General features: G+C 43.5%; 1 long non-coding RNA gene across 2 annotated transcripts; it reads left to right on the top strand.

Annotated features, from left to right (window-relative positions):
- The first annotated feature begins 26,996 nt into the window (after positions 1 to 26,996).
- LOC119236490 (uncharacterized) lies at positions 26,997 to 50,982 on the top strand. Of its 2 annotated transcripts, none has more exons than XR_008550331.1 (3): positions 26,997 to 27,123; positions 48,035 to 48,196; positions 50,963 to 50,982. It is a non-coding gene; the product is annotated as an uncharacterized LOC119236490 (long non-coding RNA). The 2 variants fall into 2 exon arrangements; XR_008550330.1 differs by lacking the exon at positions 50,963 to 50,982 and adding an exon at positions 49,414 to 49,449.
- Positions 50,983 to 72,089: the final 21,107 nt, after the last annotated feature.

Raw genomic sequence — 72,089 nt, 5'->3', positions numbered from 1 at the left:
CAATAAGCATTTTGTATAGCTTGTTAGCAAGTCCAAAGTAACTCAGCAGTTTTTACCTTAGATAATTTAGACTTTAAAATAAGAAAAACACAGGGAAATAGAACTTTATTCCTAGAATGAACCAAAATAGTTTTTTAAGGTGGACAAAAGGAGAGTCCAGTACCCCACAGTAGGAAGGCAGTAGAGACCTGCCAGTGATCCCAACACTGGAAAAAAAGTCCAGGCAGCTGCTTGTTGAGACCAGGGGCAGCCCCCACCTGTCTGCCGCAGTGGGTTTATACTATTTTAATAACAACCTTTTAGTCATATTATAGTCATACAGTCTCATATAGTCAAATTTAACCATTTTCTTTCACTTTAACAATTGTGAATGAACTTTGAATACTATTATTTAGAAATACCTTTTTTCTTTTTCTTTTTTCTTAAAAGGAACAAATCGCAAAACTCTAGTGGGGGGGAACCTAGCCTCCTCCCCAGTGTCAGGTAAAGACACATCCTCAGGCCGAATTTTATGAGACCTTGTTTTCATTTCCTCCTCCTCATGAAGAGGGACGGGAGACCTGATTTGAAGTCCACGAGAAGCTGAACCCCCTAAAATAAACTCTCCTAACTTCTCTGCAGCTGGTTTAAGTCTTGAGCACTGTCTACGCCCCTGTTTAAAGGGAGATTGTAACATTGAACAGTGCTCCTCTGGTGTCATATTCGAGAAAGGTTTGGCAAAATTATTAACAGGAGCCACAACAAAAGGCTGAGCCCCTTGGTCACTCTTATTGGATTCTTGCAAAGGAACATCATCATCACAACCTTCTAGAGATTGCTGAACAGCTTGAGCTGCCTTAGCCAGAGTGTCATCATCAAGGTCATACTTATGTAAAGATTCCTGCTCCGTTTGAACCAAAACGGCTGCATCAGAAAGGATTTTTCCGTCGACAGCTAACATAGCTACTCTAAGTATAGCCCATGTGGACCAAAACTTTACAGGGATCAGCTCCCCCTGCTTATGTTTCCGGACCATTGTCTCTCGGACCCGGTCCCATGTTCCAAGATCAAAAGTACCAGTATCAGGAAACCAAGGATTATATTCAGTCACAACATTCAAACATTCAAGAATTTGAGAGAGTGGGACTTTTGCCCCATTTTCAGCCAATAAATGTTTCAACAGAGAAGCAAAAGTAGGAAGACGAGAAGAAGAATGCCCCATTCTGTTATTTTCCCCTTGTTTACTCACCACCTTCTGTAAACTGTCACCCGCCGCCGTTGTCACCTCGTCACTCTCGGTGGGAGGTATCAGCTACAGGTCCGTTTATCTGGGCGCCACTTGTGGACTTCTAGTGAGTCCGAGACCTGGGACACGACGGTGAGGGAAATCAGACATGGGGGACTGTCATGTCCAGCATGCAGAAATCTTTATTGTCTTAGTGCTCATTAAATACTATTTTAATTGCAGCAGGTGTAACATCAAAGCATACCATATAATGATAACACGTGTGGGTGATTTGTCTACTTTCTTGCTATTATCTATTTACTTCAGACAGTAGGGTACCAGGTGGTTAGTTCTCAAGCACATAATCTTGTCGCCTCCTAGCCTGAGCCTGGGAAGTTTGCTCATTATTTTTGTTGTTCTCAAACTGTGGAGATGTACACAGGTCACTTCCAGGCTCTCAACACCAGGCCCTGTCACCTAGAGGTTTTCCTCCGAGATACATGTGTTTTCACATGCCTTAGGGACTCGGGTCAAGGCCCTTCTGCTCACTACGCGGGGTGGCCGCCTCCAACAGGAGACAAATTTGGCTGGATTTAAAAGTTTGGGAGTTACTGGCATACAGATAATATTTAAAGCTGTAAGACTGGATGTGGTAACTGTGTTGGTTGGGATAGGGTAAGTTTCTGCTTTGGTAACAAATAGCTCCCAAATCCCAGTGACTGGATCCACAGAAGCTTATTTCTCAATCATGTGAAGCCTCATGTAGACCTGGGCTCACTTCCAGGACATCTGTCTTTCATAGAGTGACTCAGCCATCAGGCTTCTTTGTTTTTTTTGATCCTGCACATCAACATGAGGATTTCTTTAAATAGCTGTCCCTGGAGAAAAGAGTTATGTGCTAGGCTTTGCTGGGAAGTGATCCTTCTCTTCTGCTCATAGCCTGCTGACCAGAGTCAGTCACACAGAGTCTTCCATTTACCAAGAAGATGTGGGAGGAGTGATGGATGAGTTAAGCTACCAAGGAAGCCAGGAGGGATAGTGGAGAAAAGGTCATGCAGAAGAGCGGAACCAGCAAAGGAGACAGAGAAAGAATGCCCAGGGAGATAGGAAGAGGACAAGATGAAAATGTTACAAGGAGGAAGGGAGAGACCAAGATGGGGCCATGGGGCCAACTATCTGTACCTTTGAGAAGGGCAGATATTGGGGCACAAAAGCCTGTCCGCAGTGAGTTAAAGAGGATGGAGGAGAGGAGATAGAAACAAGTGCAGAAGGAGATGGGACAGGGCCAGTCGCTGAGTTGCTGCCAAGATGTCAGCAGCCGCCCCCTGGAGCTCTCTTGCTTTCCTCGCCCTTTCCCCTCTCCTCACCCGCAGCTGCCCTCCTCTTGCCGCCTTCCACAGACACTGCCCTTTCCACTTAGGAACAGGGAGCCTATCTCATGTCCACGTGGAGATCCTCCACTCTTTCAACCCATTTGCTGACGCCAATGCTTCCTGTAGGCACTGAGGATCATATCCACATAAGAACTCAACAGATGGGGCCTCCCTGGTGGCGTAGGTGGTTGAGCCCAGTGCTGTGAAGCTGTCCGCAGCCTCTGTAGTGAGGGTTCGATCCTGGCTGGCTGGGGAGATACCCACATGGCGCAGCAGACCTCTCCTGTCTCAGCCACTGCTCCCCTCCCTCAGCAGTGTATTTCAGTCTGTTTCTGCCTGTTCTGTTCCCGGCTCTGTCTCTGGTCAATCCTCTCAACCACCCACCCCCGACATCTGGCCTGTATCCCGGTTCTTGTATAAATAAATAAATCTTAAAAAAAAAAAAACAATGAAAAAAAAAAAAGAATTCAACAGATGAAAGGCAGGAAGACCCTTACTACTACCCAGGGGATCGCTAAGGATCACGATAAAAAGAAACTAGTGAAGGCGTTTGTAGTGCCAGGAAGGCACAGAGCTGGATCTCTATTATCCCAGCAGACCGGTAAAAGAGAGTCTTGGAGCCCTCGATGCCTTTTTCAGGTGTTTATTGAGCTTTCACATGTAGTGCAGCAACCAGGTACAGGGCAGGCAGGGGTGGTGGAGGGGGTGGAGGGGCACCCAGGAGGTTGGCAGGCCTCTCAGCCCCCTGCAAATCTTCACTCTTTACAGGGCTCTCTGGTGTTCTCTCTCCTTTCTCTTGCTTCTGCTTCTCTTCCTGAATATCAATACTGCAGCCATGGCCCACAGAAGTAAACAATACAATTGGAGATAACAATGTAACAAAATGCAAGTAGGCCATCAGGCAGAGCAATCCTAATGGAGGGAGTGCAGAAAAGCCTGAAAATCACTTACCCTACAGCCTTTCAGAAGACAGTTACTTACAATAGTAAAATTGAGCATCCTGATTATGGGGAAGTGAGAAGTAAGTGAAAGGACACATGCTGGTTCTCTGCAGACACTGGACTGGCTAAGGACCACCAGCTGAAGGCTCAGGGGTTTTAAGTGCTTCCTTGCAATGAGTAGAATTTCCCTTCAGTCCCTTCTTGCAAGTTTAATGTATAAAGTTGGGGCTTGTATAAGGTAACCATTGTGGGTCTCTTTGAACTTGGACTGGTATACCTTCTTCATGCAATAAACTGAAAAGGCGGGGGAAGCAATGGGACAGATGCTGGCAGGCGAAGTAGGTTCAAGAACAAGGTGTTTGGTTTTTTATTTTCTTCTTTTTTTAAAAAATATTTATTTATTTATATATATTTTATAGCACTGTTCATTTTTGTACAGTTTGCTTTCTCTTCGCAGGTGTAGTTCCCACAGAATTCCCACCACCGATTCACCTGTGCACCATCACCATAGTCCCTTGTGCTCTCCCCTCCCTCATTTTGATCCCTCTCCGTCCCCCTCCCCTGCAGGATGTCTCTGATTTAAAGTTGTCTGTTTATTTGTGTTTTGTTGTGTTTGTTGTTGTTGTTATTATTTTTTTTCCCTTGATCTCGTGTATGGTTCCCTTATACTCCTCCTATAAGTGAAACCATCTGCTATTTTTCTTTTCCTTCTGACTTATTTCACTGAGCATGATCCCTTCTAGCTCCATCCATGTTGCTATGAATGGCATTAGTTTGTCTTTTTAAATTGCTGAATAGTACTCTATTGTGTATACATACCACATCTTTTGATCCACTCATCTGTTTTTGGGCCTTTGGGTTTATTTCAAGTCTTACGTATTAAGGCCAAGGTGTTTTTATTTGTTCTTTTCCATTGGGAGAGGTAACAACATTTTAATTCACTGTTCAGAGTCTTGCAGAGTGAAAAACTGATCATGTAGGAGAGAGAGAGAGAGGAGCACTGCTGGGACAGTGCCTTGAAGAGCTGAGTTGGGGCTGGTGTGGATTGCAGCCAGGATAGCCATCCTGGAAGCAGGAGGAAGTGGAGAAGTTAGAGCAAATCCTGGTGGAGGGGAGTGAGGGGTGTGGCAAAGGTGCAGTACCTGGATTTTAAGAAAGGAGAAAGTATGAAAGGGCCCTCTGGAGACTGTGGGCAGATGAGAGAAAAGCCTGTGACCTGGGCAGGAGGAATTGCCTCTTGAGGTTCACAGTCAGGAAGAAGTGAGATCTATCAGGTCTATGTGGGTTGTGATCTTCCAAGACGCCTTGTGCTGGGAAGTGGGATGGATGCTGGATGAGATTTCATCCAAAAAGATCAAGGTGATGGTGGGAGGGGCATATACATTTGTTGAGGTGTGAGGCTGTACACCTGAAGCTTATACAGTGTTGTAAAACAATGTTACTGTAATAAAAAGAAGAAAAAAAGAGATCAAGAAAGCAAAAGAGACAAGTTTGGAGTGTGCACAAGGGGATGATGATAATTGTGAAAATGTCAGCTCTTCTTTTGAATTTTCACATCATTAATTATATTGCTAGCAGCATCGGCTTCATTTTTTACTACCTCTACTGAACTTCACAAAGTGAATATATATATATATATATATATAAAACATCCATATGTGTATGAAATAAATAATAAAAACTAATTAAATATGTGATGCAAACAAAGCATACAAATACATTAACATGCATACATAAAAAGCAAGTGACAAATTATAATACAATTAAATCATAAATGAGAATCCTTAAGGAAAGTCAAGAAGAAACAAGATGAAAGACATCAAGATTTTGGAATTTACTCCAGATCTCTATACCGACAAGTCTCTGTCAATGCACATCTATGTCTCTGTATCATCTCTGGGTGTGTCTGCGTATCTCCATCTTTAGCTGTAGAAGCTAGACGCCTCATCTCTATGTCTGTCTAATCATCTATACCTACATCCATCTTTATAACTACATCTGATTTTATATCACTTCTATCTCTAGACCTCTGTCTTTTTATCACCTATATCTATTGATATATCTATATCTGTATTGTTAAGGGGAAAGGATGTCCTGCACAAACTCCATACAGGCTTTGTGGATGCCACCTCCACTCCACCAAGACACCAGGAACTACAAATCCCATGATCCCCAAAGGAAGATTGTGAGGACCTAAGGGCAGAGTTAAGCAGCCATTTTCTCTGTTTGTAAATAAAACCAGCCATGTTAGTGGGGTCACACTCTCCAGGCTCATGCTCTCGACCAGGCAGGTTTGGTCTCGGCGGGTCATTTGGGATTCCAGGTCAGCGGAACGGTTAGGACACATTTAAGAATTTATCTCCCTCTTTTCTCCCTGAGTTGTACATTTCCTCATTTTCCCTTTCCTTGTGAATAAACATTTTGTTAACCTTTTGTGTGTGCCTGCAGTTTAAGTCCTCTTTAAGTGCATGGGTGAGGACCCACAGTCAGGCAACCCATTTTATATAGGGGTTACCCTGTAACAGCATCATCTATATCTATCACATAAGATTTCGTGTTACTGATGTGGTTTTTGGAGTTGCGGGGTTCTTGGGTTCACTCTGGGAAAGGTTTCACCAGAGCTCCTGTTTTAGCGGCACGCGGTGAGTTTCCCTGGTGAGTTTCTCCATGAGACAGAGATGTTAATTATATTTAAAGAGCAGGTTTATTAGGGAAAGGGAAAGGGACAGGTTTTGCTAAGAGAGGCCTGTATGGTTGCAGGCAGGCAGCCTTGAGGAGAGCTGCCTCCGCTGAGGGAGGTCAGTGAAGAGAAGTCCCAGCATGATACAGATCATGGGCAGCCAGAAAGCTGCTGCCCTGCAGAGGGAGAGAATTGGTGAAAAGAGGCACCTGCACAGTCACAGGTGGGCAGTTGGAGTGCTACCCTGAGCCTGTGCAGAGACCGCATTGATATAGTCCTTTTCTCTTTGGGAGGGGTCACTCCTCCATGGAGTGGCCTGCTTATTGCTGATGTTGGATAACAGGCAAAACTAGAAAGGCAGACTCCAGGGTGGGCCCAATCTCCATATCTTTACCCTCAGGTCTGTGCTCCACTCCCTGTAGCATCTGATCATGCCTGGGTCTCATGCCTTGTGATAAGGCACTGGTGCCTAAGGGTCCAACCTCTACAGCTGGGTTAATGGTCATGCTATTCCCCTCAACCCCCACCTCCTTGTGTGAGTCAGGTTTTAGTCTTTGAGGCCTCCTTTCCAGTCTTTCTATTCTTGTCCTCCATCATTTCAGGTGTTTTTCTCAATGCCTCTCTTCTTTCCTCTCTGAAGTCTGCCTCTCCAGGAGCTTCCTGCTCTGGTGGTGGGCCTGTGCTCTCCTCCTCAAGCCACTGAGTCCTTCCCACCAGTGCTGCTCAGTGTGGTCCTGGATCAGTGGCACCGGCATCACCTGGGAATATGTTGGGAATACAGATTCTCAGGCTCTACCCCAAACCTGGGAGCTGGGTACAAGAATGTGCTCATTCACTAGCTGTCTTGGGGTCCTGTTGAGAACTGCTGCTTGCATGGCCTGTGGCCTTTCCTTCCCTGCTCATGTTAGGGGTGTGACCCTTTCAGACCTTTTCTGACTGCACTGGGGAGCTGTCAGGAGAAACTGAAAGCAAATCCTTCCTTCTCTGAAGGGTTGGGGGTGTGGTGGGGGAAGACAATGTCGGCCAACAAGGAACTGGTTCTCATTTCTTGTTTTGGATTGCATTGGCACCCAGTTAGCCCTGTTCTTACCTCACCAAGTTCCTGGTGGGCTTTCTCAGTGCTTACTCTGTCCAGCAAAGAGAGGATGCCAAAATCTTAGGTCCAGAGAAGACACAAAAGTCAGCTGGGTTTCTTTCTTTTTTCTTTTAAGATTTATTTATTTATGAATACAAGAACTGGGATGTAAGCCAGAGGTGCAGGGGGTTGGTGGTGGTGGTGAGAGGATTCACCAGAAAGAGTGGGGAGTAGAACAGGAGGATCCACTGAAATACACTGCTGAGGGGAGCAGTGGCCGAGACAGGAGAGGTCAGCTGTGCCATGTGGGTTGCTCCCTGGCCAGCTGGGGATTGAACTTGTGCCATATACTGGCAGGTGATAGCTTGATAGTGCTGTCTTTAACCCCTATGCCACCAAGGAGACCCCTCAGCTGGGTTTCTGAAGGGATTTTAAGAACTCACGAGGGAGAAAATACTAGTTTGAAAATAAAGATTTTTTAATTTGCTTTGACTATGAAGACACAAATGACTCTGTTCATGCTCTAACAGGGTGGTCACCAGGTAAAGGGGAAGGTCCAGGTTCCCCGCCCCACCGAAAGGAGGGTGGAGCTAAAGAGAAGAGGGGAAGCTGCAGAAGGGATGGAGGAAGGAAGGAAGGAAGCAGGATGGAGAGCCAGAAGGAGACCTGGAGGAGGCACATGGAGCAGAGAGACAAGTGAAGAAACTGCGCTTGCCCTTTGGTGGACTGGTTGAATCAGATGTGGGTGAGACTCTTGGGGAAGATAACAATGGCAGCTTTTATCTTGATTTTCCTCTTTTCCTTTCAGACTTGTCTGGTTGTTTCTGATCCTTTTCTGTGGGTCCCCTCTGAAAGGTGCTTTGGACTTGTGGCAGGCCTTGGGCCTGGCTCTGGGCCAATCCCGTTTGGCTGAACTTTTACCCAGGAGGGAATGGGTAACTGGGTGCTTGATTTAGAAACTATACTTGTAGGGTAAATGGTTTGGTAGATGGTTTTTCAGGCTTTTCTGCCCTCCCACCATTAGGATTGCCCTGCCTGATGGGGTACCTGCAGTTGTTACATTGTTGCAAACTGACTTAATTACTTCTGTGGGCCATGGGAGGAGTATTTGGAGATAGTCACCAGGAGAAGCAGAAGCAAGAAAGGAGCAGGAGGGAGGTAGGAGAGGGAAGGGTAGAAAGAAGGCAGAGTAGCCCAGGGTGAAGACTTGCTGGGGGCTTGGAGGCCTACTGGCCTCCTGGCCCCCCAGACACCCCTGCCTGCCATGTACCTGTTTGCCATACTACATGTAATGCTCAATAAAAGCCTGAGAAAACCACCGAGGGCTCCAGGACTCGTCCTTTACCTGTCTGCCAGATCATAGGAAAACTGCTCAGTGCCCATCCTGCCACTACAATATTCTTTGTCTTTTCTGTATTGTTCACTAATTGTATTAAAGTTCCTTTCCATTAAAGTCTTAAATGTTTTGTGTTGGTGCCATGGATGGCAGAACCTATTTATAGCAAGCAGATTTGTGGGATCTGGCGTGCCCTTCTTCCTGCCCTGTAACAATGCCACCATCCAAGACCAGGTAGTTCTAATGTTGGTTCTCGCAGACAAAATTATTTGGAGCCTATGGTGGATTTTGCAGGCCTTTAATGCTGAAACAAGAGACCATATGCACGGGTGGGAAGGCAGAGCAAGAGAGGGACTCCAACTCAGAGAGGCAGAACAGCAACTCCACTGCCCAGCCCCCTTTACAGGGTCAAGAGCCCATAGCCACACAACCCATACTTAGTTGCAAACACAGGGCCCACCTGTTGCTTGCTAGATGACCAAATGTTGGAAAACATAGCAGTTGCAAGGTACTGGCTGGCTGTTGTGTGGAAGGCGAACAATAGCCTGATTTACTCATTTTCCTTACACTGGCTTTAAACATTTTCCATCTGAAGGACTGAGTGGGGAAGGAGGCAAACAGGTTGATGCCAGAATGAACGGGAGATGTGTCCACTGGCTGTGTGGGCTGTGTGTATGTTCCAGAAAGGCTGTCTGCACGATCCCAGTACCCCAGGGGCCGGGGGCCGGGATAACAGCCCTGGAGTCTCTTGAGAAGAACATCGGTGGCCATGTGTGGCAACAAAGCTGCAGAAACCTCCTCCAGCACCAGCCATGGCTAGAGGTGGATTTAGTGGGTGCTGGAGGGCACAGAGGCCAGTTCTTGGCTTGCTGCTGTAACAGCAGGGTCCCCACGAAGAGGGCAGTATAGGGTAAATGGTTTTCAGGCTTTTCTGCCCTCCCACCATTAGGATGGCCCTGCCTGATGGGGCACCTGCTGTTGTTACATTGTTGTAAGCTGTGTTGTTTACTTCTGTGGGCCATAGCTCAGTGTTGAGATACCTGCCAAGAGAATCAGAAGCAGGAGAAGAGGCAGCTGAGAGAGAAGGGGAGAAAGAACACCAGAGAGAAACCCAGAGTGAAGACTTGCCCTGGGCCTAGGAGGCCTCTTAGCCTCCTGGCACCCCAGCACCCCTGCCTGCCGTGTACCTGGTTGCTGCACTACATGTAAAAGCTCAATAAAAGCCTGAGAAAGCCACTGAGGGCTCCAGGACTCTCCTTTACCCGGTCTGCTCGGATCATAGAAATCCTGCTCTGTCCCATCCTGTCTCTACAGGGAGGTTCCAAGTTCCTGGCCCCACGAAGGGAGGGTGGAGCTGAGCAGGAAGAGAAGAAGTTGGAGAGGAGCCTGGGGAAGGAAGGAAGCAGGATGGAGAGCCAGAAGGAGACCTGGAGGAGACACATGGCACAGAGAGACATGTGAGGAAGCTGCACTTGCTTCTTGGCCTTGGACTGGGTGAAACAGATGTGGGTGAGAGACCTGTGGGGAGTTAACAATGGCAGCTTTTATCTTGATTTTGATTTTGCTCTTTTCCTTTCAGACTTGTCTGCCTGTTTGTGACCATTTCCTATAGTTCTCTGCCAGAAGGTGCCTTAGACTTGTGGCAAACTTTCGGGCCTCAGTGGCCCTGCTTTGGGCTAACCCTGTTTGGCTGGGCATTTACCCACAAGGGGATGGGTAATTTTAGGTGTTTAATTTGGAAACTATATTCTTCCCCTTTTCTGTATTGCACACTAATTGTATTAAAGTTCCTTTCCACTAATGCTCTTGTGCACTAGAGTATGTTTTGTCTTCATGGGACAGATGGCAGAACCTATTTAGAACGGGCAAATTTGGGGGTTCTGGGGTTCTCTTCCTGTCCTGTAACACTGCCATAGAGGATGCTGGGGAACCAGGACCAGGCACTGATCCCTTTGAGGCTGGGGAAAGGGGAGGACGGGGGGTGGGGGGGAATGAATCTTGCTTAACCCTATATGAGGCTGAGCTTTCCTTGAGGGTCTAGACTACACTTACGGAAATTGTAATCAGAATTTAAAGTTGTGTTATGAAAAATTGTTATACTGTGCACATGTGACTTTGAGATTTGAAAATTGTACTTGTTCTGTTAGCACTTGACAGCAAAAGCATCTTGCACAGTGTCTGGCACATGCTTGGTAACCCGGTGGGTGCTGACGTCTTTCCATTTATGCCAATCCCAGTGGAAAGGATACGGAGCAGAGAATGCCTGACTTATTCAGAGTCTCATTTGCCTTTTTACATTTGCCTTTTCACACCATATAGATGATTTTATAATTTAGAGGTAATCATTAGAACACTTTGATTTAATTGCTCCTGGTTGAGAAGATTCAGGTCTGAATCCTGAACCCACTTCTTACTAGTTGTGGAATCTTGAGCAAGGTGGTATTCCCTCCAAGCCTTCCTTGTGGAAAGGAGATAATTCCTGATTCATGAGTCTGGGGGAGAGGAATGAATATCTCTGAAGGACTTGTACACACTTGGGTATCTACTAGGCAGCTTAATAGATGTTTTCCTAACAACAAAGCACCCAGCACATGACAAGACATATATGTATGTAAATGTACCCACACACGTATATACACACATGTGTATACATATACGTATCTATACACACATGCACAAGCATGTATGTAAAGGAAGTAAAATAGTGATTCCATTCTGCCAAATACAAATCCTAAATACATCGCACACACATGCACACATACATATACCTAGACATACCACGTGCCCCAACTGCATAATACACACTGCGTACACCATCACATATATGTGATGCCTCCCCCACATACCACACGCACCTCACTCATAACATGGACGCACAACATACCACACCGCACAAAAGACCTGGATGCACACACATGCATGCACACATCCCACCACACACACTGTACACATTTGGTAACAAGAAAGGGCAATAATTAGATTCACCACTAGGTGACATCATGACACTTTTACTCTGGGCTTTTCACTGTTCATTTTTAAATAGTTGTGATTATACTCAAAAACTGGCCAAAACTGTACTCATAATATTAAGATGTGATTCACTTTTTTTCCCGCTCTTTCTTCATTGAGCAGACTGTGGAATTTTCCAGAGGCTATACTATGTTTCACACTGTAACAAATTGAAAGCCAGAGCAGATCTGAGAATTCAGCTGTCTTCTACTAAGTCTGAAATTGAAGAGATTCGCAGATGTGAAAAAATGCCACCATTTTCATTAAGTTTTTATTTTATTTATTTATTTTTTTAAAAGTTTTATTTTATTTAGTTATGCATACAAGAACCGGGGTATAGGCCAAAGATGCAGGTGAGAAGATTCACCGTAGACAAAGTGGGGAGCAGAACAGGCGGATCTACTGAAATATGCTGCTGAGGGGAGCAGCGGGTGAGACAGGAGAGGTCTGCTGCACCTTGTGGGTCAGCTCCCTGGTTGGGGATCAAACTCATGCTGCAGTGGCAGGGGATCGCTTGATAGTGCTGAGACTTAACCCCTGCGCCACCAGGGAGACCCTCATTAAGTTTTTAGAAAATACAGTTATTTTTCATAAAAATGTTATTAGTTTAACATCTAATGGGTGTATTACTATTTATAAATATTCTGAAATCTCAGTTTTAATATATCTAACAGTTAAAATTGAAAGCTCTAACTCACATAAGTAAAAGTCCTTTAATGGGTCTGCAATAACTTTTTAAGAGTGTAAAGTTACCCTGGCACAAAAATGCTTGGCAATCACTGTTCTATGTGTAATCACAGGTCCATAGAAAGATATATTTATTTTTATTTATTTTTAACTGAGGTAATACTGGGATACCCCCATCAGGTATTACCACCATATGCCCCCACAACCAGCTCACCCATATTCCACCACCATAGGCCACTGGGCTTCCTTCCCTATTCGTGTTTTCTCTCCCACCCTCTACCCTTCTACCCCCTTAGTGTTTCGGTTCTGTAGTCAGCTATCAAGGATTAGTTTTCCAGCTTGTGAAACTACTAATTTATTTTGTATTTCACACATTAGTGACACCATCCAGTATTTATCTTTCTCCTTCTGACTTATTTCACTTAGCACTATCCTATTAATCTTCATTCATGTTGCCTCAAATGACATGAGTTTATCTTTTTTGATCACTGAGTAGTATTCCTTTGCGTGTGTGTACCACATCTTTTTTTTTTTAAAGATTGAGTATATTCTTTTTTTTTTTTTAACATTTATTTATTTATTTATACAAGCACTGGGTACAGTCAGAAGCACGGGAGGGCGAGAGAATTCACCAGAGCCAGAGGGGAGAGCAGAACAGGCAGACTGACGAAGTACAATGCTGAGGGGAGCAGTGGGCAGCAGGTGAGGTCTGCACGCCATGTGGGACCCTTGCCCGGTGGTGGGGGATTTAATCGGTGCTGCAGAGGCTGCGGGCAGCTTCGCAACCCAGCGTTCAACCGCTGCGCCACCGGGGAGACCCAATGTACCACATCTTGATCCATGCATCTATCCTGGGACACTTAGGTTGTTTCCATAGCTTATCTGTAATAAACACAGAGCTGCAGTAAACACAGGAGTGCAAGTTTCCTTTCGAATTATTTGGATAGATGACTGACTAGAAGTAGAATTACTGGGTTAAATGGCAGATTCATATTTAATATTTTGAGACACCTCTATACTGGTTTCCATAAGAGCTGGACCTATTTGCATTCCTACCAGCAGTGTCTGAGGGTTCCCTTTTCTCCAAATCCTTACTAGCACTTTTTGTTTCTGCTTTTTTTTTTTTAATTTGGGCCATTCTCACAGGTATGAAATGGTATCTCATTGTGGTCTTGATTTGCGTTTTTCTAGTGATAAGTGATTGTGAATATTTTTTCATGTGCCTGCTGGCTGTTTTAATGTCTTCTTTGGAGAAGTGACATTTAATTCTTTTGCCCATTTTTTGATTGGCTTATTTGTTTGTTTTTTGTAGAGTTTTATGTGTTCTTTTGTATATATTTGATATTAGTCCTCTGTCCAATATATGGGGTGCAAATATTTTCTCCCATTTTAGTTATGGTCTCTCTTGCTGTACAGAAGCTTTGTAGTTTGATGTAGTCCCAGCTATTTATGTACTCCCAGCTATTTATGTACTCTTATTTTCCTTGCTGTTTGGGATGAATCCCTAAAGATATCACTAAGGCTTATGTAATTAAATGTTTTGCTTGTGTTTTTTTTCTTATGTTTTTTATGATTTCAGTTTTAACATCCAAGTCTTTGATCCATTTTGAGTTTTGGCATGAGATTGTGGTCTAATTTCATTCGTTTGCATGCAGCTGTTCAGTTTTCCCAGCACCAATTATTGTTCCAGTGTGCTTTTGGCTCCTTTGTCATATATTAACTGTATATATATTTATGTGGGTTAATTTCTGGACTTTCAGTTCTGTTCCATTGGTTTGTGTGTCTGTTTTTGTTCCAGTCCCAGACTGTTTCAATTATTGTGACTTTAAAATACAGCTTCACTGTGTAGAGATTCCTCAATTTGCTAAAGATGGAGCTTCCATATGATCCAGCAATTCCACTCATGGATATTTACCCAAAGGACACAGAAACATTGATTCAAAAGGGCACCTGCACCCCTATGTTTATAGCAGCACTATTTACATTAGGTAATCTATGGAAACAACCCAAATGCCCCCAAATAGATGACTGGATCAAGAAGATTTGGTACATATACACAATGGAATATTACTCAGCTATCAAAAAGGATCAACTCATGCAATTTGCAGCAAAATAGATGGAGCTGGAAGGGAATCATACCGGATAGTCTCACTCATAGCAGGAATTTAGAAAACCTAAATAAGGGACCAAGAAAAATACTAGTTATAACAAAGTAAAAATCAAAGTCAACAAGCAACTATAAACCAGAGACACACTATGGGGGGTTGAAGAAGGGAGTGGGATAAAAACAAAGGGGGTGGGAATTGTATGTGGACTATAACCAAGATGAATATGCGTACATTGTGCAAAAATGAAAAATGATGTAAAAAATCTATAAAATAAAAAAAAAAATACAGCTTCAGGTCTGGAAGTGTGATTCCTCCAGTATCTTTCTTCTTTGTCAAGATTGCTTTTGCTATTCAGGGTCTTTCATGATTCCATGTAGACTTCAGTAATCTTTGCTCCAGTTCTTTGAAATATGCCATTGATAGTTTTACTGGGATTGTATTGAATCTGTGTATTGCATTGGGTAGAATGGCCATTTTGACAGTGTTGATTCTTCCAATCCATGAGCAGGGAATATTTTTCCATTTATTTGTGTCTTCTTCTATTTCTTTCAATAATGTCCTATAGTTTTCTCTGTGTAGATCTTTTACCTTATTTGTTAGGTTTTCTCCTAGGTAATATTTTTTGATGCAATTGTGAATGGGATCACTTTCTTTATTTCTTCCTCTTCTATCTCATTGTGTATAGGAAGACAGCTGAGTTCTGTGTGTTGATTTTATGCCCTGCCACTTTGCTAAACAAATTTATTGTTTCAATTAACTTTTCCATAGACTTTTGTATATTATCATGTCATTGGCAAGTAGAGATAATTTTATTTCTTTCTCAATTTGGATTCCCTTTGTATCTTTTTTTGTCTAATTGCTGTAGCCAGAATTTCTAATAATATATTGAATAGCAATGGTGAGAGTGGAAATCCTTGTCTTGTACCAGATCTTAGTGGAAAAGGTTTCAGTTTTTTCACCATTGAGAATGATATTAGCTCTGGGTTTGTATTAAGTGGCTTTTATTATGTTAGGATATGCTCTGTTTGTGCCCAGTTTTTCAAAGGTTTTCAACATAAATGAAAGCTAAATCTTATCAAATGTTTTATCAACATCTATTGATATGGTCATCTGGTCTTTATCTTTCTTTTTGTTGATGAGGTGAATTATGTTGATTGATTTTTGGATGTTGAACCATCTTTGTGTTCCTGGTATGTAGGATCCTTTGATGATGATGTATGATCCTTTTAATGCATGATTGGATTAGGTTTGCTAGGATTTTAGTGTTTGTGTTCATTAGGAAGATTGGTCTGTAAGTTTCTTTTTTGGTGTTTTATCTTTGCTTTTAGTAATAGAGCAATGGTGGCCTCACAAAAGTATTTGGAGGTATTCCTTCTTTTTCAATTTTTAGAGGAGTTTAAACAAGATAAGCAGTGGTTCATCTTTGAAGGATTGGTGGAATTCACTTGTAAAGCCATCTGGTCTTGGACTCTTGTTTTTTTGGGAGAGTTTTGATTTCTGTTTCAATTTCCTTTGTTGTGATTGTGTTATTTGAATTTCTGTTTCTTCTCTATTCAGTCTTGAATAATTGTATAATTCTAAGAATTTGTATATCTCGTCTAGGTTGTTGCATTTGTTAGCATATGGATAGTTTCCAATTATCCTCTGAATTTTTACAGCATCTATTGTGATTTCTCCCTTTAATTTTTGAGCCTATTTATTTGAGGTTTCTCCCTTATTATTATTTTTTTTTGGTGAGCCTTGCTAGATGTTTGTCTATTTTGTTTATTTATTTATTTTTTTTAAGAACCAGATTTTGCTTTCATTCATCTTTTGGACTGCCTTATAAATTTCTATTTCATTTACTTCTACTTTTATTTTTATTATTCCTGTTCTTCTATTGGATTTTGGATTTATTTGTTCTTTTTCTAATTCCTCAAGTTAAGAGAGCGGTTATTCATTTGAACTCTTTTTTTTTTTTTTTTTTGTTTCTTGGTATGGGCCTGTATTGCTAAATATTTCCTGCTTGGTACTGCTTTAGCTGCATCCCATAAGTTTTGCATGGTTGGGTGCTCCTTTTCATTTGTCTCAAGGTATTTTCTTAATTTCTTCTTTGATTTTCTTATTAACCCAGTGGTCTTTTAGTGGTGTGTTGTTCAGGCTCCATGTATTTAAAGATTTTCCTGCTTTCTTTTGACAGCTAATTTCTAGTTGATGACTTTATGGTCTGAGAAGATGCTGGGTATGATTTCAATCTTCATGAAATTGTTGATATTTATTTTGTGTCCCAGGATGTGTTCTATTCTGGAGAAGGTCCTATGTGTACTTGAGAAAGATGTGTATTCTGCTTTTGGGTGATGCAGTGCCCTATATATATCTGTGAGATCCAAGAAGTCTAAATCTATGTTGAGGCTATTGTATCCCTGTTTATTCTCTGCCTGTCTGATCTGTCCATTTGTGAGAAAGAATTGGGGTTCTAGAAATTTGTTCTCTCTGTGTTGCACTATTTACTTGAGGACTAATGTTGCCATTTGTTGGGTTTTTCCTTCTGCCAATTATTATCTTTGGAAAGCCGCTGCTGTATGTGGGGTTTCCTCTGGGAAGGGCTCTTACCATCTCACTGATTAGGGATTTCACCTACCTGGGCAAGCCACTGGAGGGATCCCATGGGAGATAATGAGGTTTCTGGCCTGATGTGAGTATAGGGTCTCACTAGTCTGTGTGAGTGTGGGCAGGGATCTTGTGGTGAGTCACAAAGATGGGAGTTGGTGGAAGGTTTCAAGGCCCCTGCTGGTCTGGGTGGGGGGTGGCAGAGTCTCACAAGTCTTCTGGTTGCTCTGGAACCCTCCACAACATGAGTCTGGGGTCTCACCTATCTCAATGAGCACTAGTGGGCTTTTGCAGCAAGTTACAAGGCCTCTGCATGTCTGTGTGGAGACTGGCAGGGTTTTGTGGGAGGTGGCAAGCTCTCTGATTTCTTTGACACACATCCTGACATGGGCCCAGAGTCTCCATGGTCTGGCTGGGGGCCCATGGGGTCTTGTGGAAAATCATGGGGGCTCTGCTGGTCTGGCAGGAGATGGTGAGATTTTGCAGAAGGTTGTAAGATTTCCATCTGCTGTGGCACATTCCCTGACACCTCAATGTTTTTCTTTTATTATAAATTTGTAAAGAAACAATATGCACAGAGAAGAGGAAATTTGCTTGTAATCTTATTATCAAGAGATGAGAATACCGCTATGGACATTTGCCATGTTTTCCCCAGTTGGATTGCTTCATTTATTTCTGCCTTGGTAGTGTGTTTCACATATAAGTTCAGTATCTCAATTTGCACTAGTCAGCTGGTCCAAAATCTGGTTTGTTGGTGTTTATGTGTGAACTTTGTGACTCTGGGCCTTGGTGCTTACACCATTCATGTTGCAACTGAGGGTCCTGGGGCAACCCACTTCCCTTGGTATTTATAGGGCCTTCAAGGGGCTTTCTGGAGTAACCTCAGTAGCATCTGGGAGGAGTCACCTTGTAGGATATGGTTAAAGTGTGTTCCCACGAGCCCCTTCCTGCCCTGAGGTAGCCCTCAACCCTTCCATGTTGTTCCCCCTCCCCTATCTGGCAAGGTGGCCATGGCCTTATGACACCTTGTGTCAGGGTCTTGTTCTGCACTGCCACTGTACCTACACTATTTTCAGGTTCTCTGTGGGCTCCCACAGGGTTGACTTCCTTAGCACCTGTGGTGGGGCCAGCTCTGTCTCCATGACCCAGGGCCTCCCCATGTGAGAGAGATGAGAAATGTCTTCCTGGTCCATGTTCAACTCTCAGAGAAAATGAATTGCTGAATTTGTGAAGTTACACTAAGACTCCTGGGATGTTAAAGGGGTTCCTGCATAGTGCAACCAGTGAAGGGGGTGCTACTTTGCTTCTCCAAGGCCCATGTGGCTCCACGCATGGCTGCCCATGTGGTTTCTGGGCCAGCCTTTTGCTGCTTCTCCTCTCTTGTTTTCTCTGCTCACCTGCCTTCCTGGACCTTCCCCTTCCTGACCATCTGACAGACAGGTATAAAAGTGACTGTGAGCCCAGTTGAAGTTGTCTTCCATAGTATGTTTGGGCCCTCAGAAAATCTAGAGATGTGGTTAGACCCTGAGACTCATAAAAAATGTTCCAGACTTCCCAAGAGAGTCCTTAGCTTGGTCTCCCCAGAGCCCATTGGGTCTTAGGGAACTCCGCAGATGGGCCTGTCTGTTCCTCATCTTCTGCTGGACATGGTATCTAGTGCCACACGTATACATTTAAAACTGGGTATGGTTCAATAAAATGCACAGGTCTCACAAGAATAGCTAAATGTTTTTGGCAAATAATTTATATACACCACAATCAAGATATAGAAAATTGTCTTCAGTCTAAAAAATTCCTTCCCATTCCTTTCTAGTCTAGATATCACTCCCTGTTCCCCAGTGACCACTATTCTGTTTTCTATTTTTAAAAATTAGTGTTTTAAAAATTTTGGCTTTGAGTTTTATATGAATGGATCATAAAATATGTACTCTTTGAATCTGGCTCCTTGAGCTCAAAACACTGTTTTTAAGGTTCTTCTTTGTTTTGGCATGTATTAGTAAACTATTCTTCTTTTCTTTTTTCCCATGACATTGGCTTTTTTTAAAATTTTTAATTTTTTACATTATTGTTCATTTTTAAACAATATATGCTTCCCCCCACTCCCTCAGCTGTAGTCCCCATAGAATTTTCTTTACCAATACACCCTTGCACCATTACCACAGTCCCCTGTGCTCCTCCTTTCCACCCTCTGATCCCTCTTCCTACTCCTCCCCTGCAGGATGGCTCTGGTTTATAATTGTCCCATTCTTCTTTTCACCTGCTAATTACTATTCCATTGTATGACCTACCACAACTTGTTTACTCATTTTGTTGTTGATGAACATTCTAATTGTCTTCAACTTTTCCCCACTTTGATTAAAGCTGTAATCAACATTCTTGTAAAAGTATTTGCTCGGACACATTTTCATTTCTCCAGTCAATACCTCAGGGGTGGAATTGCTGAGTCATAAAGTAAGAGAATGTTTAATGTAGAATCTGCCAGATAATTTTCTACAATGCTGCTATTAATTTACACTTCTACCAATGTATGGGTTTCAGTAAGTCTACTCCTTGCAGATTTGAGTATTTTAGTGTGTATGGAGTAAGTAATAACTTGTAGTTTCAATTTGCACATGCATTTGAGTTTATACTTTATTTATTTTTACTTGCTAATATGTTTATATTCTGCCTTATTCTAAGAAGAGTTTTAGGCAGTTGATTTGTCTTTTTTCTTTCTTATATAACCTTATATCATATTCTATTTTTGAAGTATTTGAAAGATGTTGTACTTTAATTTTAAATGACTGCAGAATATTCCAGAATGTGAGTGAATCATATACCTTCTTTTGACTTGTTAGGTCATACAGGATGGAAGTTACAAGGTGGACTCTGGAGTCAGAGGTTTGGGTTTGAAAGAGAGGTGTGATTCAATCTCTCTGGGCTTTTGCAAAACTTTATAGGTGTTTTTTTGTTTTTATTTTTTAGAGTGTTGAATAAGAAAGTGTACATGAAAACCTCAGAGGAGTAAGTGTGCAGTAAGTGCTTCTTTCTATTATAAACCACATTACCATTGTACATAAATCTCCCCCCCCACCCTCTTTTAGGACTGCTCCTTTAGAATCAATATTCAGAAGTGAAATTACTCGGTCAGTAGAAGTGCACATTTTTAAGAATCTTGATTAATTATACACAAACTGCTCTCTGAAAGGTACCCACTAACCCCTCCACTGGCAGAATGTGAAAGCACCCATGTCACCATACCATTCCTGTGGTGACATTTTCCCAAAGTATAAGAGCTATAGGCTGTTGCCACAGTCATGCTGCATCATAAAGCTCCTCAAATGTCGGTACATTCATGTCCTACTCATGAACGAGCAGGTCGGCTGGTGTGACTTTTTCATGCTGCAGGTGGGTTGGGCAGCTGTGCTTCACGGATCTCTCATCCTCCTCCCTGATGTTAGCAGGGACATGTTTGTCTTTGGGTGATGGTGTTGCCAGTGTGGACCTGCTACCTGAGGGCACAGAAGCCAAAAAACTATGCCACCAGCTTGAGAAAAGAATCATTTTAACGCAAGGTCACCTGGCAGGAGATGGGAAGCAAGGATCTCGAAGCTGTCTCCCCGAGGACAGTGCTTTGGGCAGTATTTATGGAGTTGAAGAACAAATATAGAAAATGCAAGTTGGTAGAGTCTGATTGGGTGCTTTCTGCTAAATCATGGTATAACTAGAATTTAGATCCAGAACTGCAACAAGCTGAGCATCCCTCACTTTTGAATGTTGTCCATCTAACCATGAGTCAGGTATCTTAGTTCCATCTTCCCCGGCTATTTGCGGTTTCAGTGGTGAAGTATCACCTTGAGGACGAGTGGACACTCTCCTGGGCCTGTGCTTGAAACACAACCTGTCAACTTAGGAAAACATTTTTTTTTTTGGTCTAAAATGGGCAGGAGTGTTTTTGTTCCATTTTTTGTTGCAAATATACCCAGCCATTGTTGTAAGATAAGCAGAAGTAGCAAGTGACTGTCTTGACCACCAGGGTTTCAATGGCAGGGGCCTGCGAGAGGGCAAACAGCACTTGACAAGGTTTTGCATGTGTTGCATCTGCTAGCATCCTTTTGCCAAGTTCAAAGTCATGGAGTGGGAGTGTGCAACCCACCCACAATAATGGGGCTGCAGCAAGAGAGTGGATGTGGAAGGGGTTGGGGCCAATACTGCATTCTTCTACTTCCTACTTCTTGTTGCTGCAGGTTAAAAGAGGTTTTTTATTGAGTTTGAAAGGATAAAAGAGAAACTTCTGTTTAACTTGATATGTTGATAGATTAGGAATTCCCGTTTTTCATATTTCAGTAACTCAGCACTTTCTTTATGAGAACCTGTCAGCTTACAGTCTTTTCCACACAGTGCCTGATTGTATGTGATCACTCTCCCTTTCCAGGCAGCTCCGCATGTAGAATGATCTGATTTACTGCAGTTTAAAGGGCACAGAAAATGATATGTGGTAACTTAAATGAGAATCTTAGATGTGCTCCCCACCCTACCCCTTCCTATGAGTAAAATTCAAAGACACAAAAGAACTTTGTAAACATTTCTATTTAATTTAAAAAGCAAAACTGGCTTATTAGTCCAAATTACTTAGTGAATCAATCTAGTTTATTAAAAACCCCAAATTCAGTTATTTTTAGAAATGTGGCAGTTCCGATTAGATACTTTGCAAAAAAGGATCCATTTTTGTGGTTGGACATACACATTTTGAGTGAGGTTTGGCTTCTTTCCCTCCCTGCTGTTCCTATTATCCCTGCAACCAGGTCCCCATTTGAGATTTTTAACTCCAGATTGAAATTTTACATTTTTTAACCATATGCATCAGCTCTAAGTTTTAATTTATTTTGCCCTCTTTTATTTATTATATTCTCTGTCTTCAATATTCTTAAACTCTTTGGGGGGAGTTTATAGGTGGTACAAACTCATACAGGCTTGAAAATGTTTTATTTTGCATTTTCTTTCTTTCTTTCTTTTTTTTTTTTTGTTAAAGATTTATTTATTTATTCATACAAGCACTGGGTACAGTCAGAAGCACGGGAGGGCGAGAGAATTCACCAGAGCCAGAGGGGAGAGCAAAGCAGGCAGACTGATGAAGTACACTGCTGAGGGGAGCAGCGGGCGGCAGGAGAGGTCTGCGCGCCATGTGGAACCCTCGCCCGGTGGGGATCGCACCGGCGCTGCAGAGGCTGCGGGCAGCTTCGCAACCCAGCGCTCAACCGCTGCGCCACCGGGGAGGCCTTATTTTGCATTTTCACTTGATGGCTAGTTTGGTTGAGCATTGGATTCTAGGCTATAAGTAATTTTTCCTGCAAAAAATTAGCACAATTTCTCAATCATCATCTAGCATTCAGGGTTAATGATGAGATGTTGGTGTCAAACTGATTTTCACTCTATTGGGATACCTTATTTACTCTCTTTGGAAGCCAGTAGGATTTTGATTTTATCTTCGGTATTCCAGAAATATGATGTGTCTAGATTTAAACATTCTGGGTTTGTGTGTGTGTATGTGTGTGTGTGTGTGTATGTGTGCACTCAGCTTGGTATTCAACAAACCCTATCAGTGTGAAGGTTGATGTCTTAAGCTCTGGAATCTCCACCTACCATTCCATTATTTCTTCACTCCCATTTTGTGTGTTTCCCCTTTCTGGAACTCCCATTTTGCAGGTATAGGAATTTTTGGATCTACCCCCACATCTCATGACTTTTAACCCATACTTCCTATTTCTTTTTCTTTTCACAGTTAGCCTTAGGAGAATTCCTTCATTTGATCTCCCATGTCACTAATTTTCCCTTGCTGTGTTTATTTTGGTATTTACCCCATTTATTGAGTTTTTGAAGTTAATTTTCATTTTTTACTATTTGCAATTAATTTTTATGGAATGAAATATCCTATATTATATATCTGAATATGAAAATATTATTATATCTTTATTTTCTCTATTGTTTTCCTTTGTTCTTCCAAATTATGTTTGATGTCTTTTTATCATGAGGTTGTTTTTTTCCAATTGTTTGGAGATTCTTGGTCATCTTTATATCTATATATCTAAGAATTCCTATTAGCCTGCTTATTCTATGTATCATACTTGCCTGTGATAATTATTGGAATGTGGCAGGCTCTATTCTTCAGAAAGGGTAGGAGTTCATTGTCCTTTCCAGAAGGTCAGTAGACCTTAGAGATACTATCTTTTCTCTCTGGACCACATAGTCACATCCTAGATTTAGCTTGGGGGCAAATGTTGTAGCCCAATGATGGTTATTTTTCTCGTTTTCCCATACCATTAAGGAATTTCTTTTTCCTTTCCTTTCCCTTTTTTCCTTCTTCAAATTGAACAAGACATTTTCTGGCACTTATGGGATTTTTGTTATGAGAGAGGTCAAATGGGGGTGCTTGGTCCTCCATTTGGCTCTGATCTGCATTTTTTAGCAAAACAACTAAGTTTTGAAGTTTGAAACTAACGACATTAGGGTTGAACGATTTCTTAATGTAAATATATTTCAGCACTGTTAATGAAAACTTGGAGTGCTTACAAAGTTGGATATATTACATGTGTGACAAATTATATATAAACCAGATTTCATTTCCTGTTTTTTTTTTAAACAGCAAAGGAAAAATGGCAAGGAAACCAAATTGCCTATATTTTAGCTATACATTTTAAGGAGTAATGCATATTTAAATGCTTTCAGCATTTGCTGTTAAAATGAATAAAACTTTATAATAAAATTCCCCCAAAACATAAAGTTCTAGCCAGGGATGAGCCCCTCCTTCAGATTGGGTCCAGGCTTTGTCTGGGAGGGCCTGCTGGCCTGAGGCTGCTGCTGTTGGCAACGGGCAGCGCGTTTCTCTCACTTGTCTCCCATCACTATGGTGATTCTCAATAAATAAAGTGAACAGCTCTGATCATGCACATAGTACCTTATTTGACATTTTCTTTTTGGCTCTCAGTTTCCACAAAACAACAGCCTTTTAGTCGATAAATATTTGTTGAATACCTACTACGTGTTTCATCCCAGAGGCACAAAGATTAGTGAGACAAAATGTTCTGCTTCAAAGGAGCAAAGACAAAATATGGAGACTCCATGGATCATCCTTCAAATGGAACGCAACTAGACATGTTTTTGTAGTTGCTGAATTTTAAATCTTTCATGTTTTTGTAGACATAAAAAAATTAAAAACAATTTAAATTAAAAAATTTCAAAATTTCAAACGGGAGATACACTGCAGGGTTCAAAATCCAAATGGTATGAAAAGTTATCTTTATCCATTCTTCCCTCCTCTCCCAGCCCCCTAGCCATTTTGATTAGATTCTTGTTTACACTTTGTGTTTCCTCATGCATCTACATATGACTATGTATTTTAATTTTCCTTTCCTGAAAATGATGATATGCAATGTACTTACCAATACATCCTAGAGATCATTTCCTGTCTGTCCATAGACATCTCCCTCACTGCCGTCGCTGCTCTTCGGGGCTCCTACCTAGGCAGCTGGATCCGAGTATATTAACATCCCTTCCACGGAGGGCCACTTGGGTCGTTTCCAATCTTTTGCCATGATAATGAATTCCCCAGTGAATAATTTTTCATGTCTGCCATTTGTATGCTTGCAGGGGTGTTTGCAGAGTTGATTTCTAGAAGTGGGACAGCAGCATCAAAGGGTACTTGCAGCTAAACTTTTGGCAGGTTTTGCCAGCTGTCCCTTTGCAGGGGTTAAACCATCTTAACCCTCTTCTAGCAATGTCTGAGAGAGTGTCACTTTCTTCTGGATGAGAATATTTCCAATCATTCCTTTCCTCCTAGTATCAAATAATACCCTCCCCTTTGTCTCAAAGGTTGCATTTGTTTATGTATTACCCACGTTTCTCTCAGAACAAATAATACCATTCACAAACAACGTGTTACACTTCTTTCAGATGTACCAGATGAGCAATCGTTCAGGGAACCTGAAATGGTTAAGGGACAATGTAGAGTGCAGGGTGGTCTAATTTTAAGTTGCCGAGCGGGGCGGGCAGGACATGAAGCGCAGATTGTGGCGACCTTGGGCTGACATACATCAGGAACTTTTGATTTTTCCTGTAGGCCATTGATTTTTCGGGTAGCCATTGCAGGGTTCATAAGGAAGGAGGAGCTGGTTAGAATGATATCATATTTCAATCCAGTGATCTGTGCAGGATGGAGAAGTGAGTAGAGCCCACGTCTTCAATTCTTGTGAATACGTGCTGTGACTTGCTATCGTGATGCATGTGTAACACTGGGATGTAGCAGTTGTCTGCTCCATCGCATAGAGGGCCTCTGGGGAAGAATTCCTTAGCCAGAAGGGGTAATTTTTCTATTATGCTTTCTGATTGGAAGGGGCAAGGGGCCGCTTTCCCACTTGGTTCCTCAAGGACTGTGCTCATTCTCGTCCTTCAATGCACACTGAGACTCTGTGAGTCGTCTCGAGTTCACAGAATGGCTGGTGCTTTTGAACGGAGGTTTCTTATCCTCCAATCTTGAGATATTATTTCCCACCTTGGAGGGAAAGGCAGTCACTAATGGGCAGTACCTTGTCCAAGACGCTGTGAAAAGCAGGTGTCAGACTTGATAAAGGAAGGCCAGCTTCCTGAGGTTTCGCTCAGCTGTTTTCTACCCACGGAGTGGCCTTGCCAAACCCTGCCCGCGGGCTCCGGGAGGGGGCGAGGCTCGTGCTGCCGCGTGCAGTTTCCATGGCAGTGGGCCTCCCGGGACAGGGACCGGCAGCCAGGTGGCTCACTCCTGCAGCGCCGGCTCACCTGCTCTGCTGTTGGCAGCCGCCCCCTTTCCTTCCTTAGTTCCTGGAGCTTTAGAATGTTTTTGCTGTTGTTGCTTCCTGTTGTTGCTTCCTGTGTAAGTCTCATCTCTGTGTGCAAGAACCTTAAGGTTCTGGGCTTATAAAAAGGGCGACTTTCTCTCTAAGCCGATTGAATGGCAGGAATTCAGAACGCGAGGGTGGAAAGGTACAGTCTCCCTGTAGCGAGGCAGTTCTGAGACCGAGCTGCTGCGGAGGGTGGCAGAGGATGCTTTCAACAGTGCAAAGAGATGCTAGCCCCCAAAGGCCACAGGATTCTCTTCACAGATGCCCGTGGCACTGGGTTCTTAGAATTCCGGATCTGACCATCCTTGTTTCATCTGATGTCTTCATTTAGTTAACTTCAAAAAGGCTGTGTGTGTCGCAGTTGTTTGCTGCAGTTCAAAAATGTCAGTTTCATCGTTGTCCATAGTTTTCCAGTGAAGACATATTATCATAGAATTACTAGGAATTCAGAGTCACGGAGAGAAATAAAGGGTCTCAAGTACAAGTGTTTCTTGTTTCAATATTAGCAGAGTTTGCAGTCCAGGCATGTCTGGGAACAGGCCATCTCTACAGCCATGGGATACCACTCGTGCGCTCTGCCCAGTGCAGACACTAGGCTTGGGGTGAGTTCTGGTAGGCCAGGGCTTTACCTAATGAATTACCACTTAAAAGAATTACATGATAGGGGTGGGAACAAAGGCAAGGGGCCAGAGAAAAGGACTCTGGCTCGGGAAATGAAGCAGCTCTGGGTGAATTCCATCAAGTAGAGGGGCAGTGATGGCAGAGGCACGCAGAAGATGGAGCAGAATGAAGTTTTAGAACATGTGGCTCTGAAGTCACATGTTCTTCTTGGACATATTGAAGAATCAACAAAGTGTAACATAGTTTAGTATCAAGTGCTACTGGAAAACAAAAAGGTAAAACTCAACTTAAGCCCATTTATGAGTCAAAACAGACTTACTTACTTTTTGTAAGAAGTATAATATCCTTTGTTCTGGTCATCTGCAGTTAAGTCATGAATGAGACAATAAAATTTCCCTTGGTAAACTTCCAACTAATTAAGCACATTCTTCGTTTCTGTATTATGTACAGTTAAATAAGAGTGGGAAAATCAGTGCATTTGGTGACTCCTTGGACAAATATTTTTTGAATTCTTCTAGTCTGATTCCGACGTAGGAACTGAATGCAAATAGAACTATACCTTCCCCCCACGACCCCCGCCCGGACTTCAGTTTGCTGGGTTTCAAGGATGTCAGAGACCAGCCAGGGGGCAGCTGGAGAAAAGCCGCAGAGGTGAGGCCACATGGAACTGAATGTGGAGCAGTGGGAGAGGTGTGGTGAGCGTGGGTGGGGCCTGCCAACCTGGGGGTGTGGACCCCATACTTTATACAGGAGAGGCCTTTGAATAGAGAGGGTGGACTTCTCAGAGATTGCTGTGGGTGGAATGGGTTGAATGAGGTTGCCATGGGGACAGGGCGTTTAATGAGACAGTGAGACAGTTACTGTTGAAGAGAGAAGAGAAGAGGGAAGCATTAGGTGGAGGCCTGGACACAGAATTCAGAGAATCCCAGGATGTGTCAGCCACTGGGCATATAGGAAGAGTGAGAGGGAGGACACGTCAGATGCTTGGACTGCGTGGGGAGTGGCAAGGCTCGCCCTGACGAGGACAGTGGGAAGACCCCAGGAGGCCTGATGGTGGGGGCAGAGAGAGAATGAGTTGAGGTTAATTAATATTGTAGGTAGTATGTCAGCCAGGACTCTATCAGAAACACACACACACACACACACACACACACACACACCTGGCAAGTCTAAAATGCAAAGGGCAAGCTGTGAAGAAGGTCAGGCTGGAACCATCCGGGAGGAGCCAACACTCTGTCCCAGATAGGTTTTTAATTCCCTCAAGGAAATCTCAGTTTTGCACTTAAGGTTTCATTGGATTGGATGAGGCCTCCCCAGAATATAAAGCATAATCTCCTTTACTTAAAGTCAACTGATTTTAGAAGATTTTGCAGAATCACATCTGCAAAATACCTTCTTAGCAACATCTAGATTAGTGTTGGTTTCAATAACTGCGATCCATGGCCTACTCAAGTTGACAAATAAAATTAACCAGTATAGAGAGTAAGCCATGGAATTTGTGAAATATTCAAGTAGTAGAAGATGAGTCAATAAAAAGTGTGTTCCTGCCATCCCAAATTCCTGGAGCCTCTCTCTGGGGGAAATCACAGTTAAGACTTTCTGTGCCTCGAGGCACAGATGGGAAAGGGATTGAATAGGAAATAGGCACAAGGTGGGAGCATCTTAGCATTTGGATAGGATGCAAAATAACGGCAAGATTAACGAAAGAGAGTGAAAGACATAAACACGGGAGATGGAGGGCAGAGTTCTGGGTATTCCATGTGTGGGGGACCAGGAGAGGGGTTATCACTAGAGTCTTGCTCTGCAGAATCCTGGTGAGCTCCTGCATAAAAACTTCAGAGAAAGTGCCTAAGAATTGGGGCGGGTGAGTGGCAAAGGGACAGACATTAAGGCTGCCAGAAAGATGGAGTTCTTTACCCCTGCTCTTGACTGGTAAAGCGCAACAAAAATCTCATTCCATGCTTGGATGGGGACCCTGCTAGGAAATGTTGAAGAAGCAGGGGTTAAGATTTCTACTTTGTGCTGCTGAGAGCCCCTTCTTTAGATTCTGTTTTGTGAGATTCTGATTGAGTTGAGTGTGTCCTGGAGAGTCATTGGAGTTTTGTATAGGAACTTGAGGAGGAGAGTCTAGTGCTGAGAGAGGAGGGAAGGAATAGACTCTGCCCATAGCGAGAAGAGGAAACATGTCTAGTGAATTCTTCCCAGAGGGATTTTTGCAAACAATGTCTACTGTTCCATTTTATCCTGTATCCAGTGGGCTCCCCAGTACTCCTCTCCCTTCCATTGTTCCAGAGCAGCATGACATGGCTTATTTTACTGAGTATAATCCCTTCCAACTCCATCCATGTGCTGCGAATAGCATGAGTTTATCCTTTCTGAATATTATTCCATTGTGAATATGTACCACATCTTCTTCCAGTCATCTATTTTTGGGCAATTGGGTTGTTTCCAACACTTACCTATTGTAAGTAGTGCTGCAATATTACATATGGGTGCAGGTGTCCTTTTGAATTAATGTTTTTGTGTCCTTTGAGTAGATACCTAGGAGTGGAATTGCTGGATCATATGGAAGCTCCATTTTTAGTAGACCGAGGAATCTCCAGACAGCTTTCCATAGTGGTTGGAGCAGTTTGCACTCCCACCAGCAATGTAGGCGAGTTCCTTTTTCTTCACATCCTCACCAACATTTGTTGTTCTTAGTTTTTTTTTAATTGCTTTTTTTGATTATAATTTTTTAATTTTTACATCATTTTTCATTTTTAAACAATATTTGCTTCCCCCACCCCCTCAGGTGTAGTCCCCATAGAATTTCCTTCACCAATGCACCCGTGCACCATCACCTCAGTCCCCTTTGTTCCTCCCTCCCTCCCTCTGATCCCTCTCCCTCCTCCCCTGCCGGATGTCTCTGACTTATAATTGTCTGTTTTTGCTTTGTTGTGTTTTGTACTGTTATTATTTTCTTACATGGATGTCTTATTTGGTTTTCCTATATTCCTGCTATAAGTGAAACCATCCGATATTTTTCTTTTTCCTTCTGGCTTATTTCACTGAGCATGATTCCTTCTAGCTCCATCCATGTTGCTGTGAAAGGCATGAGTTTATCATTTCAGTTGCTGAATAATATTCCATTGTGTGTGTGTGTGTGTGTGTGTGTGTGTATATATATATATATATATATATATATACACACACACCACATCTTCTTGATCCAGTCATCTATTTTGGGCATTTGGGTTGTTTCCAGGTTTTACCTATTGTAAATAGTGCTGCAATAAAACATAGGGGTACAGGTGTTCTTTTGGATCACCTGTGTCCTTTGGGTAGATTCCTAGGAGTGGAATTGCTGGATCATATGGTAGCTCCATTTGAGGAACCTCCAGGCAGCTTTCCATAGTGGTTGGGCCAGTTTGCACTCCCACCAGCAGTGTAGGAGAGTTCCTTTTTCTTCACATCCTTGCCAACATTGTTGTTGCTAGTTGTTTTTTTTTTTATTTGTGCCATTCTTACTGGTGTAAGGTGGTAATCTCAATGTGGTTTTGATTTGCATTTCCCTGATTATAAAGGATGTTGAACATTTTTTCATAGGCTTGTTGGCCATTTGCATTTCCCCTTTGGAAAAATGTCTTTTAAGTTCTTCTGCCCATTTTTTGACTGGATTGTTTATTTTGTTTTTGTTGAGTCGTGTGAGTTCTTTGTGTATCTTTGTGATCTGTCCCTTATCAGTTGTATGGAGAGCAGAATTTTTTCCCAGTCAGTGGGGGTGTCTCTCTATTTTTGGTTAATGTCTCTTTTGCTGTATAGAAGCTTTTCAGTTTGCTGTAATCCCAGGAGTTTATCTTTTCCTTGACTTTCTTTGCTTTGGGTGATGAGTCTTTAAAGATGTTACTGAGATGTATGTCTTGTAGTGTTTTACCTATATTTTCTTCTATGTATTTTATGGTTTCAGGTCTTAATGTCCCGTTCTTTTATCCACTTTGAGTTGATTTTTGTGCATGGTGAGAGGTAGTGGTCTAGTTTTATTCTTTTGTCCAGTTTTCCCAGCACCATTTATTGAATAAACTGTTTATGTTCCATTGCATATTCTTTGCTCCTTTGTCAAAGATTAGTTGTCCATATAAGTGTGGCTTTGTTTCTGGGTTCTCTATTTGGTTCCATTGGTCTGTGTGTCTGTTTTTGTTCCAGTACCAAACTGTTTTAATTATTATAGCTTTGTAGTATAGCTTGAAGTTTGGAAGTGTGATAACTCCATTCTCCTTTATTTTTGTCAGTAGGGCTTTGGCTATTTGTGGTTTTTTGTGGTTCTGTATGAATTTCATTAGTGTTTGTTCTATTTCTTTGAAGAATGTCATTGAATTTTTATTGGAATAGCATTGAATCTTTAAATTGCTTTTGATAATATGGCCATTTTGATAATGTTAATTCTCCCAATCCATGAACAGGGGGTGTCTTTCCATTTCTTTATATCTTTTTCTCTTTCTTTTAACAATGTTTTATAATTTTCTTTGTATAGGTCCTACACCTCTTTTGTCACATTTATTCCCAAGTATTTGATTTTTTTAAAGATTTTATTTATTAATGCACAAAAGAACTGGGGCACAAGCTGGAGGTGTAGGGGATGAGAGGATTCACCAGAGACAGAGTGGGGAACAGAACAGGCAGATTGACTGAAATACACTGTTGAGGGGAGCAGCAGGGGAGTGAGGAGAGGTCTGCTGTGCCATGTGGGTTGCTCCCTGGCCGTGGATCGAACTTGTGGTGCAGTGGCTGCGGATAACTTCATAGGCTGATTTTTTTTTTGTTTCAATTATAAAAGTGTGGTTTTCTTGATTTCTTCTTCTTCAGATTGATGGATTGTGTGTAGGAAGGCTACTAATTTTTGTGTGTTGATTTTGTATCCTGCTACTTTACTAAACTGGTGGATCATTTTGAGTCATTTTTGTGTGGAGTTTTTGGGGTTGTCTATGTATATTATCATATCATCTGCATATAGTGATAGTTTTACTTCTTTTTTCCCTATTTGGATTCCTCATATGTCTTTCTCTTGTCTTATTGCTCTGGTTAGGACTTCCAGTATTATATTGAAAAGCAGTAGTGAGAGTGGACATCCTTGCCTTGTTGCAGATGTTAAGGGAAAGGTTTTCAGCTCTTCACCATTGAGAATGTTATTGGCTAGAATCATTTCCAATTTCAGGTAATCAATTTTAGGGCCAATTAACCTATTCTTGATTTTGGAGCAGAATAATTAACTAATGTCGTGATTAAATACTTTCGGTTTATTTTGCTCACACATGACTGGGCCATTCTAGATTCAAGCATAGAATATAAAAAGAAAAAGTTGGTGCCTGCACAGACCAGCCTTACCCTGATCTCAAGGCAGACTCATTGTCTGTTGGGCTTGGAGGAGCCACAGCTAGCGCTGGCCTCAATCTGGAGGAGGCATCTTCCCATAGTCTTGAACCAGGGGCTGCAGGGCTAACTGTTGCCTCCTTTGCCCCAGTTTGCTAGGGCACAGTGTAACCTTGCTTCATACCCTGGAGCAGCATAGTAAGGGAGCCACTACTGCCTGCCATCACTGCCAGCCTCTACCTGAAGCCTGGGCTCCAATGGGGCCACTGGTGGTAAGTAGTAAAATGCCTCCCGTCAGTGGCTGCTGCTTGCCCTAACCTGCAAGCTGCTTCTCGGGTCTTGCAGCAGAGTCCCTAGCAGGGAGGAATGTTCCTGTGCTCAAGCCAGTTTCAGCCATCCTGCAGGGCAGCTTCGTGCCTCCCCAGAGGCAGCCTGGGAAGCTGTGGCCATTATCACCCCAGTCTAGGGGCTCCAGGACTCAACACTTGCTCACACTGGGGGAGGGGCTGCCCAGAGGCAGCATGATCCAGAGGCTGATGGGAACCTCCAAATCCCTCCTCCACTGCTGTTCCTGCAGCAGTGCTCCAATCAGGTGCTGGAGCTGGGGGCAGGAAGCAGTCATTGCTATCAAGTGTTCAGGCACTGCTGCCCAGGCAGCAGGTCAGAGCAAAGCTAGCCTTGCAGTATGGGCTTTGCTGCAGGGATCAGGCTTCAATTTAGCACAGCCTGTGTTTAGTGGGTGGGAAAGAGCTGTTCTTCCCCCACCCCCCACCACTTGTGGGGGGCTCTGATTTTATAGCCACCATGGAAAACCTCAAAGTAGGATAGGCCCTCAAAAATTTTTGAAAAATTTAAGCCAGCAATTCTGATTCTGAGTATGTACACAAAAGAATTGAAAGCAGAGAGACTGAAATATTTGTACATAACAGCTTTATTCATAATAGTCAAAAGGTGGAAATAACCTACATATCCGTCAGTGGTTGAACTGATAGACAAAATGTCAGTATACTCATGCAATGGAATGTTGTTATCAGTTTTAAAAAGGAAAAGAATTATTGTACATGTGATACTATAGACGATTCTTGAAGACAACATGATAAAAGAAAGAAATCATACATGAATGAATAAACATTGTATGCATTCAACTATATGAGGTACCCAGAGTAGTTGATTTCATAAAGTAGTACAGTAGTTAGAGGGGTCTGGGAGCTGGATGAACTGGGGAGTTAATTTTACTTTGGGATGATGAAAAAAGTTCTGAGGTTGGAGTTGATGGTTGCACAAAAATAGGAAATGTATTTAATGTCATTGAGTTGAACAATCAAAAATAGTTAGGATGGTAAATTTTGTTCCATATATGTAACCACAATAAAAATTAAATCCTAAAATGTCTGTATAGAGACAAAATGATAGAGAAAATAGGTAAGGGAGATCCAAGATACATATAATTGGAATCCACAAAGAAGAAGCCAAGAGTGAATCTCAACAAACATTAAAAGTAGAAATTACGGGGCCCTCCCTGATGGCACAAGGGATTTAGTCTCAGCACTATGAAGCTATCAGCAGCCACTGCAGTATGAGTTCAATTCCCAGCCAGGGAGCTGCCCACAGGGTGCAGCAGACCTCTCCTGTCTCCCTCACTGCTCCTTGAGCAATGTATGTCAGTCATAAGAATACAGACAAGTTTTAAATATGCAAGAATATAAACTACAGGGTTCCCATGAGCTAGAATCTGCTAGAGTACAAGTTTCATCTAAGCAAGAGATGACAGGAAACTTCAGTAAAATATTCAAATGTGAGCAGTGATATGAGTTCTTGTAAAGCTAATACTAAAAGATGGGCACAAATCACAACAGAATAGAATATCTGTGCATTTGTCCTGACAATATAGGTATAATCAGCTTACAAAAATTGGGAGGAAAAGAAGCCTCCCTGGTGGCGCAAGGGGTTAAGATGCAGCACTAAGAAGCTATCCACAGCCACTGAAGCACGAGTTCAATCCCTGGTCAGGGAGGTGGCCCACATGGCACAGCAGACCTCTCCTATCTCGCCTGCTGCTCCCTTCAGCAGTATATTTCAGTCAATCCGCCTGTTCTGTTCCCCACTCTGTCTCTGGTGAATTTTCTCACCCCTCACACCTCTGGCTTGTACCCCAGTTCTTGTATGCATGAATAAAAAAAAACTTTAAAAAAATTGGGAGGAAAAGAGAAAAGAATTTAAAAATTATGGAATACATAAAGAAAGTAGAATAAGTTTGCCTGGTATGCAATAGGGATAAGGGTATTTTTAAAAGTAACAAACCACATAGTAAACATTTATGCATATTTAAGAAGTCAAAGGTAAAGAAAGACCACAGATTCACAGATGTCATAAATTGGGAGACAAAGGAGAGGAAGGAGGGTGAGAAGGAGGAAGCTAAAGCTATCTTTTTGTTGTTGTTCATAGGAGGGGAACAATGAATACCATAAAAAAAAGTAGAGGGGGCAGATTTAACATGTAATTTAACAAATAATATTAGTAGCCAGTAAAATAAAAACATAAATGCTGCAAAACTAGAACAACAGTGAAATGAGTTAAGAAAACAGACTACTGAAATTATTTCTGAAAATATATAAAGTAAGTATATTATATGGCAGAACCTAGAATAAACATATACTTATAGTAATAGGTACAAATGTGCTTAACTCATCTTTTACTGATTTTTGGATTAGATAGCAAAGTAAAGCCCAACTCCAGACTTTACTAGAGATAGAACTAAAATGAAGATTCAGAAGAGATAAAACTAAAATAAAGAATCAGAGAAGTGAAAAATGAAACAATAAAAGTTAAGAAATAAAAGAAAATGTAACCCTAAGACAAAAGATTCAAAAAAGTTAAGAATAAAAGAATAACTAAGAGGGCCTCCCTGGTGGCACAAGGGGTTAAGGCCCAACCTATGAAGCGGTCCGCAGCCACTGCAGCATGAATTCGATCCCTGGCCAGGAGGCTACCCACATGGTATAGCAGACCTCTCCTGTCTTACCTGCTGCTCTCTTCAGCAGTGTATTTCAGTTGATCTGCCTGCTCTGCTCCCCACTCTGTCTCTGGTGAATCCTCTCACCACCCTGCACCTCTGGCCTGTACCCTAGTTCTTGTATGCATAAATAAATCTTTAAAAAGAAAGAATAACTAAGAGAAAAAATACATATAAAGGTTATATTCCTAGAATTAGAAAAGATAGAATTTAGATAGAAGATATATCAAAGAAGAACACTTAATGAAGCTAAAGCTTATAATTCATGACAGGTATAAATCATTATGAATAGATGTAGCAACAACTCTGAAAAACTGGGTAACTGGAAAAATATAAAGATGGATCTGTATTTCACACAATTCATAAGTATAAGTTTCAAATAAGTATTTAAATAAAAAAATTGGTAGAAAAAACATGGCAACTTAAACAAAAACTTGAAATGGGGACAACCATCCTAATATAAAAACATTCCTGGGGGGCGGATCAACATGGCAGTGAGGAAACGCTGCGAGTAAGATCTCCCATTAAAAAAAAGTTAATAGGGAGGAAAAGTGGGAGGTCCCAGTGAGAACTGGGACACGGAAGATAAGCGGACGACTCCAGCAAACTGCCCGAAGAAGAAAGTTACCATAAAAGAGGACTAGAAAGGAGGAAAGCTCAGAACCCTGCTGCCCTCCCCCACCCACAAAGTTGGCACTCTCCGACCAACAGAAAGAAGGAAAAAAACAAACAAAAAAAAAAACCTAAAACAACCAACAAGAACAAACTATGCATCAAGCAGGACTGTGAGTGGAAAGGAACTATTTCAGCCACCACAACCCGTGAACTGGAGCTGTGGAGAACCCTGCAGGATTCACCACGAAGGTGAGCGAATGGCTCCAGGTGCCATTAGAGAAAAACAAAGACTCCCGGAGACCTACATACAGCCCCAGGCCAGCCGGTAAGCTTGTGCGGAAAAGCTGCGTGCTTGAAAAGCAAACGCGGATCGCGGCTGCCCAGGTCCCCATGCCTGCGACCTAGGCTTGAGGGGAGACGTGTGGGGGCCCTCACTGAGGTGAATGTCCCTCACTGAGTAATCAGAAACCATGCGCCCGGGCATGGGAGCGGGGTGCAAAAGGCGCCATTTCTGCGGACACTGAACTGGGCTACAGCCTGCGTCCTTTGGAACTGAGACCCGGGGCACGAAATTCGGGGCGTGGGTTCCCCATGACGGTGGGGCACAAGGCAGACACAGCACCCCAAAGCCGTTGAGGCTTTCCCCACCACTCCCACTCTGTTCCCCATCCCACGGGGTGAAAAAAACAGCTCCCCAAGGACACTAGGAGAGATCTCTGGCACCACCTAGCGACCAGAAAAAAAAAATCACCAACACCCCACAGAACAGGGACCTTTCTTCAGAAAAGACTGCTTGAAACCGGCAGAAGGCTCCAGGAGGAGCCAGTGGTGAGCTGGAAAGTTTGCCCACGCCAGGCCCCTTCTGACCAGCAGTCCAAGCCCAGAGGGGGAGTGGGCACCCACGGCCGGGGCAGACCGAGCGAGCAGAAGAGTGTGCCCTGCATCGCCATTTTAGAACAGGGACATTTCTTCAGTAAAGACTGCCTGAATCCAGCATAAGGCTCCCGGAGGAGCCAGAGGTGAGCTGGGACGTTTGTCCACGCCAGGCCCCTTCTGGCCTGCAGTCCGAGCCCAGAGGGGGAGCAGGAACCCACCAACGGGGCAGACCGGGCACACAGGGGAGTGTGTCCCCGCATCGGCATTTTAGAATAGGGACCGTTTTTCAGTAAAGACTGCTTGAAACCCACAGATGGCTCCCGGAGGAGCCAGAGGGGAGCGGAGAAGTTCACCCAAGATGCCGGCCAGTCCCAGCAACAAAGTGTCCCAATGCATATGGCAAATTAGAAAACAGACAGTAGGGAGTAGAAGAATCACACACAACCTAGCAACTCCTCAGGAAAAAAGCACACCACAAAAAGAAAACCACCCCCCAGATTGCAACGACAGTAACTTGGAAGAACTTCTGAGCTTTCCAGAAGGAGAATTTAAAATTGCCATGATTAAAAAAATGACAGAAGTCATAAAGGAAAACAATGATAAGGGAAAAATAATCAATGATCAGAAGAATGAAATTGAGTCCCTAAAGAGGGAAGTAAAAGAAATGCAGGGGATCAAAGAGTTAATGGAGGCACTAAAGAACTCTGGGAAAAGCAATGAAAGCAGAATAGATGAAATGGAAGAACGAATAAGTACTCTTGAAGACACACAAATAAAAAGAACCAAAACAGAAAAGGAAAGAGAAGTACGAAGGAAAAAGACAGAAGAAAGACTTCGGGAACTATCTGACTCCATGAGGAAAGGAAATATAAGAGTTATAGGAATACCAGAAGGAGAGGAAAGAGATGTAGGAACAGAGAAAATATTCAAGGAGATAATTGAAGAGAACTTCCCAAACGTGAAGAAGGAGCTGAAAATTGATATACAAGAAGCAAGAAGAACACCAAACTTCCACGACGAAAGGAAAAATACAGCAAGACACATAATAGTAAAGCTCCCAAGAATCCAGGACAAGGAAAAAATAATGAAACTGACAAGAGGGAAGAAACAGATAACATTCAAAGGAAAACCAATCAGGCTGACATCAGACTTCTCCGAAGAAACACTACGGGCAAGGAGAGAGTGGAGGGACATAGTCAACAGACTCCAAGAAAACAGATGCCAACCAAGAATACTCTATCCCTCAAAGCTCGCCTTCCTCTATGAAGAAAGAATAAGGACCTTCCCAGACAAACAGAAACTCTGGAATTTCATTACGACTAAACCCCCACTCCAAAAAATACTACAAGGAGTCCTAAAGCCAGAACCTCAGAGGGATGAATAACAACGAAAGAAGGCCAAAAAAAAAGTTATTAAAAGAATAAATAAATAAAATCAAAGGAAAGACAAACACAATAGCAAATACAGATGCTAACATATCAATATTAACTCTAAATGTAAATGGACTAAACTCTTCAATAAAAAGACACAGAGTCGCAGGCTGGATTAAGAAACAAAATCCAACCTTTTGCTGTCTCCAGGAAACACATTTAGCTACAAAAGACAAAAATAGACTCAAAGTTAAAGGATGGAAAACAATCCTACAAGCAAATGAACCAAAAAAGAAAGCAGGAACAGCTATACTTATATCAGATAAAACAGATTTCAAACTCAAAAAGATAAAAAGAGACCCCAACGGTCACTACATTATGATCAAGGGGACAATACTTCAATAAGAAATAACACTCATTAACATATACCAAACAAAGGAGCACCAAAATATATCAGACAACTATTGTCATCTCTGAAAACAGACATCAGAGAAAACACATATGTAGTGGGAGACTTCAACACACCACTAACAACAATGGATAGATCAACGAGACAAAAAATAAGTAAAGACACTAAAGCTCTAAATAAGGACCTAGAGCACTTGGGCTTAACAGACATCTATAGAACACTACACCCCCAAAAATTGGAGTATACATTTTTCTCAAGCGCACACGGATCATTCTCCAGGATCGATCACATACTGGGACACAAGACAAACATCAACAGATACACCAAGATTGAAATGATACCAACTATCTTTTCTGACCATGAAGGCATCAAGCTAGAAATAAACCATAAAAAGAAGGCGTGGAGATTGAAAACCACACTACTGGAAGACCACTGGACTAATGAGGAGATCAAAGAAGAAATTAAAAAATTCTTTGAATTGAATGACAATGAGGACACCAATTTCCTAAATGTATGGAATGCAGCAAAAGCAGTAATAAGAGGAAAATATATAGCAATAGAGGCTCACATCAAGAAACAAGAAAGAACTCAAAGAAACAACCTAATCTTGAAGCTTAAAGATCTAGAAAAAGAACAACAAAAAAACCCCAAAACCAGTAGAAGAAAAGAAATAATAAAAACCAAAGCAGAAGTAAATGAAATTGAAACTGACAAAACAATCCAAAAGATCAATGAAACCAAGAGCTGGTTCTTCAAAAAAAATCAATAAAATAGACAAACCCCTAGCCAGGCTCACAAAGGAAAAAAGGGAGAAAGCACAAACAAACAGGATCATAAATGAAAGAGGAGAAATCACAACAGACACAGCAGAAATCAAAAGAATAATCAGTAACTACTATGAACAGTTATATGGAAACAAGTTCAACAATCTAGAGGAGATGGACAAATTCCCACAACTCTACAATCACCCAAAGCTAGATAAAGAAGAAATAGAACACCTAAACAGTCCAATTACAAGCAGGAAATTGAAATGGTAATCAAAAACTCCCCAAAAACAAAAGCCCAGGACCTGATGGATTTACAAATGAATTCTACCAAACATTCAGAGACGAATTAGTGCCTATCCTTCACAAATTCTTCCAAAAAATTGAGAAGGAAGGGACAATACCAAGCACGTTCTATGAAGCCAACATTACACTAATACCAAAACCGAACAAGGACAACACAAAAAAGGAAAACTACAGGCCAATCTCCCTAATGAACCCTGATGCAAAAATCCTCAATAAAATTTTAGCTATCAGAATCCAACAATGTATCCATAAGATAATTCACCACGACCAAGTAGGATTCATGCCAGGGACACAAGGATGGTTCAACATCCGAAAATCAATCAACGTTATCCAACACATCAACAAAAAGAAATATGAAAACCATATGATAATATCAATCGATGCTGAGAAAGCTTTCAACAAAGTGCAGCACCCATTCATGATAAAAACCCTTGAAATTCTTGGGATACAAGGAACATACCTCAACATCTTAAAGGCCATCTATGACAAGCCAACAGCCAGTATCATTCTCAATGGTGAAAAGCTGAAAGTATTTCCATTAAGATCTGGAACAAGACAAGGATGTCCACTCTCACCACTGCTTTTCAATATAATACTGGAAGTCCTAGCCAGAGCAATAAGACAAGAGAACGACATAACAAGGAATCCAAATAGGAAAAGAAGAAGTCGAACTATCATTATTTGCAGATGATATGATAATATACATAGAGAACCCCAAAACTCCACAGAAAAACTAATTCAACTCATCAATCAGTTCAGTAAAGTGGCAGGATACAAAATCAACATGCAAAAGTCAGTAGTCTTCCTACACACAAACAATAAATCTGAAGAAGAAGAAATTAAAAAAAAAAACCATCCCTTTTATTATGGAGAAAAAAATCAAATACTTGGGAATAAATCTAACAAAAGAGGTAAAGGACCTATACAAAGAAAACTATAAAACACTGTTAAAAGAAATAGAAGAAGACACAAAGAAATGGAAAGACATCCCCTGCTCATGGATTGGAAGAATCAACATTATTAAAATGGCCATCCACCAAAAGCAATATACAGATTCAATGCTATTCTAATAAGAATTTCAATGTCATTCTTCAAAGAAATAGAACAATTATTGATGAAATTCATATGGAATCACCAAAAACCCCGAATAGCCAAAACTCTCCTGAAAAAAAAAGAAGGGAATGGAGGCATCACACTCCCAGACTTCAAACTCTACTACAAAGCCATAATCATCAAAACTGCATGGTATTGGAACAAGAACAGACACACAGACCAATGGAATCGAATAGAAAATTCAAAAATAAACCCAGAGATATATGGTCAACTAATCATTGACAAAGGAGCAAAGACTATGCATTGGAGCAAAGAAAGTTTGTTCAATAAATGGTGCTGGGAAAACTGGGTCGCTACATGCAAAAGAATGAAGCTTGACCACTACCTCACACCGTACACAAAAATCAACTCAAAATGAATTGAAGAACTAGACATAAGACCTGAAACCATAAAATATATAGAAGGAAATATAGGTGAAACACTACGTGATATGCACATCAAAGACATCTTTACAGACACATCACCCAAAGCAGTGATAGTGAAGGCAAAGATAAACAGCTGGGACTACATCAAATTAAAGAGCTTCTGCATAGCAAAAGAGACAATAACAAAAACAAAGAGAAACCCCATCGACGGGGAGAGCATTTTTTCACACAACACTAATGATAAAGGACTGATCACAAAAATCTGCAAAGAGCTGATGAGACTCAACAACAACAAAGAAAATAATCCAGTCAAAAAATGGGCAGAAGAGCTAAAAAGAAACTTCTCTGAAGAGGAAATGCAAATGGCCAACAGGCATATGAAAAAATGTTCAACATCACTTGTAATCAGGGAAATGCAAATCAAAACTACCATGAGATACCATCTTACACCAGTGAGATTGGCACATATTAAAAAAATTAGCAACAACAAATGTTGGCAAGGATGTGGAGAAAAAGGAACTCTCCTGCACTGTTGGTGGGTGTGCAAACTGGTCCAACCACTATGGAGAGCTGTGTGGAGATTTCTGGACCTACAAAACATAGAGCTTCCATATGATCCAGCAATTCCACTTCTAGGTATTTACCCAAAGGACACAGAAGCATCAATTCCAAAGAGCACCTGCACCCCTATGTTTATAGCAGCACTGTTTACAATAGCTAAGCTTTGGAAACAACCAAAATGCCCAAAAATAGATGACTGGATCAAGAAGATGTGGTACATATACACCATGGAATATTACTCAGCATTCAATAAAGATAAACACATGCAATTTGCAGCAACATGGATGGCACCGGAAGGGATCATGCTCAGCGAAATAAGCCAGAAAGAAAAAGAAAAATACCAGATGGTCTCACTCATAGCAGGAATCTAGAAAGCTTAAATAAGGGACCAGGAAAATAAATAACTATAAGAAAGTGAAAATCAAAATCAACAAGCAACTATGAACCAGAGATACTCTATGGAGGGTGAGGGGCAAGGAGGGGAGGGATTGGGGTCAAAATAAGGGGGTTGCAATTGTATGGGGAATATAAAAATAAAATTTATTTAAAAAAAAAGAAACAAGAAAGAACTGAAAGAAACAACCTAATCTCCCACTTTAAAGAACTGGAAAAAGAACAACAAAAAAAACCCAGTAGAAGAAAGGAAATAATAAAAATCAAATAATAAATAATAAAAATCAAAGTAGAAATAAATGAAATAGAAGTTAAAAAAACAATCCAAAAATCAATGAAACCAAAAGTTGATTCTTTGAAAATATAAACAAAATAGATAAACCTCTACCAAGGCTCACAAAGAAAGAAAAGGAGAAAGCACAAACAAATAGGATCATAAGCAAGAGGAGAAATTACAACAGACACAGCAGAAATCACAAGAATAATCAGAGATTACTATGAACAGTAGCATGCAAACAAGTTCAACAATCTAGAAGAGATGGATAAATTTCTGTAACTATACAATCATTCAAAGCTAGATGAAGAAGAAATAGAACACCTAAACAAACCAATTACAAGCAGTGACATTGAAACAGTATTCAAAACCTTCCCCCAAAACAAAAGCCCAGGACCAGAAGGCTTCACAAATGAATTTTACAAAACATCAGAGACTAACCAGTGCCTATCCTACACAAACTCTTCCAAATCATTGAGCAGAAAGGAGTACTACTAAATACGTTTTATGAAGCCAACATTACACTAATATAAAAAAACCGTACAAGGACAACACAAAAAGAGAAAACTACAAAAATAGAAATCTCTCTAATGAACACTGATGCAAAAATCCTCAATAAATTCCTAGCCAACAGAAAGATAATTCACAATGACCAAGTGGAGTTTATTCCAGAGGCACAAAGATGGTTCAGCATCCAAAAATCAATGAATGTAATCCAACACATCAACAACAACAACAAAAAAATAAAAACCATATGATCATATCAATAGATGATGAGAAAGCATTCAAAGAAGTGTTACACATCATTTATGATGAAGGCCCAGGAAATTCTCAGGATAAAAGGAGTATACATTAACATAGTAAAGCCTCTATATGACAAACCCATAGCCAATATCATTCTCAATGGTGAAAAGCTGAAAGCCTTTCCCTTAACATCTGCAACAAGGCAAGGATGTCCACTCTCACTACTGCTTTTCAATACAATACTGGAAGTTCTAACCAGAGCAATAAGACAAGAGAAAGACATATGAGGAATGCAAATAGGGAATGAAGAAGTAAAACTACCACTATTTGCAGATGATATGATGATATACAAAGAACCCTAAAAACTCCACAGAAAAACTAATCAAAACAACCAGTTTAGTAAAGTAGCAGGATATAAAATCAACATGCAAAAATCAGCAGTCTTCCTATATACAAACAATCAATCTGAAGAAGAAGAAATCAAGAAAACCATCCTTTCTATAATTGAAACCAAAAGAATCAAATACTTGGGAATAAACCTAACAAAAGAGGTGAAGGACCTATGCAATGAAAATTATAAAACATTGTGTATGTTTTTTTTTTTTTTAAAGATTTATTTATTTATTTATACAAGAACTGGGGTACAGGCCAGATGCGTGGGAGGGTGAGAGGATTCACCAGAGACAGGGCGGGGAACAGAACAGGCAAACTGATGAAATACACTGTTGACGGGAGCAGCAGGCGGGACAGGAGAGGTCAGCTGCGCCATGCGGGACCCTCGCTCACCAGCCGGGATGGAACCGGCGCTGCAGAGGCTGTGGACAGCTTCACAGTGCAGCGCTCAGCCACCTGTGCCACCAGGGGAGGACCATAAAGCATTGTTAAAAGAAATAGAAGAATACACAGAGAAATGGAAAGACATCCCTGCTCATGGATGGGAAGAATCAACATCATCAAAATGGCCATCCTACCAAAAGCAATTTACAGATTCAGTGCTATTCCAATAAAAATCTTAATGACATTCTTCAAAGAAATAGAAAAAATATTGATGAAATTCATATGGAGCCACAAAAAACCTTGAATAGCCAAAGCTCTCCTGACTTAAAAGAAAAGGGAATGGAGGTATCACACTCTCAGACTTCAAACTATACTACAAAGCCATAATAATTAAAACTTCATGGTTCTGGAATAAAAACAGACACACAGACCAATGGAATGGAATGGAAAACCCAGAGATAAAGCCACACATGTATGTTCAACTAATCTTCGACAAAGAGCAAAGAATATGCAATGGAACAAGGACAGTTTGTTCAATAAATGGTGCTGGGAAAACTGGAACACCACATGCAAAAGAAAGAAACTAGATGGCCTCCCTGGTGGCACAGGGGTTAAAGACACAGCAGTATCAAGCTATCGCCAGCCACTGCAGCACGAGTTCGATCCCTCCCTGGCCAGGAAGCTACCCATATGACACAACAGACCTCTGCTGTCTCACCTGCTGCTCCCCTCAGCAGTGTATTTCAGTAGATCTGCCTGTTCTGCTCCCCACTCTGTCTCTGGTGTATCCTCCCACCCCACACCTCTGGTCTACACCCCAGTTCTTGTATGCATAAATAAGTGAATCTTAAAAAAAAAAGAATGAAACTACTCCACTACCTCACACTATGCACAAAAATCAACTGAAAATGGATAAAAGAACTGAACATAAGACCTGAAACCATAAAACATACAGAAGAAAATATAGGTAAAACACTACATGACATACATCTCAGTAACATCTTTAAAGACTCATTCTCCAAAGCAAAGAAAGTGAAAGAAAAGATAATCAGTTGGGATTACATCAAACTGAAAAGGCCCTGAACAGCAAAAGAGACATTAACCAAAACAAATAGACACCCTATTGATTGGGAGAAAAATTTTTACTCCATAAAATTGATAAGGGACTGATCACAAAGAACCCACACAACTTAACAAAAACAAAATAAGCAATGCAGTCAAAAAACGGGCGGAAGAACTTAAAAGACACTTCTCCAAAAAGGAAATGCAAATGGCCAACAGGCATATGAAAAAATGTTCAACATCCTCATAATTTGGGAAATGGAAATCAAAACCACAGTGAGACACTACCTTACACCAGTAAGATTTGCACATATTAAAAAAAAACTAACAACAACAAATGTTGGCGAGGATGTGGTGAAAAGGAACTCTCTTACACTGCTGTTAGGAATGCAGACTGGTCCAACCACTATGGAAAACTGTGTTGAGGTTCCTCAGACTACTTAACTTGGAGCTACCATACAACCCAGCAATTCCATTCCTAGGAATCTACCCAAAGTACCCAAAAACATTAATTCAAAAGGATACCAGCACCCCTGTGTTTATTGCAGAACTATTTATAATAGGTAAGACTTGGAAACAACCCAAATGCCCAAAAATAGATGACTGGATCAAGAAGGTGTGGTATATATACATAATGGAATATTACTCAGCAATCAATAAGGATAAGCTCATGTCATTCACAGCAACAGCGATGGAGCTGGAAGGGATTATGCTCAGTGAAATAGGCCAGAAAGAAAAAGAAAAATATCGGATGGTTTCACTTATAGGAGGAATGTGGGGGAACCAAATAAGGGAGCAGGAAAAAATAATTACAATGAATTAAAAAACAAAATTAGCAGGCAACTATAAATCAGAGACACTGCAGGGGAGGGGGAGGGAAGAGCACAAGGAACTATGGTGATGGTGCATGAGTGAATTGGTGAGTGGGAATTATATGGGGACTACACCTGAGGTGAGAAAGCATACACTGTACAAAAAGGAAGAATGATGTAAAATATATATAAAATAAAAAAACCAAACCAATCCTTAAATGTGTATGCATCAAACAGCAGAACTACCAAATATCCAGGAAAAACTGAAAAACAAAACAAAACAAAACAAAAAAGTAAGAAGCAATAGACAACTCCACAATTGTAGACTTCACCTATTCTTTTTTTAAAAATTAGTTTATTTTATATATTTTTAAGAACACTATTAACCAAGAAGATCTCATTTCTGTAACAAAATATGTGTAGGATGTAGATTCTAAAAACTACAAAATGCTGATTAAAGACATCAAAGATGATCTAAATATGGGGGAGAGAGATATCATGTTTGTGGGTTAAAAGACTCAACATAATAAACATGTCAGTTCTTTCCAAATAGATAAATAGATTTAACACCATCGCTATCAAATTCTCAACAAGGTATATTTTTAGGTATAGAATAGTTCTTTTGTAAATTTACACAGAAAAGAACATAAATTAGCTAAGACGATTTTGAAAAAGAATAAAGTGGGTGGAATTGCTCTATTCAATTCCAAAAGTTATTTATCTGTAATAGTAAGACTGTGTAATTGGTGGAGGGATCAGTGGAACTGAGAATCCAGAAACAATCCAAAAACAAGTATGACCAATTGATTCCTGACAAAGGTAAAAAAGTCAATCAGATGGAAGAAGGCTAGTTTTTTCAACAAATGGTGCTGAAAAAATTGGAAATCCAGAGGCAAAACATTGTACCTTGACCTAAACCTTATACTTTATATAAAAATTAACTGAAGATGGATTATAGTTTTAAATATCAGTGAATAACTCTAAAACCAGAAAAAGGCAAAATCTGCAGGATATAATTCTTGGTAAGGATTTCTTATCTAGAACTCTAAAAACACAATCCATAAAAAATTGATAAATTGAAATTCACCAAAATTAAAAATTTTGCCCTGTGAATGATCCTGTTAAGAAAATAAAAGGATGAACTAATAATATTCTATATGTGAATTCTTTGTCAAATGTCAGAATACATAAAGTACTTTCAAAATTCAACAGTGAAAAATTCAATGTTAGAAAATGGTCAAAAGGCATGATGAGACATTTTACTAATGAAGGCATGGAGATGCCAAATAAGCACATGAGATGTTCAATATCACTAGACAACAGGGAAATGCAAATGAAGAGCATGGTGAACTATCACTACACATCTATTGGAACAGCTAAATGAAAAATAATGATAATTCCAAATGTTGGTGGGGATGCAGAGAAACTTGATTGGATACTTTGCTAGTGGGAATGTGAAATGATATAGTCATTCTGGAAAATTGTTTAGCAGTTTTTTCCTAAACTGCCAATAAACTAAACATATACTTGCCACAAAAACCTGGAAATTGTACTCCTGGGCATGTACCCCAGAGTAATGAAAACTTATGTTCACACAAAAACCCGTAGACAATTGTTTATGCCAACTTTATTTATAAAAAGCCAAATAGTGGAAGCAAAAAATATCTCTCTCTAGGGCAATGATCAAGTAAACCATTATCATGAATGGTTTAATTTATACCATGGAGTGGACTAATTTATACAAAACAACTTGGATGGATCTCCAGGGGATTATGCTAACGGAAAAAAGGCAATCACAATAGGTCATATACTGTGTGATTCCATTAATATAACGTTCTCAAAATGTCAAATTTAAAGAGATTTATGTTAGTTTCCCGAGGTTCTCATAACAAATTGCCACAACTTAATGACTTAAAACAATATAAATATATTCTCGTAGTTTTTGGACACCAGAGTCTGAAAGCAAGGAGTCAGCAGGTCTGGTTCCTTCTGAAACCAGTTCTGCAGGAGAATCTGTTCCGGGCCTCTCTCCTAGCTTCTGGAGGCTGCCAGCAATCCTTGGCATTTTCATTTCTAGTTGCTGCCAATCTCTGTCTCCATCTTTACATTGCCTTCTTCTCCTTGTGTTTCTTACTAGGATACTTCTCATTGGATTTAGGCTTTACCTTCACTTTAGAATGAACTCATCTCAAGATCCATAACATAGTTGTGATGAACTTTGGCAGTAATGGACAAGTTCTATATCTTGGTTACAGCAGTGGTTCTGTGGATTTCTGCATGTGATAAAATGACACACATTGTGCCCATATCAACTCTCCTGGTTTTGATAATTGTAGTTTGGTTATGTGAGATATTAGGTCACTGGGTGAAACTGAGTGATATACACCAGAGGACCTCCCTGTATTATTCTTGCAACGTTCTGTGAATTCTATAATTATTTCAAACTAAAAAGTCAGTCCCCACTTCCTCACCCCTCAACATAAGCAAAGACAAAGGGCAAATGATAAACTGGCAAAAATATTTCTCATTTCACAAAGGAATAATCTATGGGATGTAGGTGGTAGATGGTCTTGGAAGATGAGCACCACCATCCTTTCCTGTGTCCAACACTACTCCATCCAGAGGTAGAGTCTATTTCTCATCCCTTGAATCTGTACTGACCCGTGAATTTCCATGACCAAGAGAATAAGAAATGATGTTCTAGGACTTCTGAATCCAGGTCTTAAGAGAATTGGCAGCAGCTATCTGCTTCCTTTTGAAAGGAAGCCGCTGTGAAAGAAGACTGACTTCCCCAAACACTCTGCTGTGAAGAAATTCAAGTTAGCTACTTGAAGAGGTCCCCAGGGAGCACCACAGCGCTGGACATGTGAGTGAAGACGTACGTATTGGACTGTCCAGTTCAGCTGGCAACTAAATGCAACCAAGTAAGTACCCCTGGCTGGGGGCAACTGGAGACCCCCCAGCAGAGCCCATTCAACCCACACAAATAATAACTTGTTTTGAGCTGTTAAATTTTGTTGCTTGTTAGGTGGCACAGATAAATTAAGTAGGGCCTTTTCTTTGTATGAAAATGGGCAAAGGAATAAATAGGTTATAGAGATAGGAATGCAAATGGCTCTTAAGCACCATGAGACATTCGGCCTCACTCATATGAACAATGTAAATTAAATACACATAGGTATCATTTCTCACAAATCATATTGGCAAAAGTCAGAAATTTGAAATTTGCAATTCCTTATAGTGCAACTATAAGGAAATAAATTTGGTTGTATGCAAAATTTTACAACTCCTAAAGAGAGCATTTTGGCATTACAAAAAAAAAAAAAAATTCAAATACATTATCCTTTGACCCGCAATCCCACCAGTGGGAATCTATGCTACAGAGACATATGCACAAGCATGGCATGACCTATAAATGAGCATATACACTGTGGCACTGTTTGTAAAGGCAAAAGACCAGAAAGCTAAGGGGCTGTCAATAGGGAACTATTTAAATACACATGACTTGACTTAACAATAATGCTTGCAGATCTTTTCCAAGGGACTTCCTAACGTCAAAGTTCCAATAGGCTTGAGTCCAACCCAAATGAGGCAACAGGAGGGAAAAGATGGAGCCTGGGGTGGGCATCTGAGACAAACCGCACAGCCTTCCCAGCATCAGCCCTCCAGGATGGAGGTAGTGAAAGAGCATGTTAACAGAGGGTGAGGAAGCTTCCTAGCAGAGATGACCCTAAAATCAGGGCCATTTCATCCTGCCTTCCCTGAGGTGCAGCCAGTGTCACCGACAGGCACACCTGTCCGCTCACCCTCACCCAACAAAACTGTGGGGTCCCAAGGAAATAATGGCGGTTGGCAACAAGCTTGGGATGTTTCTACCTCACACTTGCATGTATTTTTAAGAGGAATTTTATTTTGTGGGTAGCAAATAAATTTGTATTGTTAACAAAACAAAGTAAAGCAGAAATCTTTGAGGTGGAAGGTGTCAGAGGGACCCAGGGGCTGGAGCAAGAGGCAGCTTGATGGGCTCCTGTCCACACCTCCTTCTTCTGTGGTTGCCTCCTACCCCATCCAGACCCTGCCCTCACTCTCCCCTTTCCATTTGACAATTCTGAGAAAATTGTGTTCGCTGGTGATTTTCTAGAGGAAGCAAAAAGAACGGGTCTCCATATCCTTGACCAGCCTCTCCATCTGAGTGGACCACTTCAGCTCCATTTGTCCTCTGGGCCCAATAGGACGAAGAGAACTGTGTGGGCCTTCCTGACTTCAGGGCAGATCTCCCTGTGCATTCCTGTTCCCTGCCCCACCCTGGGAGCCACACTGTGTTCCCCACATTCAGGTATAGCCGGTAGCAGACAGTTGGAACACAGTGTAACCCCACAGGGCAGCAAAGGAGACATGGAGGGGAGCATCTCAGACAGGAGGAGGTGGTTGATCTTCCTTGGTTGGTGGGGGGCAGGTAAGGGGAGACAGCATGGGGGGCTGCAGATGGGGTCTGGAGCAGAGTGGGAGAGGGGCTGTCAGGTCCAACAGCAGCTCCTGCGAAGACATGAGGGGCAATGTGTTTGGAGCTCACAGTTTAGATATCCTTCCAGACCACCCAGGTCAGGCCTGTGTGGCTGGAGATTCCCCAGTCAGAAAAGCCCCGCTGCATTTATGAAGCATCTGTCCTGCCTTGGGCGTTTTCTTCTGGGGACCTGCGAGGGAATGGGGAGGTACCTTGGGAATGTCCTCCTGCATGGGTGACTGAAAGGCCCGGGTCCTGGGGTAAGGATGCCTCAAAGCAGAGATCTGGTAGCAAACCAGGAACCTCACCAGAACTTCCAGGTCTCTTAGGTTGTGTTTGGGGATCATGGGGTCTTGGATAGAGATGGCGGTTAGATGTCACCCTGGAGCGGGGCTGGAAGGTCTGCCCTGTGCAGTCCAGTGTATTTCTGAGCCATATGCTGTGTAGAGACCAACATATAGCACCCCACATGGTCCATAGCAAAAATATGGTTTATTGTTATCACAGCCACAAATTTTAGGAGGACAGTGGCTTTGTCATTCCAAGGAGAGGAAGAGGGGTTGTTTCTCTGGGTGTTGGTGGATTAGTGACAAAGCGTAGGTATTAGGGTGAACTTGCCCTTCAAAACAAGCCCATTTTTGTTTAGATTGGGATGTGTGGCTTATTATTGCGACTAGTACCATCCCAGGGACTGTGGCTTAAATGTCAAGATATATTTTTCAGGTGCATAAGACACCAGAGATCATAGCTGTCTGGAAGAGTGCATTTAATTAGCAAAGGGAGCCCATAAAACTGCCCCAATCTTGATGAAACAGGACTGACGGGCTTTGTGCAGCCCTGGGTTTTAATTACAGAGCTAGATCCCTGGTGATAGTTTCCAAAGGGCCTTGGTACTGTGTTAGTGGGAGCTGGTTTTAACTTTCAAATCTTATCTGCTAAGTCCCGAATGCCAAATACCTCTGGAGAAAGAAAGAGAGCTACATAAAAGCACTTTCTGAGTAGCTGATAGTGTAGAGCCTTCCATGTTCCAGGCGCCAGCACAGTTATTTAATGGTCCAACAAGATTTTTTTTTACTCCTTTGGAAGATTTGGGAGACCACTCACATTTGGAAAGGTGGCTAGTTACCAGTTTTCACCTGACTCTGCCTGATGTTTACTTTCTCTTGACCTACTATCTGCATCCTAGGCCCTTGTGGAGAAAGCCAGAAACATCCCTTCTTTGATGACTGCAGCAAAACAAAGACTCCTGTGGTTCAGTGACAGTCCAGCCACGCCCACCCCAGTGGCTGTCTCCCCAAGAGGTGCATGGGGAGGTCTTGACCTTTGGGGAGCTCTCAGCTTACTGCCAGGTAAGCAAGCATGCTGCCATGGGGGTGACAAAGTGACCTGGCCACGTGATGACTGGTGGGAAGTGAACACAGCCGACCATGCCTGTGCATGCTGGGAAGATGCAGGACTCACTGATAGCTGGAGTTTAGATGAAGACTTTACTTGGCAAAAGGGGGGGTATTACTATGGATCTTACAGGAAAAAAAAAGGGTAAAAGGACTACTAGGAACAACTATTTGCCAACAAATTAGATAATTAGATAATGAATTTGTTGGAGACAAATTGCTGAAAGTGGCTCAAGAAGAAATAGAGAATCTGAATATATCTAAGCATATATAAACAGATTGATACCAAAAGTACAGGCTTCAACAAAAGGAAAAGTAGATAAACTGGATTTGGTCAAAATTCAAAACATTTGTGTTTGGAAGAAAACCATCAAAAAAGTAGAAATAGTACTTATCCGATAAGGGACTTATATCTAGATTATAGAAGAAACTTTACACTTCATTAAGGAAAAACCGAGGGCCTCCCCGGTGGCGCAGCGGTTGAGCGCTGGGTTGCGAAGCTGCCCGCAGTCTCTGCGGCGCCGGTTGGATCCCCAGCTGCTCCCCGGCCACCAGAGGAGGGTCCCGCATGGCGCGCAGACCTCTCCTGCCGCCCGCTGCTCCCCTCAGCAGTGTACTTCGGTCCTTCTGCCTGCTCTGCTCCCCGCTCTGGCTCTGGTGAATTCTCTCGCCCTCCCGCGCTTCTGACTGTACCCAGTGCATGTATGAACAAAACAAACAAACAAATAAATAAAAATACATGCCTCTCAAAAAAAAAGAAAAGGAAAAACCGAATTAAAAGTAGGCAAATGAATGGAATACACATTATTTTTTCCAGAGAAGATATATAAATGGCTAATAGGTACATAAAAAGATGATCAGCATCATTAGCTATCATGGGACTGTGAATTAAAACTACAATGAAAAAACACTTCGTATTCTGTAGCATGGTTGGAATCAGAAGACCAGATGGCAAGCACTGGTGAGAATGGGGAGCAGTGGGTACTTCATACACTGCGTCACCCCAAGCAGGGACGGGCGCAGAGGGGCGAGCTCAGGGATGGCCCGAGGGCCTGGAGAGGTTTCCCGGAGAGGTAGCCGTGAGCTACTCCTTTCACGGCTTTCTCACTGGTTTTATTTTAGTTGGAGAAGATGATGAAAAAACGCAAATGGAATTTGAAAACAAACCAACAAATGAAGAGCCTCAGCCAGTCCCCGATACTCTTCTGGATGTGTCATTTGCAAAATGTGCCTGTCTCAGCGCCAGCGGGAAATACTGAACATGAGCAAGTACACGGCTGTAAGCACCGAGTGTGGCGCGGTGCGGCCTGGGACAAGACCATGTACGTGGCTGCTGCTGACACACTGAAAGCGTCTCCAACTGAGTTACTCTTTCCCTTAGTGAGTGTCTTGTTTTTTCATACTGTTAGTCTGTGTGTGAAGGAGGCCTTTTTTGTTTGTTTTTCATTGGGAAGATGAACAAAGGTGACTATTTGCTTTAAGCTTTTATTTATTAATTTAACTTATATATTCATTTAAACACCCCCCCCACCCCCGTCATGGAAGAGATGCACACTTATGGCTTTTACCATTAGTGGGACTGTTATTCTTTAAATCTTCTGTAATTCTTGCTTTATAAAGACCACTGCTGTGTGTCACGAAGATATCAACATCTACGCTGTGAACTGCACCTTTACCCTAACAAGGTGTAACATCTTGAAGGGTCTAGAAGAAGTGCAGTGGGCTTTGTATTGCTTATTGCTTTTTCCCATGATTCCAACCGTCTCTGTCTTCTCTTTTTGCTGCATTTTCTGGTAAAAGTTTTACATACTTTCATGTTTCGTCTCTCTGAGCTACTGTTTTAGTTGTAGTTCTTGTAGGTGGCAAAGAGTGGGGTACTACCTTTTGTCTTAGTTCTGCCACATAATTTAGCTTTTGGGCTTAAAAAACCTCCCTAAATGATTGGCTTTATTCATGTCTTTTTATGTGTATTTCTTTGGATAATTAGGAAGTTTAAGATTTTTTTATTGAGATATGGATAGCTTTAGGTATAAAGCACAATGATATGATATACAAGTCCTCACTCACTTATCTGAGGGGTTCTTAGAAACTGCAGCTTTAAGATACATGACCTGAATTACAAAAGCAGGTCCTTGGATAGTGTCAGCGTATGGCTGTATGGCTTTTTTCTCCTCGATGTTATAATGAAAGATTGAACTCAACAGTGTGATTGGAGGAGCTGTTGTAGATGGTACACAGGCTTTCTGTCATTTCAGGGCCCCATCCTGTTCTGTCGAGCTGATGGGTCACCCTTCTTTCTTTGAGTTAATCTTGCATGGTAACCTGAGGTGGTCTCAAATTTTGCAAAGATGCTCTAAGAATCTCTGTGTTTAGTCTTTGTTTTAGTTTGGACTCTGGTTGCAGGTGATAGGGATGATTTGAGTAGCTGTGGGAAATTGGGAGCTTCCTGGTCCCTGGACCTCCAGGGGGATGGGGCATGCTCGTAGCCCCTTGTGCCTGAGCTGGCAATTTCATTGCTTCTTTGCCAGCTTTTAGTGCTACCATTCAGCTTTCCTGTTCTTTACTAAATTAATGGGTGTCAAATGAAGCTTAATGTTGCTTTAATTTTTAATTACTGTGGTTGAAATGCCTGTGAATTTGTTTGGAATGGGCTATTTGCTCTGTGGCCACGGACTGTGTTTGTTCCTTAGCTTATTTACTGCCCACGGGGCTCCTTCCAGACTCTGCCAGAGAACTGGGACACAGGGCCTGGCCTCCACATAGCCTTCTCATTTCTCAAGAACACACAGAGCGTGTCTCCAACTGTGCAGCAAAGGCCAGTGTGTTCTGCTCCCACCATGGGGCCGGCTGTGTCTGCAGGTTGCCCAAAAGGGACCGCGGAAGTGATAAGTGAAAACCTATCACAACTTCTGGAACCAGCTCAGAGGGCACACTCGGCTGTTGGAACACCAGCAGGACTCAGCCAAGCTCAGGGACATTGTCAGGAGAATGATTCTGTTTCGACTGTTGCAGTCCTTGTGGGGGCAGGTCTTTGGAGGACAGCTGACGGAGAGCACAGGTACTGTCGGAAAGGTGTTTGTGCAGGAAGGGAGAAGCAGAGGGCATTTGGACATTGCCTCGTGTGCCGTGACCACATTCCAGATCTTGGAAAGAGCTGTGAGCGAAACACAGCAAGCGCCCTTTGTGTGGCAGGAGTATGAGTCAGCAAGCTTAGCCACGGTTTACACACTTATTCATTGTCATCTGTGGTTTTCACACTGGTTTACTTGAGTAAAAGCCTTTGGACCTTAGGAATTCCCACATTTGCTTTATTTAGTACTATCAAATCTTTGCAAATGAAGACTGGTTTATAAGATGAATAAAATAGATTTTATCTGATCATCAATATTATTCCTCATTGGAATGTTGGTTCATCCCTGAGAATCTTTCTTGGTGTAATTATGCAGGCTTATATTCTGGGACTCAGGTATGTCTGGGTGTTCCTTTAAAGGAAGCATTGAGGAGGTTGGTAGGAATCCACCCTCACCTAATAGGAAATATTAGTCAGTTCTCATTAGCTTTCTGTGTCTCAGAAATCCGTTAAAATATATGGTCCACTAACATCATTCTTATTTCCCCCATATCACTGGGGGCTTTTTTTCATTAGAAAGGCTGTTCTCTCCTGCCATTTCTTAGCTATTTGTAGAGTAGAAGATATAATGTGACTATAGTTTACCATCTTGAATTAAACATCTCTGTTAAATCACTTAGCTTTAAAAATTTGATCCATCAGGACTTTATTGTAATGAAAGAAGTATAATTGTGACCTGGCATTAATGTTTGTTATTATTATTTTTGACCAATGAACTTTCCACTTGTCTCAGTGTCTTTTGTTGAATGAACTGTTTCCCCATGGATTAGATGGTTCTTCTGTAACCAATAACTTCAAGTATTAAATACCGCTGTACTTAGATATTTCTGGACTTTCTTACCATCCCCTGAGCCCCAAGGCAGCTGTGCCACGCGGTTGATCACACCTGGGAAGGAGTGCCAGTCATTCCTGCTCTGTTATTTTCAGCTCGGAGACTGATGTAACTGGATGTAACTCTGTTTTCATTTTGATAGATTGATTCACTTTTAAATCTCTTTCTCTTCCAAAAACAATGGGATGAAAAAAAATTAGAACAGTAACTATCTTAAGCCAAAAACAAAACAAAAAAAAGCAAACCAAGCAAAATCTCAAACTCAACCAGATCCTGTTAAGGTTTTGATTAGGACTGAATTAAGTTGTAGCTAATATAGTTAATATGGGGGAGAATTGACATCTGTGTTAGTTCCCTAGAACGGTAGTAACATTAACATATGACCATATGACTTAGAACAACAGAAATTTATTCTCTCGAAGTTCTGGAAGCCAGAAGTTCAAAATTAAAATGTTGCAGGTCAGACTATTTCTGCAAGCTCCAGGGGAGACTCTATTCTAAGATTTTTTTTTCCTTCCTTGTGGTGGTCGTCCCACACCCTTTGCATTCATGGCTTGTAGAGTGTCCCTACCATCTCTGCCTCTGGTGTCATAGGGCGTCCACCCTGTACTTATTGTCCTTGCTCGCCTCTTATGACATCAGTCATTTTTGATCAGGGACCCCTCCTAGTCCAGTGTGATTTCATCATAACTTACATCTGCAACAACCTTATTTCCAAATAAAATCGCACACTGAAGTTTTAGGAATGGTGTGAACTTTGGGGGAAAGTTATTGATCCCAGAACATCTTTAAGATTTGTGTCCACAGTGTATTCAAGAACAGCATCATGTGTGTCTATTTATTCATCAACTTTTTTTGTCATTTAGTAACTTATTCCTAGTTAAATTGCTTTTATCTATTTTTGTAAAAGACACTATCTTTTTTGATAAAGTTTCTTGTTACATAATCCAGTTGGCATTGTTTGTATTTCTTAAAACAAATGCTAGGAACTCAAGTTTCTTTGGGATATATATTTCACAATTCACTGAGTAGCTTTGTTATTTTTAATATCTTTTCAGTTAGTTCTTTTGAGTTTTCTAGGGTTGTGGTTGTAGTATCTACAAAGAATGCTACTCTTGACAACTGTTTTTGAAAATTTAAACTTTACATTTGGTTCTCATGTCTAACTGCCTGGTCTTGTAGTTTTGGAACAATGTTATCTGATGGTGATGGTGGTGACCATGCTTCTTAATCTTTACTTAATGACTAATGACTTCTGGTTTGGGGTCTAGTAGAGGCTGGCATCCAGAGAATGTGAAGGAAGCTACCTCACAACTGAGGCAGGCTCTGGTTCAAGGGGATGTTTTGACATCTTGACGTTCTTGCTACTTCTCTGTGTGGGGCCCAGGGTGGAGAGGGGTTTTCTTGGAGAGACAGGCCACTCCTCAGGCCAACCACTGACAGTACATCATTCATCAAGCCACCTGGAAACTGCTCTCACATCCATGACAGGCGGGCACCCCAGGGTGGGCAGCTGCTTGTGTCTGCCCTGCATCTGTGATTCTTCTTTTGAGAGCAGACCTCACTCTATCTGACTCCTCCATGTGGGTCAGGCCAGCTCCTGGACTCCTGGTCTTACCGGTGACTGTATTCCACTCCTTGGGAACTGTGATTTGTTCAGGGTGGGGTGGGGGTGGTGTATCCCTGACTCAAGACAGGCCCAGGCAAGTGGATTTGGAGATTTTTTTAAAGTGAACCTCTCTGCCTTGTGAAATTGGGGTAGTGAGGCAGCTGGCTTGAATTTGCTGGGGTCACACAAGCAGAACAGCTTACCTGAGGCTCAAGCTAGCAAGGAGGCCAAGAAGTGGCCTGCAGCGACAGCACATTTCTCTCCAGATCCAGCCACTCCTGCAGCTAGCTACTCTTGGAGTTTTCAGTTATGTGTGCCAGTAAAGAACTTTTTTTTTTTTTTTTGTTAAGTCATCATGAATTGTTTGCCACTTTCAATTTAGATGACACTTGGAAAAATATCCACTCTATTAACCTCCCTCCTAAGTCAAGCTTGGGAAGTTAGTTAGACCGAGAGGTGTACTTACCTGAGGGCAGTCATGGGGCATTTTGCTCAAATAATATGTAGTGAGCCCCTACTATGTACAAGTGCATGAGGGATACAAAATACAAAGTCAAAATACAGTCAAAGAACTCGGGCACATTAGTGACCCAGACAACATCACCCTCACAGAACTTGCATTTTAGTGGGGAAAGGCAGGCAATAAACAATCAGCATGATTTATGAGTGAGTTATCTGGTGTACTAGAATAGGATAGTGCTTCAGAGACAAAAAAGGGCAGGGCAAGAGACTGGGGAGGCAAGCTTTGGCATTAAAGCGTTTGGCATTAGGTCCCATCAAGACGGTCATTTTGGGGCAGAGGTGTGGGGCTCAGTCCACAGAGGTCCATGAGCAGAAACACGCTCACTGCTTTACAGAGGAGGTGAAGACTGGAGAAGCAGACGGGTTGGTGAGGGTTTTTAAGAGCGGAGTTGTGAAGACTGTGTGATGGGCAGAGCACTGGAAAGAGGGTGAAGGAGGGCTTGGGACCACCCCTAGGTCTTGATCTGGGCTATTTGCCAGATGGGGCAGGGGTGGGGCAGGGAACTCCTGTCCTGGGAGAAGAGCTGAGAGTGATAGTGTCTTAGAGATCTCAGGGCTCTCCTTCCCATGGGGCTGGTGGTCCAGGTGTTTTTTTCTACAGTGCCTTTGCTGGATCTGGCCAACACCCACTGATACATTGGAACTGCTAGGGTTGGATCCAACGGTTGTGGACCTGGCCTTAGTCTTGTCCTCTTCCCTCCCTGCCTGCTTCCACAGTGCAGCTACAGATCAGGTATCCTTGTATTTGGCCTTGGAGGGGGGCCCAGGGCCTCAGTTTTCCCTTTGGGTGACCTGAGCAAGCCAATCCAGAATCCCTAGGCTGAGTGTCCCTGGGAAGTGCCTTCTCTCCCTCCTCTCTGTCCTCCTCGGTAGGCACCCACACAAAGTGCACTTTCCTGTTTATGTGTTGTTCACATTTCTCTGATGGATTTATTTGCCTTCATTTGCATAAGAAATACCACACTCCCCATCCTAATGAACAGGCCCATCTGGCAGTGCAGACCTCCTCTTGGCTCAGAGCCACTCCGGCCAAGAACTGTTATAATTAGGTTGTTTCCTTCCAGGATGGAGGAAGGACTGTCTGAGTAGGCTCCTGACACAGCCCCTGGACCCACAGTAGACAGAGTCCACAGTGGTCAGAGAAGTGTTCTTAGCTGCCAGCCAGCTTGACTACAAGCCCATCTGTTTGTGCCCCCAGGCCTGTCCTTCCTCTCATGGACTGTCCTTGCCAGGCTGGGGTGTGGTCACCATTGAAGAAGGCATTTTATAGTAACAGTGGATGGGAAGTCACAGAACCCTCTGCAACGGTCTGACTTCTGGAAAAGAGGGGAGTTGAAGAAACTGCAGAAATTGAGTGGGTTCAGTATTGGGGTGGCGACCCCTGGGTCTTCCTCCTTGCGTGGATCCAAGCCATGCTCAGCTTAACAGTAGCTGTTTGGGCTATCCTACCTCTTACCCAAAGTGGTTCTTGTGTGCTTAGCCAGCACTTCTTGCTTCAAGAAGCCTAATTTCTAGCATAGCAGCCACCCTCCACCATCTATGGCTTTGCTTTCCATGGTTTCAGTTACCCCTAGTCAACTCAGGTTGAAAATATTAAAAGGAAAATTCAGAAATAAATAATTTTTTTTTAAGATTTATTTTTTACTTATACAAGAGCCGGGGTACAGGCCAGATGTGCAAGAGGATAAGAGGATTCACCAGAGACAGAACGGGGAACAGAACAGGCAGACTGACGAAATACACTGCTGAGGGGAGCAGTGGGCTAGACAGGAGAGGTCTGCTTGCCATGTGTGTTGCTCCGAAGTCGGTGGGGATTGAACTGGCACTGCAGAGGCTGTGGACAGCTTCACAGCGCTGCACTCAACTGCCTGCGCCACCAGGGAGGCCCAGAAATAAATAATTTTTAAGTTTAAATTGTGAGCCACTCAGAGTAGCATGATGAACTCTCACACTGTCCTGTTCTGTCCTTCCTGGAATGGGAATCATCTCTTTGGGCAGCGTATACGTGCTGTCTGCACTTCCTGCCCCTCACCCAACAACCCTGTTCATTACCAGATCAACCACATTCCCACAAAGGTTATTATAGTATATTGTTAGGATTGTCTTATTTTATTACCAGTTATTGTTAACCTGTGCCTACTTTGTAAGCTAAACTTTAGCACAGCAAAGTATGTATAGGACAAACTTCGTATATACAGGGTTCAGTTCTAGCCATGGTTCTTCAGACATCCACTGGGAGTCTTGGGATGTAATGCTTGTGGGTACGGGCATCCTGTGGGTATGGGCATCCTGTGGGTATCCTTTAACAGGATAATAGCCCAAGCTGCTAAGAAGCAGGAAGGGGTGATGATACCCTCTGGGGATCCCAGGAGGACAAAAGGGAGGTTGGGGCTAGGAGAGAAATGTGATGGGGGCAGGTGGCAGTGAGCAGCACCATGGAGTGCATTTTCCTTCCTGTTTGCTTTGCTATGGGAAGGTCATGCAGAAATAGGAAGTCAGAGGGAGAAATTGTGAGCTTCAAAGCTGGCTGCTGGAGACAGACTACAGGTGGCATGAGTGTACCAAGCTCCATCAAGGCCATGTAGCATTGAGGCCCGATGGGGATGGAATTGAGTCTGGGCCCTTGAGACTGAAGTCTGGGCCTGAGAAGGAGGATTCTGATTTGAAAAGAGCCTTAGGTCTGACTGGTGACTGGTGAGAGCCAGTGAGTTCATTTGTCTTTGTGTTTCTTCCTATCAAATTCAACATTTGTATTTAAAAAGATGGAGGTGTCATATAACATAGTGCATGACATGTATTGATAGTGGGCATATCTTTACAGTGATTCTTTATACATGGATAGAGAAGCTCATCAGCCCTCCAAAGACTGCTGTATTTGTCATGTTTTTTATTTTCTGTATTTTTTGAGCTTTGACATTTCCTGATATTTTGCTGCTGGGAGAGACTGCTCCTCCCAGGGCTAGCTAATTCCTAGAAGAATCTAACAACTTGCCTGTGGGCAGGCTTTTTATATGCAAACCAACCATTCCAAAATCAACAGCCTCAAATGGCCCCTTTATCTAACTCTCAGGAACCAAACTAATAGTCCCCTGCTCCAAGTCACCCCAGGACAGGGTACTGGCCAACTACGGACCATCCCATAGCTAGAGTCTGCTGAAATTACTCAAGCCAGCCAATCCTGAACTTGGTCAAATTTACTCCCTTGCCTGTCTCATTCCTTCCCTCAGAAATCACACTGTGGGCTCAGGCCACATTTTCTTCTTGCTTCTTCTGCCTCCTGAGCAAACCCAGGCCTTCCCCAAGTGGCCCTGCTTGGCCTGGCATGACTCCTTTTCTTGGGTTTTGTAAATAGTAAACTGTTCTTTCAGAAGCAATTGTCTCTGTCACCTTACCGGATCTGATTAAAAGCAGTCCCAGCTACATGTCCAGATGGCCCCTCAGTCCCCTTCCCAGTCTATACACTCCTCTTTCCCAAGAGGTAGCTACTGTCCTGATATTTATCATGCCAGATTTTTGCTTGTACGTGGACTGTGCAGCTCAAATGGTCAGCTCAAGGGTCAGCTGTAGCGTTTGAGCGCTTGCCATGTGCCCAGGTGCTGTCCCAGGTGCTGGACTACTTCCCACAAGCGACTGTCTTCCAGTGGCAAAGGTGATAGAGAAAGGACAAATTGTAAATAAGTCAGAAATTAAGTTTTATAATTTCAAGAAATGAGCTACACTAAGGAGAAAGTGAAGCAGGATGAAGGTTAGTGTGCATGTGGGGAGGTTATTATGTGCTAGGTCACCAAGCAGGGTTCTCTGAGAAGGTGCTTTTCAAAACAGATGCCTGAATATAGCGGAGAAGGAAGCCCTCTGGGGAAAGAGCATTCCAGGTAGAAGGGAAAACATATGCAAAGGCCCTAGGGCAGAAACGTATTCTCTTTGAGTGCATGGAGAAACCGAGAGGGATTGGAGAAGTCGAAGTGAGAGGGAGGAAGGTAGAGGCGGGAACGTGTGGCCCTGGACTTGAAAGATCAGCTGACACAGACTTGGGTATTTGGAAGGTATTCTCTTGAAAATGAACAAAGTGATCCTGCCTTTTAAAGGAAAACACCAGATAGTATGTGTCGCTAATGAGAAAATTGGAACATTCATAAGAAAATTAGAATTTTGGACAATGTGAAAATGAGTGTGGGCTGTTTGGACATGACCTGTGGGACCTGGGGAATGCAAAGCATGGCCTGGAGAGTGAGGACTGGGCATCCCCCCGAGCCTGTGGACATCTCACCCCATGAAGAGGGACATAGACATGGATAAAGGAAGCTCTAGAGGAAGGTGCAGGGCAGGGTCTAGCAGCCACCCCGTCCCAGGGACGGATTATAAAGGCTTGCTGACTGGGGGGCAGTCCAGAGCTAGGGCCTGCAGCCTCTATGTCTGACTCAAGCTCTTCATGACTCTGGGCTGTCACTTCCCTTCTGGTCTTCATTTTCCTGTATGTAAGACAAGGAGGGTACATGAATGTCCTGAGCACCCTTCTGACGGTTATGTTTGTCCTGTGAGTCTATGATTTCTGAATTGCTGTTGAGATCCTGCCAACCGTTATATAGTGTGGCTGAAACTGGTTGTTTTCCCTTTTTTTTTTTTTTTTTTTTAGGAAATTAAGTAGAAATACGAAAGCTTCTTTCTTAAATTACATTGCTATCTATTTAGCATAGGAACCAGGGGAGATGGGCTTACAATAGAAAAGAAAATAAGACCCTTTCTCTCCTGCTTACATGTTACTCATAGTGCACAAAAATTGTGTTTATGTTTTTAAGCTGTTATTTTTTAAAAATATGTTTTAAAGAATACAATCATTTTATAGTTGCCAGAGAATAACTTGTAAGTGGAATTTGGGAAGAATGGACATTACAAAATCACTCCATTGATTTTACCAGATTTACATGGTATATGTAAGATCAGAGAGCAATGTCTGTTACAGAGTTCATTACTTTGCAAAATAGAGATACTTTGGGAAAAAATTGGAAAAAACAAAACAGTCTGTTACAATTGTCAAAAAGAAAAGAAATACTTTGTGAAACCTGTTTTATGGAATTAACTGCGTGTGAAAATAAGGAAGTGAAATACACAAACCTATGTTCAAACGGTTTACTTTCTCTTCAGAGAAATCTACTTATCCATCCATCTTTTATTCATCTACCCATCTGTCCATCCAACCCTCCATCCATTTCTCAATCCTTCCATTTGTTCATTCATCCATCTATTCTGTCCACCTATCCATCTACCTTCCACCTAACCTTTTATCATCCATCCATCCATTTATCCATCTAGTAAATTTTAGATGTTGGTCCCTGAGAGGTGCAAAGCCTCGTATAGGTCATGTAGAGACAAAAGTGTGGGGTGATTAGAAACTCAGTGGTGAAGGAACTGACTCTGGCCTGCTCTCCTTCTTGGGAATTTAATGAAGGAAGTTATTGCAGCTTGACACAATGTCGGGGGAGGGGCGGTTGTGCCTGCTCTTTTAGCCAAAGGAGCAATGTGGTTATTATTTGGGGGTGGGGGGAGTCAGAATCATGACAAGAAGCAATATTAGTTTCTCCTATAGACTCAATAAATGGAGAATGAATTTTCACTGCGCAACAAGGCTTGACTTTGGATGTTTTTGAAGTGAGCAATCTGTATCCCAGAGGGAAGCCCCTCGGTTCTCACTCTTTCCCTTATCAATTGGCTCAGAACTACCCTCACCCTCTTCTCTATTTCTCTGAGCCAGGAAGTGGGAGGTAGAGAGTGTATAGCCAGGGATTGGGGCACACAGATGGGATAAGCTGGAGACACAACCTGTCCTTGGGACTAGGAGGGTGAGGTCAGTCCCCACCAAACTCAAAGGTCTCAGCAGAATATCCATGGAACAGTGGAGTGGTTGTCCCAGAGGAAACTGGGAAAGGACAGCACAAGTTCATCCTATTAGTAGGACCATCATCTAGAACTTGTTCCCCCATGCCCCCCACCCTGCTCTGGAATACCACACCCCTCCCAACTGCTGCCAAGCTGGTGAGAACTCATTGTTCATGTTGGGGGTATTTTTGCACAAGCCATCTCATCCTCCCCCTAGGTCACACCACAGAGAGCTGGCTTTTCCCTGTGTGTGGCCACCTCATCACCTGGAGAGAAAGCCATGGGCTATTCCTCATGCCCCCATAGGCGGGGGTGCTGTCTGACCCTCTGCTGCTTGTCCCTGTAGCACATGACCTTGGAGGGTGATGTGATCAACTGTGGCAGAGTGCTGGCTGCAGTTTTCCAGACTGGGGACTTGTGGTGCCATCCCTTGGTGCTTAGTATTTACCAAGTAAAAGTCATTGCCCTGGAGACACAGGGTTTATTGACACTGAAAGATGAACACTGTCTGGTATGCAGGTCTGCAGAGAAAGTCTCCTGTGTTTCTGGCAGAGTTTCAGGAGAAGGCATTTGCATTGGCTCAGAGGCTGGCAAGGGGACTGGTCCCTGTCCTGGCCTCGAGGGGGCTGCTGGGGGCTGCTGGGGGAAGCGAGGGTGGCCTAGGCACTGGAGGCTGGTGGGCACAACATTTACACTTTGAATGCTCCAGAGCCTGGGATGTGTTGGGGGAGATGCCGCCTGCCGGTTGCCCTGGATAGACATTCCTAAACTACCTTTCTCCAATTTCCTTTTTATCTGGGGTCAACCTTGCCCTGGCCCCTTCCCTGTCTTCTGCGTTAGGCTCAATCTTCCAAGCGCTTTATACTTTCGGGAGCAAGGAAGTGGGGACCAGATTCCTTCCTGTCAAAAAGAAAGCAAAACTGCCACTGCAGCCACATCAGGGAGGGGCAGGGGGAGCCCCTCTGGGATCTCTTCAATCAGGACAGATTTGACCTGTGTGGTTGGATCCCTTCTCTGGGTGCCCTGGACCCTGCATACTTTGGGAGAATTTTTTTGAAATTTTCCAGCCCCCCTTTAGTGTGTGGGACCAGCCAGGGCTGGCAGGGATGTCCAGTTAGAGCTCTCCAAGCCTGGACAACATATGGGTCCTAGCCCCTGTTTCTCTGTGCTGGGCACTATCTGACCCAGTACCCAGCCTGTGAAGTTGACTACATGCGTCAAGGAACTCTGGAGCTCAGGCCAGGGTCATTTTTGTGATCTGTGCTGGATTCCAGAAAGGTGACCTAGCAAGCAGATAGCATGCTTTTCCTTTTGTGGGATCATGTGAGCTTGGGCTGCCAGACAGGTGGTGACATGTTGATATTGGGTAACCCAAATACTTTACATAGAGGTACTCAACAAAAGAACCATTCTCAGGGTCCAGACGTCCTAGGGGCAGCCTCCTCTGCAGCCATCTATTTGGTAAATGCCAAGCACCCTAGTCACCTTCCCCCCTAGACCCAGTCCCTCTTTCCAGCATAACTGCTGGTCAGGCTGCTGCTTGGCAACATCAGTTTCTCCTTCCCTCCCTGATTTCCTGCTGCTAATCTGAAGTTGAGCAGGGGAATCCTGGCGGGGCCTCAGGTGGACTTCATTGGCAATGTTGACTCCCTTGGGATGCTGTAGGGTAATTGAAGTTAAAAATCAGGCTTTTTACTGCTCCTTACAGTACCAACCAGGGCCGGCCGGTTTCGCCCCTTTACGCAGGTTGCCTTGGCCGGTGGTATCCACGCCCTGGGGAGGTCAGCACATCTTAGAGGAAGTTGTGTGGACACCACATCGGTGCAGCACACTGTGCCAAACAGGTGATCCTCCTGCCTCACTCTCCCAAGTAACTGGGATTACAGACACATGCTACTGTGTCAGGCCTCCCTGGTGACGCAGGGGTTAAAGTCTCGGTGCTATCAAGCTATCACCAGCCACTGTGGCATGAGTTCAATCCCTAGCCAGGGAGCTGACCTACGTGGCACAACAGACCCTTCCTGCCTCACCCTCTGCTCCCCTCAGCAGTGTATTTCAGTAGATCCGCCTGTTCTGCCCCACCCCCCTCTCTGTTGAATGCTTTCATCCCCTACACCTCTGGCCTACACCCATTAAAAAAAAAATCAGGTTTTTTGCGCCCTTCCTTCACTGGCATGGATGCCCTGGCTGAGGGGCATGGGCATGGGGTACGGGACCCAAAGAGCTGGATGAAAGGGCTGTGTCACTCTGAGATGCAACTACAGCTAGGCTTCGGGAGGCCCATTCTGTGGCCAGACCAGAGACGACATGAGTGAGAAGGCCAGAGAGAGGCCAGAGAGAGGCTAGAGAAAGGGCACGGAGATCCTTCCCGCCCGGCCTGTGCCAGCCTCCCTGCCTGCTGTGCCTCTGTGCCTGCTTCCCTCTGCCAGCACTAGGGCCGGTTACCATGCACCAGGGGCCCTGGGGCTCTGCACGTCTGCGGGATCCACAGTGAGCCGGCGGGTGCAGGCTGGCCATATAGATGCTTTCCCTGTCTGCCTGTGTCTGGAGGGTGTCTGCCCCCATTTCCTCCCTGCTGGGCCGGGTGTTCCCTGGTGCCTGGGCCAGCCTGCCCCAGACGCTGGGCGTCTGCGAGGACAGGTTTGATGCTTGCAGGGACCACGAGGGGAGGCTTCACACTGGTGACAGATGCTTCCTCCCAGACAATAGATAAAGGTCAGTCCTAAATTCCAGAATACAGGCATCCACTTATCTGGAAAATGTCAAAAAGAAGAACGACTGCCCTTTGCTGAGCTGAGCCCTGCAGGGTACTGTGGGAGCCGCGGAGGCAAGACAAGCACGTGTGCAGTGCAGGGAGGGGTGGACTACAGGCACCAGGGCTCCCCGGGCCGGCCCGGCTGCGGAGGTGGCTGCTGTCAGGGAAGGGTGGCCGTCTGCGGGGGGAGGCAGTGCCTATGCTGCCTCTGGCTGGAATTGTTCTTGACAACACCCACGGTGACAAATCGGTGACTTCATGACGTCCTGCTGGTGGGAGCTGGAGAGGGTCCCCCTGGAGAGTGGGTCCCCCAGCCTTGTTCTCTCATTGTCCACTGTGTGCGTCCAGTCTCCCCTCTCCCTGATAGTCTGCTTGGCCCCAGAGCTTGTCTTTCTGGATGGGTCCTTTTCTGGATGCCCTCTCTTTTCTTCTCTGTCCAGTTACCAATCAGAACAACTGTGCTTGGTTCCCAGGCGGGGGAAGGGTCTTTCTTGCCCTGCTGTCATGTATTTACCCTGGCCCTTCCAAGTGTCTCTTTGTCTATGCATCCTGACCCAGAATCAGATTGTGCCGGAAGCCTCACCCCTTTTAGGGTCTCCCACATCTAATGGAATCAGGAAAATGTGAAAATGCCTCTTCCTGGCCAATGCCCTGCCCAGGGGCCCAGGGCAGCAGATGCCTGGATGCCAGTTCCAGAGGCCCTGGGCAACTTCATGGTTCTCCTGGCATGATTAGTTGGGGGATGCCACACACCTTTAGACTTACGTCTTATGAGGGGGGCCTGCATGCTGTGTAAGTCAGTGCCTGAAAGAGTGCCTTGAGCTGCCAGGTGCCCAGTAAATATTTATGGGAAGAATTGCTTCAGAAAGAGTTTCAGTCCCTGCATTAGTTTGCTCAGGTTGCTGTGCAAGTACCACAGACCAGGGTGGTAAGCAACAGAAATGATTCCTCGCAGTGCTGGAGGTTGCAAGTCCAAGATCAAGGTGTCAGCAGGGTTGATTTCTTCTGAGTTCTCTCCTTGGCTTGCAGGTGGCCCTCCTCTCCCTGTGTCTTCACGTGGTCTCCCTCCGAGTGTGTCTGTGTCCTCATGTCCTCTTCTAAAGACACCAGTCAGACGGGATTAGGGTCCACCTGTGTGAACTCATTTTACCTTTATTACCTCTTTTAAAGACCTTTGTAAGAGTAGCCATTGGGGTTCCTGTTCTCTGAAATATCCAGGGCTCCCAGCTGAGGGACATCAGCTGGGCTATGCCCGCAGCAACCAGATTTGATGGCTGACCCTGGGGCGGCCAAGTTTGAGTTTTAGGGAAAAAAAAGAGAGAGCAAAATCCATTGCAGTTTTGGAGACGTGGGTCAGGTTTGAACCATTAAGACGCCGCAGAGCTTACCTGCCCAGCTCTGGTGTGAGATGGCACAGGCAAGTTGGACAAATTAGTACAGTTTCAGTTTTGAATCTGGAGCTGATTTTGCAAATGGACCAGGTGTAGGGGCAGGACTGGACATGGTGCAGGTTTTTTATGATCCAGCAGGCTGGGTAAAGGAGGAGTCAGAGTCCTTAGTGGCTTTTTGCAGGTCTTTTTATTGGGGTTTACCTGGTACACGGCAGGCAGGGGTGCTGGGGGGCCGGGAGGCTGGCAGGCCTCCCAGCCCCCAGCAAGTCCTCACTCTATCTGGGCTCTCCGATGATCTCTGCTTCTGCTTCTCAGCTTCTCTCTCGGCTTCCGATTGTTCTTGGCTTCTGCTGGCGGCCCCGTGACGCCGCCCTTAAAAGCCCAGTCTTAGCCCAGGTGAATCCCATCTGCATCTGCCCACACCCTACTCCAGGTGCCCGCCATCAGGCATGCATTCAGGACCGTAAGGATCCATCATGCATCCTGAAGGCGGGAGGGCAGAAAAGCCTGACATTTTTCCTTAGCCGACACTAGGTCTGAGCTCCCATCAGCAACAATCAGGTTCAAGCTTGCACTGCCACCAAATCTTGGAAATAGCTGCTTTGGAAATGGATGAACCATTAGAAAGGCAGGTACCCTGGAGGGGGGGATATAAGCCAAGGCTTCAGTCAGCTTGAGAAGAAGGGCTTCAAGAGGGTTCACAGAGACTTGTCCAGAGAGGCTTTGAGAGAGATTTGACTTCTGGAGGGACTCCAGGGACCTTCCCCTGGAAAGACTGCCCTGACTGCTGCAGACCTTTGCAGAGACCTTCACAGAGACCCTTGCTTCAGCTACATTCATCATGAGTGCCACTGGCCGATGCCCAGCATCTCTGAAGACCTGCAAACACTGGTGCCACGGGCCTCTGGCACCACCTCTGAGAGTTGTCTGGCCCGGCACCTGACCCTGCCATCTAGGCCTTCAGATTGTTGCCACGCTGCTGTGGTGAAACCTCAGCGCCCCACCTGTGACTATTCCCAGCTGCCACGGCTTAGTTGGGTCCTGGTGTGCGCTTCCTGGTGTGGTGCCAGTTTCAGGCTCTCGTCGGAAGGACAGGGCTATCTTGCACAAGAAGCTTTTGGTTTGGCCTACTGGACGCTACCTGGGCTAGGACAGCTGGCCATGTGTGGCCCTAGGAACTCTTTCCTTGTCAGTTACCCCTTGCAGGGAAACTAGAGTGACTCAGGCTTTTTCTCACCTTCCCACCGCTAGCCTCTATGGCTGCCACCTGTGGCCTTGTTTTCCTTCTAGGTTTTACTGCCCACACGCGGTAATATGTAACTGCTTGGGAGTGCGCACACCTGTAAGTAGGGATACCCTGGCCAAGAAGTGAAAGTTTGAGGAGGAGAGAGATAAAGACAGAAGCCAGAGAGAGAGAGCGCGGAAATCATGGGGGCTGGGAAGCTTGGGTGCTGCCTGCCCCCCTGCCTCTCTGCCCCCCTGCCTCCCTGCCCCCTGCCTCCCTGCCCCCTGCCTCCCTGCCCCCTGCCCTCCAGCCCCTGCCTGCTGTTCTGTCTGTGTACCCAGTTCCCTGCTTCAGCATTAAAGGCATGTCAGATATACCAAGGGCCCCAAGATCCTTTTCAGTTTGCCGGAATCAATCATGAACCTGCCAGTGTCCCTACACCCCTTTGTAAATAAGCCCTGTTGTTATTGCACCTTGAGCTTGAGTCATGTCTTGCAGGTGTGCACCCACTAATCATGAGGTCTCCCCAGCTTTGCTCTATCTCACCCTGTCTCCAGATACCATCACATCTTGTACTGGGAATTACTATTTTATCATGTGAATTTTGGGAGGATTGGGGCAATTATTCATTTTTCCAAATAAGGACACAGAAGAGTGGTTGAGGAACTTGTAGGAGGTGCTGGGCCTGGTCAGGAGAGGCAGGGAGTGCTGGTGGAGGTGATCAGGCACCTGTGTGCTCCTTCTTCAGGCTTGTCTCTGCAGTTCAGCCTGGGAGACCACGCTGCTCACCCTGAGCCAGGCAGCAGGATTCGCCCAGTGTGGGGCCTTGGACTCCAGCCTGGTATGCAGACGGGGCCTGGGGGCTCCCAGGCACAGCGTCAGTGCCTACGGTGCCTGCAAGTAAGTACTCCTGGTGCAGCCGCAGGGACCCGTGTGCTGCATGTGGCACCCACTGGGGGAGCAGCCTTGCACGTGCAGCTTCACAGGCAGCAGCAGTCAGGTTCTGTTTATTTTTTAAGATTTATTTATTTTTGCACATAAGAACTGGGGTACAGACCAGAGGTATGGGGGAAGGTGAGAGGATTCACCAGAGACAGAGTGGGGAACAGAACATGTGGATCTACTGAATACACTGCTGAGGGGAGCAGCAGGGGAGACAGGAGAAATCTGCTGCACCCTGTGGGTTGCTTCTGGCCGGCTGGGGATCGAACTCATGCTGCAGTGGCTGTGGATTGCTTCAGAGTGCTGAGACTTAATCCCTTGCACCGCCAGGGAGGCCCTGTGGCCCCAGCCTGCAGGTTCTTGAGGGGTGGGAGGGGCTTGGACAGCTGGCTCGTTCATGAGACACCCCTTCCTTCCCTCCAACATGCATGGAACATGTTGTCCACACATCCTGGCCCTGAGAGTCGGAAAGTGTTGGAAGCTTCAGCCCCTTCAGGGTCACCAGCGGTGACACTGAATTTACCCTGTTGATATCAGCCCACCAAGGACCTTGATTTCATAAGGTGTTGACACACCCTGTCAGCAATCATGTGTGTGTGGGGGGGTGGGTGCCTTAGGTCTCCAGCATTTACATTTCAGAACACAAAGAACTATATGGGCATTGTGAAGAAAATATTAAACCTCATTCTCTCCAACTTTTATTTATTTCTTAAAGTTGTCCAAGTTGTTTACAGTTTCTTGAACTTTTAACTGAATGTGTGGCATTCAGTTAAATCTTTCTGGCATCCCCAGAAAGATGCATTTCTGTCATCTGAATTAAACTGTATAGGGACACATTTTACTCAGTAAAATTTGGGCTGTCAAGCTGATGTGAAACACAAGCGGTTTTACAAAGGTTGGAATGATAACAAATGTCCCCCCCGTGTCTGGCGCTGTCACGAGATGCTGCCTGTATGTTATTTTCCTGAATGCTCAAAACGACTTCATGAGAAAGATTGTATTTTTATTTCCATGTCACAGATAAGGAAGTTGAGGCCTGGACTTTCCCAAGCTCGCATCTGACTAAAGAGTCCCTTGACAGACTCTCCACCTCCAAGTTGTCCAGGGAAAGCAGACACCGTGGAGGCTGGAGCTGCTGCAGTCACAGCTTGGGGCTTCATGAGGGGCTTCTCTGAAATGTCTGAGTGCAAATCCCAGACCTGGATTATCATTTTAGGCTTCCAGCAGACTCTACTCATTGTGCCAAAGTTCAAGCCGGCAGACAGAGATGATTAGATTTGACTTTATCCCTTGCTTTGAATTATTCATGGCTCTCTCCTCATTTCCCTAGGAATAATTTAATAACACGCAGTGGCGGGAGGGTGTCGGGGTGGGTGGCTTTGCAACGTGCCTGGCTGGGGCTCCTGTTGGTCTTGCCGAGGGACAGAGGCTGCTCCCAATCATCTTTCCTTCAAAGCAAAGACCTCCCCAAGCCCTCAGGACTTGGGGACCTTGCCTGGGCAACCTCAAGCTCCAGAAATCTCCAATGTCCTGTGTCCTGGGCCCTGGCCTGTGTCCCGACTCCCTGTGGAGCTCCTGCATGTAGCACCTGTCCTCACTACTGCGCTTCTGAATCCTGCTTCCACTGTCTCCCATCCAGGCACACTCCCAATTGCCCCAGAGTATGTGAGAGACTCCAGCCACAATGCTCTTCTTTAGCAGACTCTTCCAGAGATAACCTATGTCTCCCAGGCAAAGGTCACCAGGCTTGTTGGCTTGGTGTTTAGGTCTCTGTAGCCCTGACCTATGGGGTCAGCCTGCAGGTTACCTTTCTTCTCCCTAGTGTGTGTTGCTGCTTGAAGTAGGTGCTGCCTCCCCTACTCCCCTTCCACCTTGCAGTCTTGCACCAGCTGCTCTCTCTCGAGGGGAAGGTGGACCTTGCACATACATGTCCAGCTGGGCCGACACCGCCTGCATGACCTCCCTGTCAGTCTAGTGGGGGAAAGAGTGTTGTCTTTGCCCCCAACTTATCAGCTGACTGTACCTGCCCTACTGGGTTCTTGGGCAAAGCCCCAGTAGTCTCAGCCCTTCAGGTAAACCAACTATTTGTAGCATATGCTGGAACTCCAGCCATGTTTCCTCCTCAAGAGAAGTACAGGGCCCAACTGACAGCAGAACTGACTGGCTGTTTCCCTGAGACATCCTAATCCCTGAAACCTTTGGATATTGCCTACTGTGGAAGAAAGGACTTTGCAGATGTGGTTAAATTCAGGATCTGGAGATGGAGAGATTATCCCTGATTATCTGGATAGCCCTAAATGTATTTATCTAGAGTCCTTATAAGGAGGCCAGAGAGGGCCTCCCTGGTGGTGTAGGGGTTAAGTCTCAGTGCTATTACAACTAACACCTGAGTTCAATCCCCAGCCAGGGAGCTGACCCACATGACACAGCAGACCTCTCCTGTCTTGCCCACTGCTTCCCTCATCAGTGTATTTCAGTCAATCTGCCTGTTCTGCTCCCCACTCTGTCTCTGGTGAATCCTCTCAGCCCCCTACTCCCTACCTCCGTTCTACATACAAAACAAAAAAAAGAGGGGGCCAGAGAGAGACTTGATTATAGGAGGAGGTGTGACAGTGAAAGCAGAGATCAGAAGGGTGTAC

The sequence above is a fragment of the Talpa occidentalis genome, unplaced genomic scaffold (genome assembly GCF_014898055.3).
Source record: "Talpa occidentalis isolate TD23 unplaced genomic scaffold, MPIMG_talOcc4v2.1 talOcc4.9, whole genome shotgun sequence".
Classification (NCBI taxonomy): domain Eukaryota; kingdom Metazoa; phylum Chordata; class Mammalia; order Eulipotyphla; family Talpidae; genus Talpa; species Talpa occidentalis.
This window is presented reverse-complemented; position numbering and strand designations above follow the sequence as displayed.